Genomic DNA, 66,274 nt, shown 5'->3' with positions numbered 1-66,274 from the left:
CACCTGTCTTCTAGAACCGAGACACCTGGCTTGCCTGTCTGCAAAATGTCAGTCTCACAGAGGTGGATGCAGCTTTTTAAATGCTTTAATAGGTAGTCAGTTCCCACAGCTAGCCAGCTCTGGGATTTTGCTTGGCACAGAGGCAGCTCTCGCTTAGCAGCTCCTCTCAGTAAAATCATTTCCATGGGGGGCTTCTTCCCTGCTCACCAAATAGCAATTCATGCAAAAGCAGCACAAACTCTTCTTCCTGTCCTCCTATCTTTGCCAGAGAGTGCCTTTCAAAGGGATAATAATTGGGAGGGAGGGGGTTTACATTTTCCATTGCAAAGGAGCCTCCTGCCTCCCTTAGCAGGCCCCTGTCTTTCAAAGGAAGACACACACGGTCTCCTTTTGCACCTTCACTTGGCCCCAGCCACTCCTGATCATTTGAAGGAGCGGCTCAGAAGAAGGGGCTGCAATCCCCCAAGGCCTGGGCTGCTCCAGGCCGCTCCTGGTGCCTTGGGCTGTTGAAGGGGCGTGCCGGGGTGGCCTTTGTGACACAGGCACGGGGTGCCAGGGTGGCCTTTGTGACACAGGCACGGGGTGCCGGGGTGGCCTTTGTGGCACAGGCACGGATTGCTGGGGTGGCCTTTGTGACACAGGCACGGGGTGCCGGGGTGGCCTTTGTGACACAGGCACGGGGTGCCGGGGTGCCCTTTGTGACACAGGCACGGGGTGTCAGGGCCGTGGTGACGCGGGACCTTGCGGTGCCCAAAGTCCATTGTGACATGGCAGAGCCCCGCCCCGGCTGGGGGGTATATAAAGGGCTTGTGGGGCCTGGGTCAGTCCCAGGACAGTGGCTGTGTCCAGGTTCCTGTGTGCGCCAGAGGACTGCAGGCACGGAGGAGGAGAAGGCGAAGCCCAAGTCCCAGCCCCCCAGGCCCTGGCCCAGCTCACAGAGAGCCCAGGCCTTGAGGGAGCAGCAGGAGGAGGCTGAGAGGGCAAGCAGAGGGAGGAGAGGAGCCGTGGAGTCCTGCGCTGAGGAAGAGCCAGAGCTCTGCTGAGGAGAAGTGAACAAGTTCCAGCAAGGGACTCCAGGGGAAGCCTGCTCTGAGCCACAGCTGTGCCCAGGAGAAGCCCAGAGCTGCCAGGAGCTCTCTGAGTGGGATGAAGGCCTTGAGCAAGAGCTGGTCCAAGTATGGGGGAGCTACTGGCATTTGCGGGACTGGGATGAGGGCAGGGAGCAAGAGCCCTCCCCAGTTGTCTCCGAGTCGGGCGAGTGCAGGGAGCAGGAGCCGTGGCAGGCGGACAGCGATCACTGTCAGGAATTCTCAGATTGGGAAGAATCTCCTGAGCAGTGGCTGTCCCCAGGAGAAGGCACGAGCCGCCGGGCACTCTTGGACTGGGAAGCTTGCCGCAAGCAAGAGCTGTGCCAGGATGGCCATGAGGTGACTGGAGGCAAAGCAAAGAGAAAATCCTCCAGGTCCAGCAGGGATGATGACAGTGATGGAGAGCTGGCTCAGGACAGCAGGGAATACTGCGACATCCTGTGCAGCCAGCTCAAGGCCTGGCAGCGGGAGGACGATGACTGGGATGAGGTGAGCGTCCTGGAGCTGCACGAGGAAGGAGAAGAGGCCAGGCAGCAGAGACTGGCAGATTTAGCCCAAGAGGGAATCCTGCTGCCTGTCCCTCGAGAAGCTTGGGTGGAGTGCCAGGAGCCCGAGCTGTGCCCGCAAGAGCAACTCTGTGCTGGGCCTGGCCCTCTGGCAGCCCAAGCCACGGTGGAAGATGTCTCTTCTCCTGGGCAGCCGCTTCCCCACAGGAAAGGCCGCTCGCTCTTGAGGCGGGCGCTGCGGGCGCTGCAGGGGCTGCGGGCACTGCGGGGGCTGCGGGGGCTGCGGGGGCTGCAGGGGCTGTGGGGGCTGTTCCACTGCCCCTGCCTGGCAGCACAGCCACAGGATCAGCGCCCGCTGCCAGCAGCGCCGGGCTGCAGATGGCGGCTGCCCCGCGGCCTGCCCGGTGCCCCGAGGGAGCCGCACGGGCTGCCCCGGCCTGCGCTGGCCCTGCGGGCCGAGTCGGCCCCGGCCGCTCTGCAGCACCCCCGGGGCGGCTCCCCGAGGGCACACGGCAGCCCAAAGCGGCACCCGAAGGGGGACCCTCACTGCTGGGGCTCAGCGCCGCATCCCGGCCCATCGTCCGGCCGGGAAGACACCTGGAAAGTCATCGGCTCCCAGCGGCAGCCTGGCACCGCCAGCGGCACCCCTGCACCGGGTCCCCGAGGGCCACAGCCACACGGCTCTTGGCCCTTTGCAGGGACACTGGCTCCAGCTCCTCCCTGCTGGACTCCAAGGCCATTTCCTCTCCTCAGGAAAGGACTCCATGCTGATCCTGGGGCACTTTGGCCATGAGGAATGGACACAGACAGGAGGTGTTGCTCCCAGGACACGACGGTGGCCTGCTGGACTGCAACACACACAATTCTAACAAAAGAAAAGAAAGTTGTTTTTAGGAAGTAGTAGTAGAAAAGAAAAAAACCCCAAACCCCGCCCCCCCCTCCCCCCCCCCACAACCTGCATAAGACCCTCCAGAAACCAAAAAATTATAAAGAATAAGAATAGGAATATTAGGAAGAAGAGGTAGAAGCTGAAGTAGATGAAGACCTAGTAGTACTTAAACCATGGAAAATTAAGAATAAGAATAAAACGTTGGAGTCTGGAATACATAGTGTGTGCCCTTGTTTCTGATACTTAGTTATAAGATCCAGGTATAAGTTCCCCCAGGCAGGGCAGGTCCCTGGGTGCTGCCCCTGGCCCAGATAGTTTTCAGATGGAAAAAACTATCAGAAGTAAGGTTTTAGAAGACAAAATGTCTTCCCTGCTGACAGCACCGTAAGGAATAGCTGCAGGGCAGAGTTTTAAAAACAGAGATTGTCTTGACCTCTCTACAGCCTTGCATGGTGCTCAGCATGATAGATCAGGGGAAAAAATATTATTGTGGTGTGGTAGCAGCCTCATGGAGACACAGAGTTACATTGTCCCACCCCAAACCCCTTGAGAAGGGCAGCCCAGGAGTTCTGATTGGGTTTGAGTCCCTGAGGGGTTCTCCCTTGGTGTGCTTCTACTGGTCCCTGACCCTGAACTCCACCCTCAAAGGTGGAAACCCTCAGGGGTTCTGTCCCTCAAAAACCCCTGCTGTGCCTCTGTTCAGAGCTCTCTGTTCTGGACCTGACTTTGTTCCCGTGCTGAATAAATGGTTTCATGAACTGGGAGCCCGTCTCGGTTGGTGTTTGATGCTGGTCCCCAGAATCCTGCTGCTTCCCTGGACGAGATCCTGAGGTTGCTGACTGCAACGTATGGTGAGAGAATGCGTGGCATCCAGCGAAGCAAGAGAACAGCAGGATCCGGCTCCATGGACACCTCGTAAGTCACCGGCTGATGGCTTGAGAGCCGGAGAGAACCCCGCCTAAGAAAGGAGGACTCGAGAGTACCTGGCAGGAAGGCTGGGTTGGGAGTGCCTCGGGCATGGGGACGAAAAGGGCTTACAGAGGTGTGGGAGCCGAGACCAGACGCTGGGACACCTTACATCACCCAACGAGACATATTATGGACGATTATATTAACATTATGGACGATTATATTAACATTATGGACGATTGTGGATGGTATCAACATTATGGACGATTATATTAACATTATGGACGATTATGGACGGTATGGCTCTTCTGGTGGACTGTTTTTGTCTTCTGTGAAGTTCCATTTTTTTTTTTTTTTGGTGTATACCTCCCTGTTCCTTCCCCTTTCCTCTGTTCCTAAGGGCAGGACAAAGGGTGAAAAAAGCCAAGATGGCTCGGGGCTGCTGCTGTCTCCCCGTCACCCTGGTGTCTTTCTGCCATCCCATCCCCTGTTTTCCTGAAGGCAGGCAAGGGACGGAGAACATCCAGAGTGATGCAGGTCTGCTGCCGTGTGCCCGCTGTTCCGTGTCCTCCTTCACCCCCTGTCTTTCCATATTCCCCGTTCCCGGTCCAGGAAAGTCCATCCCGGCCTCCCCCCCCATCCCAAGATGGCTCTGGCCACGCGGTCTGGGATCCCTTGTTTCCCGCCTTGCTCCTTCTTTTCCAGCCCCGAACCTTCCCTTCCCCCAGTAACTCCTGCTTCACTCCCACCCCTTTGTTCAGTGCTCCACCCCTGGGGGCTCTGCCTTTTCCATCCTGGGCAACACCTCCTCCAGGGAGATCGAAACTGGAACTGAGCTCCAAAAGCCAGTGTTTCACCGAAATAATCTAAAGCAGCGATGCCCACATGGGAACCAGAGCCAAAACTGGAGAACGAAGAACTCTGCCCCTCGTGAGAGGAGACCTAAGAGCTGCACCCTTCCTCAAAGAGAATCCTAAACTGCAAGAGACTGAACTAAAAAACCATTATGTTTGCATTAAGTACCATCACCGTTTAATTTGCCCGGCGTGGTCCGAGATTTAAATGTTTGTTTTCAATTTTGTTTTTTCTGTTTGCTTAATGTGTTTTGTTATTGAGTTTTTGTTGTCTCACAAAGCAAAGTGGGTGCTCTGTGGAGGAGGTGAGATTTTAAGGTGTATGTTTGGAAACATTTTAAGCTCCTAATTAAAATTAAAAATAAAAAAATAAAAAAAAAATAAAAAAGGAGCAGATGTGGCAGCAGCCTCAGGGGAGACAAAGAGTTACATTGTCCCACCCCAAACCCTTTGAGAAGGGCAGCCCAGGAGTTCTGATTGGGTTTTCGTCCCTGAGGGGTTCTCCCTTGCTGTGCTTCTACTGGTCCCTGACCCTGAACTCCACCCTCAAAGGTGGAAACCCTCGGGGGTTCTGTCCCTCAAAAACCCCTGCTGTGCCTCTGTTCGGGGCTCTCTGTTCTGGACCTGACTTTGTTCCCATGCTGAATAAATGGTTTCGTGAACCGGGAGCCCGTCTCAGTTGGTGTTTGATGCTGGTCCCCAGAATCCTGCTGCTTCCCTGGACGAGATCCTGGAGTTGTGGACTGCAACAGCAGGGTATTGGATGAAATACACAAATTGACACATTGGGGGATGTAGGGTCTATGTGACCACTCCTTGAGGGAGAACATCTGCATAGGGGTTTATGATATAGCAAAGGCCATCACTCAGGGCTGTGTAACATGTCAAAGGGTAAACCAACGAGTGATGACGAAACCCATACCAGGGGGGAGGGAACTAGCGGAGAGACCCTTCCAAAATGTGTAAACTGATTTCACAGAAATGCCTCTAGGACAGGGATACAAACACCTGCTAGTGATCGTAGATCACCTGACCCATTGGCCAGAGGCTTTTCCCACTTGGAATGAAACAGCGAGAGTAGTAGTCAAAATACTTTTGGAACATATTGTCCCCAGGTATGGGTTAATCAATAACATAGACTCGGACCAAGGCCCCCATTTCACTGCCCGTGTCCTCCAGGAAACCACTGAAGCCCTGGGGATAAAGTGGAGGTTACACACCCCATGGCATCCCCAGAGCTCCAGTCGGGTAGAACGGATGAATAAGACCATAAAAACGACCTTAACCAAGCTGACTCTGGAGACTAAATTAGATTGGATAAAATGTCTCCCTTTGGCTTTATTACAGATAAGAACCCGACCTCGAGCAGATTTAGGGGTATCCCCTTATGAAATGTTATTTGGACTCCCCTTCCTAATTACTCCTTACAGCACTGCCCAGTATACTGAAGGGGAAGAAACCTCAAGGAGGTATTTGGAAACTGTTGTTAAAACTTTAGAAAACCTCAGGAAAAAAGGGTATCTCCCTCAAACTCCTCCCTTTGAGGTAGACACACACCATATCAACCCTGGGGATTGGGTATTGGTAAAATCTTGGGCTAACTCTCCTCTCACTCCAAAGTTTGAAGGACCCTACCAATTTCAACTCACCACACATACGGCTGTGAGAACCCGGGAAAAAGGGTGGACACACGTGACTCGAGTTAAAGGACCAGTGGCACCACCAGATGGGGAAGTAAACTCTGAAAAAGATCCCTCTAACTGGACTGTTGTCCCCAACACCAAGGACTTGAAAATAACCTAAAGAAGGAAACCCAGAGACTAAAGTCCCCAATCAGGAACTGGAATTACAACAGTTGTTGTTAAGTGTTCTCTTGGCTGCTACATTTGTGGTTAAGTGTTTCTTGAAAGTTTGTGAACTAATGTTAAAGTGTTTTCCAGTTGTGGTTAACTTGTAACTATTATTATTATTATTATTATTATTATTATTATTATTATTATTATTATTTGAAAAAGTAAAAGAACCCCTCCCCCCCCCCGAATAAGGCTCCAATTTCCTAGCCAAGACTATATTCCTCCCTGGGCAGCTTTTCCCAAGACCAAAAACAACAACAGTAAAAAGGAGAAGGACAAAAAAAATAATAAAGCTGTAAGCCTTGGACCCAGACCCCCAAAAGAGTGTGAGGAAAACCCCAAGAGGCAAGACCAGGGGAGATCAAACATGGTTCCTGCTGGACTCTTGGGAGTCACAGACTGGAGGGAGCCTAAAAAGATCATCACAAGGCTCATGGTAGGTCTGGTGATAGCAATGCACCTCACCAATGCCATGGGGACAGACTCTTGCATGAAATGTTATTATCCCTTGCATGATGGGGAAAATCTAGGGTCCCTGGTAAGGGTCCACACAAACTTGAGTCCTTCTTGTTATAACAAATCACAATTAGAAGAATGCCAAGAAAACGGAAAAACATATTGGATTACCAGAAATACAGCCACTTTTAGAGAACGTCTTTTGGGAGACTGTCCCATGAGGGATACTTGGCTGTGCTTTGAAATGAACGAACCAGTAAAAGGTGAACCTGATGTGGTAAAGGAGAAAAGAGTGGACATGAGCGTGGGAAATGAAGAATGGGAAAATTTGAGTGGGAAGAACTTGTTCATTGATTTAGTTGAAAACATCAGCAAGGAATTAAATATAACTGATTGTTGGGTATGTGGGAGTACTAAAATGTCTGATATTTGGCCCTGGGAGGGAATTAGCTTGAAACCTTGAGAAATTCTAAGCATAAAATGAACTGGGGAAGGCCAAAACACACCAGGGTATAGGAGAAGAGAAAAATGGGAATTAAAGGCTAAGGTAATTGGGGAAGACTGTATTCCACAAACTGGAAAAAGATATAGGACCCTGGTGGGGCGGATGGCATGCAAAAGATAACGAAGAATCTAGGAACTAAATGGGTTCCCCCAGGAGCCCAACCTAAGATATTGATCCTTAGAGAAGAGAGAAAAAGGGTGCATTCATCACAAAGGATATAACCTTTACGAATGTGCAGAAAAAGGGATCAATCCCTTCTGGGGAATTAGAAGCCTATCAAATCATTGGGAGTACCCCTATGAAGACAGGGAGGGTTTTTGGGAAGCCCCAGATGATTTCTTTTGGATCTGCGGGGATGCAGCTTATACACATCTACCAGGAGACTGGTCAGGTAGCTGCACGATTGGGGTGATAAAGCCAGCTTTCTTCCTGCTCCCAAAACAAGCTGGCTCAGAGCTTGGAGTACCACTATATGACAACCTAAAGAGGCCCCTAAAAAGGAAGAAGAGGAGTGTAATAAGCACAGGAGGGACCCAGAATTGGAAAGGAACAGTCTGGACCCTGGAGGAAATAATAAGAACTTATGGGCCAGTGACCTGGGCCCAGGATGGGTCCTGGGGATATAGGACCCCAATATACATGTTAAACAGAATAATCAGGCTCCAAGCTGTAATTGAAATAACATGGAACAAAACAGCCCTGGCTCTTGATCATATAAGTGACCACCTCTCCCAGACCTGATGTACCTGGTGTACCAACTCCGACTGGCAGTAGATTACCTTCTCGCTGATGAGGGGGAAATCTGTGGGAAGTTCAACACCTCTGAATGCTGCCTAGAAATAGATGATAAAAGTGAAGTAATCTGGAACATTTCTAAAGAGATCAGAAAAATCTCCTACGTAGGGAACCAAGAATGGATGCCGATCCTGAATACTGATTGGTGGGATAGTTTCTGGTCCTTTAAGGGCTGGTGGAAAAAGGTGGCATTCATTGGTATAGCGGGACTAGCAGGACTGTTATTTCTTCCCTGTGTCATCCCATGTTTGATCAGAATGATTACCTCAGTAATACAGTCTAGCAGCACGATCTACAACTCATTAGAAATAACCCAAGAGAAGGGAAAAACTAAGATCCTAATGTTAGAAAGTTCAGAGCTGAAAGAAGCAAAAAGGGTATATGACCAATACCAAAGACTAAAGAAGTTTCACTACCAGGAGCCTGAAACAACAAGTTGACGCAGGCTGATGCCTGGTCAAATTAAAAGAGGGGGGATATTGTTATAAATAAAAATCCCAATGTTCAAATTATATGTTCCTGTTTCAATCCCAGTTTAGGTCCCTGGATAAGGGGTTTTGGTGTTGTAAGTCCCAAAAAGGTTCACTGTTAAGGAGTTCATATTTGTTTTATTTCTTTTTGGTGTTGCAAGCCTTAAAAGGGCCCACTGTCAAGAAGTTTGTACTTGTTTTATCCTTGCATTTGTATCCCCATCCCTTACCCCCTCCCAACCCGTCGGGCAATTTAGCCGCTGCTGCCCAGGATGAACTTCCCCATTTCCCATAAAGACTTGCACATGGGTGCATATTAAAATCATATTACCACCTGGGAGCAAAGACAGCCCTGGACAACGAGCCACGCTCAGGGAACATCTGGAGGACCCCACTGTGGAGGCAGCGGGGACCTGGGGAGACTGGGTGCGCCAATCTCAGTCTGGCAAGCTGGTTGCCATGACCTGGGCAGGACTTGAGAGGGAAGACACCCCTAGACCTTTGAGCCTGAGACAGAGTCTCTGGGTGATCCTGGTGAGGATAGAGGCTCTGGTCCTGGTGACAGTGGATGATGACAGGCCTGTGTGATCCTCGACATCGACCACAGGGAGCAGCGGTGGCGGCGTGCACCCCGAGCTCCCACCTTTAGGCCCAGTTCTCTCTAATAAAGGCTTGTTAATGGGAGCAGAAGGTCTCCTGGCCCTTTAATTCACCGCACCTGCACTGCCGGGGGAGGAGGCACAGCTGGGAGGAGGGAGGGGTGGGGGGAAGCTGGTTTTAGGGGTATTAATTTACTTCTCACAATCCTTCACTGAGTTTTTGGAATTTTCTGCCAGAAATCTCTCTCCTCCCCCACTCATCCACAGGTATTTGGGGCAGTTTTCTCCTTTTTGGGAGAAATCCGAGCGATGCACTGAGGCACCTAATTAGAGGTGGGAGAAGTGAGGCCCCAGGGCTTCCCGCTGAGCCGGAGCCACCGAACACCCAGGGCAGGGAAAGGCGGGCCGGGAGCTGCGGAGAACTTTGTTTGTGTTTGGAGCTAAATGGCGGCTCGGGCCGGGCCCGTTCCAGGCCTGTTCCTCATCTCCGCCCTTCCCCTCACACAGCCCGGGGGGCCCTGAGAGCGCGGGGCGTGGCTGTGCCGTGTGCAGAGCCCGCCGCTGGCTGCGATTGGCTGCTGCTGCCGTCACTCTTGGTTCTGGCGCGCTCTGATTGGGCAGAGCGGGGACAAGCCCGGCCCCGCTGGCGCCCCCAGGGCGGCCGTGGGGCAGGAGAGCCGCCATTGCTGGAGCGTCTGTGCGGGCCCGGCAGCGGCGGCAGCGGCCGGAGCCCGGTGAGGCGGCGGCGGAGCTCGGAGGCGGCCCCAGCCATCGCAGGTGGGAGCCGCGCTCGGTTCTGCGGGGGCTCGGGGCTCGCTGCGGGCCCGGGAGGGGGCGGCGGGGGGCTGTGGCGGGTGGCTTGTGCCGTGGGCGGCCCGTGTTGGCCCTGGCGTGAGGGCGCTGCGGGAGCGGCTGCCCGCGGTCTCCTTCCCGCTGGGGCCTCGGCAGGAGCCGGTGCCGGAGCAGCGCTGGCTCGTCCCGCTTCGTGTCGGTAGCCCGGAGGTGGCTGCGCTGTGCCCGGGGCTGGGCGGGAAAATTCCCGGCGACAGAGGTTTGTGTGGCCAAAGGAGCCCGAGGAGCGGTGTGAGAGTGACTTTATTGCTGCCCAAAGGGAGAGGCCGTGGGGCATTTGCCGTGCGCTCTCTCCAGCTGCTGGAGGACGCGGCCTCGTTTTTGTCCTGATTTTCCCGGCCGCGTGTCCCTGTCCCTTTCCCCACTGGCGGAGGTGCTTGGAAGGTTCAGACTTCCCCATCTGCCTCCTGCATGTCCCGGTTAATATGTACCCACCACTTTTGTAGAACATCCGATATTGATGGCTCTGTTAAGTCTTTGTTCTTCTGGAAGTTCAGGAATTTAGCGGGACTTTGTCAGAGCAGCGGTCCTTGTCAATTAGTAACATTTTCTGAAACTGAGGCTTTTCCCCATTGCTTCCTTATGTGCAAGTCCTTGGCCCTATCTGCAAGCAGATTCACTCATTGGCTCTGTTTTTTCTTCCTGGGTGTTCTTTGATTTTGGGATTGCTCTCAGTGCCCTCATTCGCTGTCCTTTTGTAGCCGTTTGTGGCTCAGGAGGCCTGGCTGCCCCCTGCATCCCCTTGCTCAGCTGCTGAATGAGCTGCACTCAGCAAGGTGTGTGCATGGTGAAAAGATGAGAGTTGCTGTAGAATGTAAGAGGAGAAAGTGCATTCGTTTAACCCATGGTCTGCCAGGGAACCACAGAAATGTTGCCCATTCCCATCCTTTCCACGTTTGGACCAGTACATGAGCTCTTTTCTTATATCCTTTGTTATCTGTTTCTCCACTTTTCCTCTGTGATCTATTTGCCAGCAGCAGTTTGAGTAATTTAACTTTCCACAAACTCTGCCTCCTTTTTCTGCTAAAAGATAATGTGACTCCATCCCATGGTGAAATGTGTTCCTCATCTGGGTGGATTGGTTGGGAATTCTGGAACTGGAGCTGTCTGGTTGGGTATTATTTTGAGGACATCCTGTAATCTAATTATACCATGGAAATAATAAATTAGTTCTCTGGCTCCTGATATGAATTCATTAGGGTTCCCAGGGGCTGGTCCATGGTGTTGCAGGATTTGTTCTGGTGGCTGTTCATATTTTCCCCATTTTTGGGTGCTCCCTCTGGGCAGGGCTGCATCAATTTTGGGCTTTTCTCTAATTAAATCAGCACATACTTGGATTCCCAACTGATTTCCCTTAACTTGGGGTACCAAAAAAACCCCCAGTGCTCTAATTCACCTTATATAACATAGAAAGTGAGAGCACAAGTTGAGGTGGGGAGTGGGATGATTCTCCCCCATTTTTTATAGTGAAATTTTCACAGCATTGTCCATTTGCAGTTTTCCTTTTCAGATTAACCAATTTCTGCTGCAGAGTCAGATATCCTCACCATGGGCTCTGCCTTCAGCTGTGCAAATTCCATCTGTGCCCCCAGGCAGAGCTTGGGGTGAGGGGCAGAGAATTCAGCCCAATTCCTCCCCCAGGCAGGAACACCCTGGTACATTGTCCAGGCTTTGCCCCAGAGGTGTTAATTTGCATTTCTAAAGCTCCTCTGCTGGCTGCCTGGAATGAAGCTTCTCTTCCTGGGCAGCCATGGGATGACTCACATGGAGCCCCAACCCCACCCCCCCCAATTTTTTTTTTTTTCTTTTTTAAGACAATTTTCTATTAACTGTTTCCATTTTAAAGGGCCACATTTCAAGGTTTTCTGGTTTTCAAAATGCAGCTTAAAGGTGAACATGGAAAAACCCATACCATAATGTTGCCATCACTACAAGCCACGCACAAATATAAAAACAAAAATTAGAAAGCAATCAAGTTTTTTTTTTTCTTCTCCTCTGACTAAAAACTGATTCTCACACCCCTGGCCCAAACAGAACTGACAATATAAAAGTAGAATTATTGCAAAAAATTCTTCTAATGGTGTAATCCTTTCACTGAAACTGTGAAAAGCAAAAACTCTCCAACAATGTCTTTAGCAAAATAAGGCATTGCTTGATTCTGAAGAGAATCATTTCAGCCACACATAGTCTGCATGTGCAGAGAAAATCATTCCATGACATGTGAGTTTTACTAGATATTTCCTAAACTTAATACAGTCTGAACCCATAGAAATCCATTGGTTTAGTGTTCATTGTTTCCAAGGTGTGGAGTCCTTAGTGTTTGGTTTCCTGTTGCACCCGGATTTCTGTGCCTCTGATGTGAATTAGGTCAGCACTCCTGGATTTCCTGCTCAGCCTTTTCCAGACCAGGTGTCTCCAGCTGTGCCAGGGCAGTGTCTGGGGTAGATGTTGGTTGATGTTTGCTGCTGGGCCTTGATGTTTTGTTGATGGTCGTTGTCTTTGTGGGAATCTTTTGGGCTCTTCCCAGTCTGTTGACATGTTAAGCTCATCTCTGCTGAGTGGTGGAACATCCCTTTAAAAAACCCTTTAAAATTCCTTTCCCCAAGGCAAATGCAAACCAAGCCTGACTGGAGAAATCAAATAAAAAATAATTTTACACTTGGTCTATTTTCCAATACTCTAATCCCAGGCAGCCCAGAGTGTGAGTGTAATTGAGAGCCAGAGTGGAATTCTCACGGTGCCTTCCCCAGCAGCTGTGGCGAGGGCAGGCACAGAAAGCCCTGAAGCTCCAGCAGTGCCAGCCAGGATTGTCCCGCAGGGGCTGGAGATGCCAAAGGAGGGTGCCCAGGCCGAGGATTTCAGCAGAGGATCTGTGGGCAGGCCCAGGGGCTTCCCCCGCTGGGGAGCCCTGGCTGCTGCTGCCTTGCCTTCAGTGCAGGCTCAGGGGCGGCTCCCATCCTCCTGCTGCAGCCGGGAAATCCAAATCTGCGGGGCTGCAGAGCCCTTGAGCCGAGGCTGAGGGGTCCCCCCGTGTTCAGCTGTGCTGGGGCTGTTTCTGTGCTCAGGGACACTTGGAATGGGCCGTGCCACTTGGCCACCAGAGCTGCTTCTTTCCACTGCTTCGGCAGGACCCGATGTCCTGCTTGGGTGTGTCGCAGTAGAGATGGACAATGACACCTGTTTCTTCTTCCATCACAGCCAAAGCTTTATTGCACACAGCTTATATTTACATGGTTATCAGAAGGCACCGTGCTTAATTCCAGTTGGTTGGGAACTCAGTTCACTGGTTGGTAATGGTGAGTGTACACGTCAATCCAAACTTTTCTCTCTAACAATGTTTTCATACTTTTTCTACTGATTCCCATGGGACAGATCCCTTGTTACTACAGGTGCACTTGTTTTTCTGCCCAAGAATAGTTTGTTATGTTAACAAACTTTTCATTCTCAAGATGTTTTTGCATGAGAACTTATCAGGCCAGCTGCTAGCTACACTAAGCCCACGTAACAAGTCCTAAACCATGGTTTTCCAAGTCCTTTCTTTTGTAAGGTTTTACCTTCATGTGACAGGGTGTTGTGGACAGCAAAGTCCAAAGGTGGGTGTGTCTCAAATCTCTCCCAGCCTGGGTCTGGATCTCTCTCAATTCAATGCAGGCATGGGTTTCTTCCCAGCCCCCTCTCCAGGCTGTTTAAACAGGAGGCTTGGTTAAACCCTTCCCCTGTCCTCAATTCTAAATCCTCCTGTGCCACTGAACAAGTTTCATACTGCAGTCACTGAGCTCTGCTCATCCATTTAGGGGCTCTGTTGGGGTACGTGGGAGAAGGTGAGGAGGGGTCCCCGGGGGTCGTGTCTCCCCCCAGGAGCACCTGTGACTCCCCCATGTCCCCCCCATGCCGGGCTCACCCCCTTTTGTCTCTGCCAGAGCTCCTGACCCAGCTCCTGCTGTGCCCTGGGAGGGGCTTTGGGGAGCCCCCCTGGGACCCCCTTGGATCCCCATTCCTGGGCCCTGGGACCCCCCCGCATCTCCTTCCCCAGCTCCGGGACCCCCAGCACCCCCTTCTCCTGCACCAACAGCGCCCTGCACCCCCTTTCCCGGGGATCCTCCCCTGGCAGCCCCTGGATCCCCCGGTTCCGTCAGCCCGGGGACCCCCGGAGCCCCATTCCCGGCCATCCCGGGGCACCGCACCCCCAGGCCTCCCTTTCCAGGGAAAGCCGAGCTGGGCACGGGGCTCTCCAGCCGCTCTGGCATTTCTGATCACCCAGAGGAGAGGGAGAGAGCAGCAGAGAGAGAGAGAAGGAGATTGGGAATCGGGGCTCGGGCTCCCAGCGCCCGCTCCTGCTCCGCCGGGGCTGGGGAGCCGCAGCCGCAGGAAAAATGGGATCCGCGGATGCCGGGGCTTCCCCCGCTTTGGGCCGAAGCCGGCGGGTTCCAGGCAGAGTTTGGGCGCAGGGCCCGGGAGTTCAGCCCAGTTTGTCCCGGGGGTCCCGCAGTGCGCGGCCGAGGAGGGTCCCGGGGGATCCCGGGAGGGGATCCAGGGGAATTCCCTGGAATTGCCCCGTCCCCTCCCCCCGCGCTCCCTCGGGCACTTTCGCTTCCGCCTTGGCCGCCCTGCGCCGCCGGGATCTGCCCGGCGACCGGTGACGTCACTGCAGCCTCGGGCTGCCACTGGCGGGCAGCAAAGAGCGGCGCCAATGGCGGGGCCGGGGGCGGCTCTGGGGGCGGGGCCGGGGCTGTGGGCGGGGCCGCAGCGGAGCAGCGCGATGGCTCCAGCGCTGGGGCCGGGGGCGCTCCCGGGGGGCGGCGAGAGGTGAGGGGGACCCCGGCACCGGGACTTTTTGATCGCCCATTCCGGAGCTCCAAGGGGCCTCTAAACCCCCATTCCTGGGCACCGCCATCCCACCGAACCCCCATTCCCGGCCGTGGGTCCCACCCTGCACCCCCTTATCCGGCACCAGGAACGCCTGCACCCCTTTCCCGGCCATCCCGCCTCCCGCAGCCCCCAGAGCCCCCTTCTCCTTCACCCATTTACCCCCCGGACCCCTATTCCTGCCTCTCCCAGCAGCCAGCCCCTCCTTTCCTCAGCACTCAGGACACCCGGGACCCCTATTCCCAGCCATCCCGGCTTTCCCTGCCCTGTCCTGGCAATGGGGACAGCGGGGACCCTTGGAGCTCCCTTTCCTGGGTACAGGAACGCCCTGAACTCCAGCCATGCCACATCTAGCCAGCCCTAGCCTCCCCTCTTGTCACTCCTGGCATCCCCAAATGCCCTTCCCGGCTCTCCCCGTTCCCCCTTTCCTTCAGCCGTGACCCCCCCGATCCCAAATCTCCAAATGTCCCCCCAGTTCTCCTCTCCCTGCGTTCCCTGCACGCGGCGCTGTCGGAGCCCGGCCCGGGCTTCCCGCAGTCCATGTCCATGGGGTCCCTGGCTGGGATCCCCTTCCAGCGCCGCCGCAGCGAGCGGGGCCGGGCGGAGCCGAGCCGGGATCTTGGGATAGCCAGGGCGGGGATATTGGGATAGCCAGGGCTGGATATTGGGATAGCCAGGGCTGGGATATTGGGATAGCCAGGGCTGGGATCTTGGGCTAGCAAGGGCTGAGATATTGGGATAGCCAGAGCTGGGATATTGGGATAGCCAGGGCTGGGATATTGGGATAGCCAGGGCTGGGATCTTGGGATAGCCAGGGCTGGGATATTGGGATAGCCAGAGCTGGGATATTGGGATAGCCAGGGCTGGGATATTGGGATAGCCAGGGCTGGGATCTTGGGATAGCCAGGGCTGGGATATTGGGATAGCCAGAGCTGGGATATTGGGATAGCCAGGGCTGGGATATTGGGATAGTCAGGGCTGGGATATTGGGATAGCCAGGGCCGGGATCTTGGGATAGCCAGGGCCGGGATCTTGGGATAGCCAGAGCTGGGATATTGGGATAGCCAGAGCTGGGATATTGGGATAGCCAGAGCTGGGATCTTGGGATAGCCCGGGCTGGGATATTGGGATAGCCAGGGCTGGGATATTGGGATAGCCCGGGCTGGGATATTGGGATAGCCAGAGCTGGGATATTGGGATAGCCAGGGCTGGGATATTGGGATAGCCAGAGCTGGGATATTGGGATAGCCAGGGCTGGGATATTGGGATAGCCAGGGCTGGGATATTGGGATAGCCAGGGCTGGGATATTGGGATAGCCAGAGCTGGGATATTGGGATAGCCAGGGCTGGGATATTGGGATAGCCAGGGCTGGGATATTGGGATAGCCAGGGCTGGGATATTGGGATAGCCAGGGCTGGGATATTGGGATAGCCAGAGCTGGGATATTGGGATAGCCAGAGCTGGGATCTTGGGATAGCCAGGGCTGGGATATTGGGATAGCCAGGGCTGGGATATTGGGATAGCCAGAGTCGGCACAAGGAGCGGCACCGGCACGGGGCCAGCGGGGAGCTGCAGATGCTGCAGCAGCGGCACAGCCAGAGCGGGGCTGAGCGGGGGGAGCCGGGGCTGGGGGATCTGTGGGGCTGCGATGGCAACTGTGGCACCGCCATGGGGATCCCTGAGATCCAGGCTGAGGGATTAACAAATTCCCTGGCTCACAGCTGCAGGGAATGTCTCTGGAAATATGTCAGATATGGGCGGGAGGCGCTGGAGTGTAAAGGTGGGGAGGGCAGAATTCCCATGGGAATATGGGAATGGGAATGTGGGATTTGGGAGGGCAAAATTTGGGAACGTGGGAATTCTCATGCAAATTCCATGGATGGATTTCAGACATCCCATTCCCGTGAGATCTCCATGCATGGATCCTGCTGCTGTCCCATTCCCAAGGGAATTCTGTGGATGGACCTCACTGCCATGCCATTCCCATGGAATTCCATGGGCAGATCTCCCCATCCCGCAGCCATGAGAGCCCCAATCCGGTTCCCCTCCAAACCCATCCTGGGGGTTGCCCTGGTCCTTGCCCTCCCCACCCCCCACAAGACTCCTGGGGGTCTCCCCCAGGACCCATCCAGCCCCCCTAAACTCTTCCTGGGTCCCCTCTCATCCCCCGATAACTGGAATTCCTGGAAGTCCCCCCGTATCCCCTCCCCCAGGACTTTGGGGGTCCCACCCGACCTGTCCGTGCACCCCCAGATTTCTTCCACAGCCCCCCTGTGATGGTGGAGGGTGGGGGCCGAGTGCTGGTGCCCCCCTGCCTGCAGCAGATCCAGCGGTGAGGGCAGTTTGGGGGGTCCCTCAGCATTTGGGGTCCCTGAGATTTGGGGTGACCCCCCGGGCCCCCCAGGATCTCCCTGAACACGCTGATACTGCCTGTGCGCAGTGAGAAGGTTCAAACCCGGCACGGGGTCCCCAGCACTGCCACCCGCATTGCCCAGGTACCCCCAAACCTGCCGAGAACCCCCAAACCCCCCGGGACACCCCAACCTCCCCTGATCCCAAACACATCCCTGGTGCTCCAAAAACTCCCCAAAACCACAAAACCCCATACAGACATTGAGAAGGTTCATACCTGGCATGGGGTCCCCATCTCCATCACCAGCAGCTACCCCAAAACAGCCTTGGGACCCCAAACTCCACCCCTGGGATCGCCCAAATTCCCTCATCGGGACTCCTGTAAACCCCCTTGGGAACCCCCAAAAAACACCATGGCCCCAAAAACACACAGAACTTCTGAAAATTCCCAGGAACCCCTCACCAAGGTTTATACCCAGCATGGGGACCCCATCACCTTCATCGGCATCACCCAGGTACCCCAAACCCCTCCCGGGACCCCCAACCCCTCCCGGGCTCCACTGCCGGAACCAACGGGAGCGGTGTTGCCCTTTTAAGAGGAGTTGCAGTGGGACCCGACAACACCGGGGGCCCCTAAAGCGGCCATGGTAGAGAGAACCCCCAAAATCCACCCTGGGGGACAAAACATCCCCTACAGGGGCTTGGGGTGGGGACACCCCTAAAAATGTCACTTAAAGCCGTCATGATCCCCCCTCAAAAGGGGCTTGTGGGGCTGCGGCCGCACAAACACCCTAAAATGGGGAGGAAAAAACACCCCTGTAGTGGTGGGACCCCCGAAAAAACCTGAAAAAGAGAAAAACTCCTCTTGAGAGGGGCCTGAAGACCCCGAAAGGCCCTGGAAGAGGGACAAGATCCCCTCCTGTGCTGGGGCCTCCCCGAGCCGGGAACTCTCCCGTTCCTGCACTCGGGGGAGCCCCGAACGACGGCGGCTCCTGGGCTGAGCCCCCCTCAGCCGGGGCTGCGGGGGGAACTGGGGGGGCTGGGACGGGGCTTGGGGCTCCTGGGGTGAACTGGGGGACCCTCAGTGCTCCCACCTCCCCCTGTTCCCCTGTCCCGCCCCGTTCCCATTGTTCCCCCAAAGCTCCGCTGCCCCCAGCTCGGTTTGTGGGGGACCCAGCCCTTTCCCATCGTGTCCCGGCCCGGCCCCGCTCACCCGAGGGCTCCGAACCACGCCCAGGGACAGAGGAGGGACAGAGGGGGAGGAAGAGGAGGGACAGAGGAGGAGGAAGAGGAGGAGCAGGAGGAGGAAGAGCTGGAGCAGGCAGAGGAGGCTCCACCTGCGCTCCCCGCTCTCTGCATCTGCAGCTCCTTCGGGACCATCGCCCCCCATCCCGCAGGTGCCCGGGGAGGGGGAGCTCGCCCCAAATACCCCGGGGCTCCCTGGCTTTGGGGTTCTTGGGGGGGATGTTTGGGGATGGCAGGGCTCCAGAGCCGAGCCGCAGATGCCCCTCGGGGGCACCCCGGGGGTCCCCGGGAGGTGTTTTTGGGGGGTCCCGGTGGCGGTGGCGGCAGAGCCCCGGCAAAGGGGCCGGGGGGATGCGGGTCCGGCATGGCCGGGAAAGGGGTTCGGGGCTCCCGGTGCCGGCAGTGGCTGCTCCCAGCATTGCCCAGTTGCTCACCCCGTGTGCCTCCAGTTTCCTGTGCACCCCACTATAAGCCAAATCACTCCCAGTCATTCCCTATTAGAGTACAATTTGTCTCCATTTTATCCCATTTTTCCACATTTTTATCCAATTTTTCCCCATTTTTATCCCATTTCTTTCCCATTTTTGCTCTATTTTTTCTAATTTTTATCCCATTTTCATATAATTTTCCCCTATTTTAATCCTATTTCTTATTTTTCCCCAATTTTTTTTCCCATTTTTTTTCTTTTCCTCTCAATTTTCCCCTTTTTTATCTCATTTGTCCTCATTTTTTCCCATTTTTTTTCCTATTTTTCCTCCATTTTTACTCAAATCATCTCCCATGTTTTCCTATTTTTCCCATTCTTTCCATTTTTAATCTATTATTTCCCCATTTTATGCTATTTTTGCTCAATTTTCTCCCAGTTTTTTCCCCATTTTTACTCCTATTTTCCCCGATTTCTTCCAATTTTCCCCCATTTTTGCCTCATCTTTACCTTTTTTTTCCTACTTTTGTCCCAGTTTTCCCCATTTCCCCCCTCTCCCATTTTTATCCTGGTTTTATCTTACTTTTCCACAATTTTATCCCAATTTTCTTCCATTTCTTTCTCCTATTTTTCCCAATTTTTCCTCCATTTCCATCCCATTATCCCAAAATTTTCCCTATTTTTATCCCATTTTTTCCCATTTTTTCCCCCCATTTTGGCTCCATTTCTCCCCATTTTCCTCCATTTTTCCTGACATTTTTCTCACTTTTCCCCTATATTTTTGTAGTTTTCCCTAACTTTTCCCCATTCTTCCTCCATTTTTATCCTATTTTTCCCCATTTCCCCCTATCTTCCCCATTTAATTATCCCAAAAATTGAAATTTGGGGTAAAAAAAATAGAAATTTTGGTGGGAAAAAAGGGTGCTTTGGTGGCAAAATTTCATGAATTTAAATCACAGCTTTCCCATGATTTTTCCATGATTTCCAGCCAGAAGGAGGTGTGGGATTCATCCCAATGTTGTGGAAGCTGGAAGAGGACCAAGCCATCAGTCTTCCAAAAAACCTTGAGCAGCTCATCCGCAATTCCACCTTTCCCCAGTCCCTGGATTCTCAGGTCTGGAAATTCTTCTACGACCTCCCAGGTAGGCAATTCCTAAAATTCCATGGAAAAATGGGATAGGGGGATTTAATCCTGTTTTTTTTCCTGATTTTTCCCATTTTTTTCCCATTTTTTATCCCCATTTTATCCTGATTCTTCCAGATTATTTTCCTCTTTCTTTTCCTCGTTTTGTCCCAGATTTTCCCAATATTTTTTCAGATTTTTTCACTCTTTTTTCCCCCATTTTTTTCTGTTTTTTCCTAGTTTTTTCCTAATTTTCCCTTGCTTTTTTTCTGATTTTTTCCCTCCTTTTTCTCCCAAATTTTCCCATTTTTTTCCAGTTTTTTATCAAATTTTCCTGATTTTCCCCTGATTTTTCTCTCTTCTTTTCCCAAATTTTTTTATCTTTTCCCCAACTTTTTCTCAAATTTTTCCCTGATTTTTCTGTTTTTTCCCATTTTTTCCCTGATTTTTCCCAATTTTTTTCCTGATTTTTCCCCCAATTTTTTCAATTTTTTTCTGATTTTTTTCAGGTTTTATTCCCTTTTTCTTTTCCTGATTTTTCTCTCATTTTTCACATTTTTTTTTCCTGATTTTTCCCCCTGATCTGTCCCAATATTTCCCCATTTTTTCCAAATTTTTCCTAAATTATGCTTGTTCATTTCCTAAATATTTCCTGGCTTTTTCCCAATTTTTTTAACATTTTCCCAGGTTTTGTCCCCCAGGTTTTTTTCCTCATTTTTCCCTTGATTTTTTTTTCTCTGATTTTTCCCAATTTTTTCCACCATTTCTTTTCCTGATTTCCCCCCATTTTTCCCTGATTTTTCCCTGTATTTCCTAATTTTTTTACTGATTTTTCCTGGTTTTTTCCCAGGTTTCTTTTTTCTCTCTTTTCTTGATTTTACCCATTTTTTCCCAATTCTTTTCCAATTTTTTTCCCGATTTATCCCTTTTCCTTTCCCAATTTTTTCTGGCTTTCCCCATTTTCTTCCTGAAATTTTTCATTATTTTTTTCTGATTTTTTACAGATTTTTTAATCCTTTTCCTGTTTTTTTCCCTGATTTTCCCCTGATCTTTCTTTTTTTTTCACATTTTTTTTCTGATTTTTTTGCAAGCTTTCTCAAACATTTTTGTTTTTTCCTTGATTTTTCAATTTTTTTTCCGAATTTTTTCTTGATTTCGCCTGATTTTTCCCAGGGTCTTTTTGGCTTTCTTTTCCTGATAGTTCCCTGATTTTTCCCATTTTTTCACTTTTTTTTTTTCCATGCCTTTCCTATTTTTTCCTGATTTTTCTATCTTCCTTTCCCATTTTTTTTCTAGCTTTTTCCCAATTTCTTCTCAAATTTCCCTGAGTTTTCCCTGATTTTTTCCCAATTTTTTTCCCATTATTTTTCTACTATTTTTAGATTTTATGCCTCTTTATTTTCCTGGTTTTTCCAAGTTCTTTCCCAGTTTTTCTCCTGATTTTCTCAGTTTTTTCCAATTCTTCCTGATTTTTCCTTCTTTTCCTATTTTGTCCTGATTTTTTTCCCCATTTTTCCTGATTTTTTTCAAGATTTTTTCCACTTTCTTTTCCTGATTTTTTCCCCAATTTTTCCCATTTATTCCTTGACTTTTCTCTTTTTTTCCCAAATTTTTCCTGATTTTCCCTTTTTTTTTTTTTTTATTTCATCCTGTTTTTTTCTATTTTTTTCCCCTGATTTTTCCCTTCTATTTTCCTTTTATTGATCCTGCTTTTTTTCCCATTTTTTCCCCAATTTTCCAGTTTCCTTCACACTCCCAGTCTGATCTCAGATACTCCCAGTCTAATCCCAGTCACTCCCAGGATGAGGCCAGTGGCCCCCAGTTGCTCCCTGGCAGTGCCAGTGTGACCCCAGTAGCCTCCAGTGTGATCCCTGGGACTCCCTGTCTCTCCCAGTATATCCCAGTCAGCCCCAGCACGCTCCCAGTCATTCCCAGCTCCTCCCAGTTGCTCTCAGCATGATCCCAGTTGTTCCCAGCCACTCCCAGTCAATCCCAGTATGATTCCAGTCACCCTCAGTGGGATCCCAGTCTCAGCCAGCAGGGACCCAGCTGCTCCCACTGTGATCCCAGTATGATCCCAGTTGAGTGTGATCCCAGAATAGTTGTAATTCTTCCCAGTTCCTCCTGGTATGATCCCAGTTGTCCCTGGAATAGTCCCAGTCCATCTCAGCATGGTCCCACTCACTCCCAGTTGCCCCCAGTGTGGTTCCAGCTGATCCCAGTTGCTCCCAGCCACTCCCAGTCACTCTTGAGTGCAGTCCCAGTTGCTGCCAGTATGGTCCCAGTCTTGCCCAGCATGGCCCAGCTGCTTCCACTGTGATCCCAGTTAGATCCCAGTTGCCCTCAGCGTGGTTCCAGTTGCTCCCTGTTTCTCCCAGTGTGATCCCAGTTGCACCCAGTAGCCCCAAGTATAGTCCCATCCCCTCCCAGCATGGTCCCAGTCACGCCCAGTTGCTTTCAGTTGTCCCCAGCATGGTTCCCGTTGTTCCCAGTGTGTTCCCAGTATATCCCAGTTGCCCTCAGCATGTCCATAGCCATTCCCAGACACTCCCAGTAACCCCAGTCAGGTGCTTGTTATCCCAGTATTATCTCAGTCACACCCAGTATATCCCAGTCCAGCATTCCCCAAATTCACAGTCCCCCACCCGTGGGATCATCACCCCCCCCATCCCAGCAATGACCAGGGAGGGGGAGCTCGTCCCAGATATCCTGGGGGGTCCCTGGGTTGGGTTTTTGGGGAGAATGTTCAGCGAATGAAGAACTCCAAAGCTGAGCAGAAAATGCCCCTTGGGGGGTCCTGGTGGCAGCTGCTGGCAGAGGCAGCCTGGAGGAGCAGAGCCCTGTGTCCCCCAGGACCCCCAGAGAAGGGGAGCGCCACAATTCACAAGACCCTCAACAGCCTGGAGAGGGGTCAGGGGGGTCTCCATGGACCACCTGCACCCCCAAGAAGAGAATAAGGGGAGAAGGGACCCTGGGACCCCAAAAACCTCCAACATCCCTAAATGCTGAGACAGAAATGAGAGGAACTTTTTGGATTCCTGGCACTCTCAGAAGCAAGGGGAGGGCAGGGACCGAGTAGATGAGGGACCCACAGTACAAGCGTGACCCCCAGCAGCTGGAACAGGGGGGAACCCATGAACAGCAAAGGGGAGAGACCAGAGATGGGGAACTCCTGGGAGGCATTTTCAGGACTGAATCTTGGTGTTTAGGAGGTTTATATGGGCACAAGGTGCCCTGTGACTTCTAGAGAGGGCCTTGGGCAGGAGGAACCCCCTATTCCAATGTGCTCATGAATTGTATTTTTCCCCAAACCAGGATTTCCCATTCCCAAACCTTGGCTGGATGGAGGAGGAGGCTGTGAGGAAGAGGAAGACGTCCCAGGACACCCAGGCAGGTGAGGAGGAAGTCAGTGCCCCTTTCCCCCTCTCTCCTGCTCCATCTCCCAGCCCAGCCTGGCCCCCGGCTGCAGGACAACCCCGCTGCCGACGCCGTCCTGCCGGGGACGCACTGGGGGGATCTCCTTCCCCTTCCCTCTGGCACGGAGGCAAATCCCATCCTCTCCTTGTCCTTCCTCCCCCAGACAAGGAGCCGAGGATGGAGACCAGGGAGGACAAATCCCCACAGCAGAACCTCGTGGAAGAGGCCGTTTTGAGCAGCTCCATGGCTCAGGAATCCAACAGGGAGGAAAATCCCCAGAGATCCCACAGGAGGAGGGGCTCCAAACTCAGCCCAGGGTGCTCTGAGGAGGAAAGACCCACCCTGTGCCGGGAAGGCGGCCAGAGATCCAGCCAGGGCTCTGAGCTGGTGGTCCATGAGGAGCTTCAGGATGGGGAGAAGCCCTACAAGTGCTTGGAGTGTGGGAAGAGCTTAGGCCAGAGCTCATTCCTGATCCGCCACCAGATGATCCACACTGGGGAATGGGCCTATCAGTGTGGGGAATGTGGGAAAGGCTTCAGCTGCAACTCCCAACTCATCATCCACCAGCGCATCCACACTGGGGAGAGGCCCTACGAGTGTCCTGAGTGTGGGAAGAGGTTTCAGAGCAGCTCCCATCTCCTCAGGCACCAGCGGATTCACACGGATGAGAGGCCCTTCCGCTGCCCTGACTGTGGGGAGGGCTTCAAGCACAACTCCACCCTCATCACCCACCAGCGCATCCACACTGGGGAGAGGCCCTACGAGTGTGGGGAATGTGGGAAGAGCTTCAGCCACAGCTCTAACTTGACCATCCACCAGAGGACCCACACTGGGGAACGGCCCTATGAGTGTGGGGAATGTGGGAAAGGTTTCAGCCAGAGGTCCCAACTGACCATCCACCAGCGCATCCACACTGGGGAGAGGCCCTATGAGTGTCCTGAATGCAGGAAGAGGTTTCAGAGCAGCTCCCATCTCCTCCAGCACCAGTGGATTCACACGGATGAGAGGCCCTTCCGCTGCCCTGACTGCAGGAAGGGGTTCAAGTACAACTCCACCCTTGTCAGGCACCGGCGTATCCATGCTGGAGATGGCCCTACAAGTGTCCCCAGTGTGGGAAGAGCTTCACCCAGATCTCTAACTTGACCCAGCAGCAACAGAGGCACTGGTAAGGGAAGCCTCTGCCTCGAAGGTTGGGCCCTGCGAGCCCAGGAAGAAACTCCATCCTGGGCCCCTCGTGGGGTGGCAGCCCAGGGATTTCTGATTGGGTTTGGGCCCCTGGGGTTTTTCCCTTGCTGTGTTCCCAGTGGTCCCTGACCTTGAACTCCACCCTGGTTCTCAAACCCCATCTCCCTGCCTCTGTTTGGGGCTGTCTCTGGATCTGAGTTTGTTCCTGAGCTGAATAAATGTTTTCCTGAGCAGAATCCCATCTCGTTGGTGTCCCCGACTGGTTCCTGGTAAATGTGGCCTCCGTGGACATGATGTTGCGGCCCCGGAACGCAAGACCCCACAAAATTGAGACCTGCCCCCAGAGCCCCCCAAAATTCCCTAAAATTCACCCAAGTCCCCCAAAATTCCTTTAATTTCCTTAAAATGCCCTTTTTGTCCCCCTCCAGGACCAGGTGCCTCGGCTGGATCTCAGGGACAGCCCCAGGAATTTGGAGGGGGTCTCTCCTCCCCTGCCACTCCCAAGAACCTGCTGCTTTTGGGAAAAAAAAAAAAATTAAAAAATTCTTTGGATTCAAGGAGGGGTTCCCCCATTTTTGTCACATTTTTTGGGGGTTCTCCCCCAAATTTTATCCTTTTTTGTTTTTTGGTTTTTTGTTGGGTTTTTTTTTCTATTTTTTGGTGGCTTTGGCATTCTTCAAAGTGGGTTTTTTTTGGAGAGGGTTCCCACAATTTTTTTGAGGGGTCCCTCAATTTCTTTGGGGGGAATCACCCCCTCCCTCAATTTTTCCTCTGTCCCCCTTTCCCCAAAATGGGGTGGGGGTGGTCTTTTTTTTCTTTTTTTTTTTTTATTTTTACCTTTTTTCCCTTTTTTTCCCCTCTTTTTATTTATGTGCATTTAATTTGGGGGGACTGGGGCAGGAATTTTGGAGAGGTGTCGCCAAGGGTGCTGGAAAAGTTGGGGGCACTCCCATCCCCAAAAAAACGGGAAAAATCCCAGGAAATCTGGGGTTTCCCCCCCTACCCAAAGTGCGAAAAATGTGAAATAAAAAATTTATGTTCTCAGCTTTTTGGTGATTTTTGAGGAAGGGAGTTGCAATTTTGGGGGGCTTCTTGGGAGGGGTCACTGGTTTTTTGCAGGGGATCTCCTGAGTTTTGGGGTGGAATTTGGGAAATTGGGGGGAATTTGGGGGTTTGGGGGGGAAATTTGGTGTTTTGGGGAGAACTTCTGGTTTTTTAGGGGGAGGATTTGGGGTTTTGGGGGGGAAATTTGGGGGTTTTGGGGAAAAATTTAGGGGGTGGGGAGAATTTTGGGGGGAAAATTTGGGATTTTTGGGAAAATTTGGAGTTTTGTGGGAAATTTTTTAGTCTTGGGAGGATCTGGGACTTTTGAGGGTGTATGGGGGGTTTTCGGTTTTGGGGGGGATTTGTGAGGAATTTTGGGATTTTGGGGGAGGAATTTGGTGGTTTTAGGGGGAAATTCAGGGGTCCTGGGGGAGGTTCTGATTTTGGTAAGGGGGATTTGGGGAGAATTTTTTTGGTTTGGGGGAATTTCCATTGATGGGGAGGGGTCCTGATCCCATTGAGGAGGGGCACTTTGGGGAGGCCTGAATTTGGGGAGGGGTCTCAAGTGGGATTCCCGATTTTGGGGCAGGGTTTGGGTTGGATTTGGGGAGATTTTCCAGCGATGGGGAGGCATCTCAGGAGTGCGATTTGAGGAGAGGTCTCATCAGGGCACCATCCTGAGCTGGAAGCGAGGGGGATGTTGGGAGTGGAATCTGGGGAGGATCTGGGGGGAGATTTTCCAGCCATGAGGAAGGGTCCCGGTCCCGGGGCAGTTCCTGAATTTGGGGAGCAGTCTGGAATTTGGGAGGGGTCTCATTGGGGCAGCAGGAGGGGCTAGAAGGGGGGCACAATGTTGGCACAGCCGCTCTCCAGGGGGGCTGTGGGCAGCTCCTCGGGGGGTGCCGGGGGTCGCGGCCGCAGGCGCTGCAGCAGCGAGGTCAGGAACAGGAACAGCTCTGCCCGCACCAGCGCCTCCCCCAGGCACAGCCGCTGCCCTGTGGGGAGGGGGCGTCAGCACCGCCCCACCACAAAGGGTTGGGGGTCCCAAAAGGGTCTGTGATCCCAAAAGGGTCAGGGGGTCCCAAAAGGAGCTGGGGGTTTCAGGGGTTGGGGATCCCAAAAGGGCCAAGGGGATTCCAAAGGGTCTGGGGACTTTGGGGGCTACGGGATCCCAAAAGGGTCTGGGGTTCCAAGAGGGTCTGGACTACTCCAAAAAGGGTTGGGGGGTCCCTAAAGGGTCTGGGAGCTTTGGGATTGGGGTCCAAAAATGGTCTGGGGGTTTCAGGGGTGGGGGTCCCAAATGGGTCTGGGGTCCCCACCCCGAGGAATTTTGGGATTCCAAAAGAATGTAGGGCCACACCCCAAAGGAATTTGGGGATTTTTGGGATTCCAGAAGGATTTAGGGCCCCACCCCAAGGATTTATGGGATTTTTGGGGTGCCCACTGGCCGAGAAGGGCACAAAGGCCTCATTGCACTGGAACTGACCCTGCTATTCTAGGATGTTCCCAGGGTCAAATTTTGAGGATTTTTGAAGGATTTGGGGTTGTATAGGACTGAGCTCAGTAGGGGGTAAATGTCTGTGTCCTGTGGGGTCAGGTGTGTGGCCAGAAGTGTCATTTGGGGTCAGGTGTGGGGTCAGAGGAGTCCTTTAGAGTAATTTGGGGTTATTTGTGGTAATTTGGGTTCATTGGTGTCATTTGGGGTTACTAGGGTGTAAGAGACAGTCTGAAGTTTCCCTCATCTGCCTTACAACCATCACAAGAACAGAGACCAAGACCCTGAAGACCCCAAGGGACTTTGTGCAGGGGTTCTGGCCTGGTTGAGGTGGAAGCTTGCCAGGTGATGGTTTGCAGGTGTGCTTGTTGTGCTGTCAAGGTACACTGCCTTCATTCCTGCTGCTGAGCAGGGACTTGTAAGGAGCGGCCTGTTCTGTACCTTACACCTGCTTCCCAGAGCAAGGGGTCTCATCACAATAGCCTGGGAATTTCCCCACCTCTTGGCCAGCTGCCCCTCGCTTTGAAACAGACTGTAAAAGTGACTTTTCCAAGTTACTTTCTTCGAGAGAGATCTCCCCATGGAAGAAGACACCGGTGACCCCGTCTCGTCTGTTGGTAACTATAACCACCTCTTTTCTCTCTTTACGTTGGCTCTTTACCCCTCTCTCCCTCTTTCCCTCTCTCCCTCTTTCTCTCCCCCTCTCATCTATCACACAACCCATGTTGCTGGCACTAAAATAAAGGTGCATTATTGCTGTTGTGATTTAAACTGAAATCCCCTGGTGTCCTTTTTGCACTCTCAGCTCAAACGAACCTCTCACGACTCCCACTTGTGTTAGGGGATCGTGACACTCGGCAGCGGGGTGACCCAAGGTGCGGCTTAGAGCAAATGCTCCACGGCACAAGGATATTGGTAGGCACATGGTGGAGACAAGGATGAGGAGGAGACCTCCAGTATGGGTTCCAAAGGCTTTTACTCCACTGGAGGGTCCAGGGACTGAAGACTGAGAACACAACTGTGTGGGGGGGTTTTTATATGGGGGAGGCCAGAGGGAGGGTACAAAATTTTAACCAATAGGAAGAAGCTGTGGGAGGAGTGGAAGGTTCCATTCTACAATACAATAGGGGAAACAAGGGGAGCAGAGTGGGTCACATGGGCCAATGGGGCATTGGAGATCAGGGGATTTCCAGAGGGGTGGTTCAGGTAGGAGGCTGGCCTAAGGGAAGACTGACAAATGGGTGTAATGACAGATGGGGAACATGAGAAAACAAGGGGTGGGCTTGAGGCAGGATTTGATAGGTGGGTAGGAGGATACAAACTAGGAGCAAACCAATGACTTAGGGGAATAATGGGAGAAACCATTCAAACAAAACACACCACAACAGTAAGAACTGTTAACCATTACAGGAGGTGGCATCTTCAGGAGGCAATGGATGTGAGTGAGCCCTTGCCACATTGACACTGATTGTTCTGTGTAGAAAGGGACACTGAGAACTTGCCTCCAGCATTCTCCATGGATCTCAAACTGCCATGTGCCAGGGCTTCCAGATAATCCATGTTCTGATCTCAATCTAGAAGGGAGCACAGATCAGAACCCTTTCCATGGTGCCCCCAGCAGAGCTGCATCCGCCTTTGTCCAGCAGGAAAAGGGATGCGGGAAAAGCGGGCAGGTGCCACCCTGCTCTATTTGTGTGCCAGACCTGAGCCTCAAATGTTTCTGGTTTCTTAGCTAATTTCTCCATGGCTCCTCTTTAACATGAGCAAAAGAAGAGCATCACGCAATCCAGTCTGGCAAATAAGTGAACAGCTGAGTGCTTCCACTAAATTAAAAACCCAATGTGCTTGAAAGCCGACCTTCTGTTCACTCAGGCCTCCTCACCTTTGTAGATTGGGTGAGTTTATAATACTGGTATGTGGGTTTTAGGAGTATGTGGGTTTTTATCTGTGATAGAGATGAGGAAGTGTTGAACTCGTTCCAATGAGCTGCCAAAAGCAGTGACTTTAGTCCCTCTTTGGCTGGGGAGTAGCACCGGCCTTGTTGAACACCGGCAGCAGCACGAGCAGGACTCCTCCAGCAGCAGGGACACGCCACAAGCCAGCAGGGAACTGTGGCACCAGAGGGGACCGTGGCACCAGAGGGGACCGTGGCACCAGCCATGCCCAAGGTCTGAACAGGGTGGCAAAGTCAGGTGGTGCTACCCGGCTGCATGAACAGCCCAGGCAAGGCGTGGTGAGGAGCCAGATCTGGGGGCCATCCAAGGAGTCCTGTCAAGAGCAAATGGTTCTAATATTCTCTCTGGGACAAAAAAGGAGCAATCTTTAGGGTGAACTCGTGCTAATAAATATTTGCTCACATATGGTGGGGTTTCTCTGCAAATGGGCTTTGATGGGAAATTTCTGACCACATTTAGTTTTACTCTTTAAGTCGAGCACCTGAGTAGCTTTGTTAAGGAATGGAGAATTGTTTGTAGCTCAGTATTTTCTCAGGAGGAGCCTTACATTTTAGCACAGGAGGAAGGTAAGGCAAAGTTTAAAAGCTTTCCCCTCCTGAAGTGACACACTTTCCGAGGAGTCTGTGAGGAGAATTCCCCTCAGCCACTGCCAGGGCTGTTTGCCTCCTCTGCAGGCTCAGGATTCTGGGAGTTCCACGAACCTCAGCTCCCACAGTATTTTCCTCTGAATATTTCTTGTTTTGCAGTACACAGGGAGAATATTTTGTGCTAGATTCTCTTCTGGGTTTTGAGGTGAATCTCAGTAATTGTGTTGATTTTCCTGTCCAGACGAACTTTTGGTAGATAGGAAGGGAAGAAGTACCATGGAAAATCAATTGCTCAAAATCTGAGAGGCCCAAGCACAGCAAAAATGAAGTCTAAATGGAAGAATTTTTTTAATTTTTTTTTTTCCCCTTGGTAGGAGGGGTAAAATATGAAGTGTTAATAAAGTTATTTGAAAAGATTCAGCAAGCACCTAGCTATATGAAAATCAAAAGAATGAAGGATGAGACGAGGCATGGGAAGAATCTTCAGCCCTTCCCTGCTGAAAGTAAAACAGTAGGAAAACTGCCTCTGGCTGTTACCCACAGGTAACGTGTTATCTGTAGCCAAGAGCAGATGGCCCAAGCTGTTGGTAGCCCAAGCCCTGCCGTGGCTGGCCCACTTTCAGTCCTAGCTGGACCAGGGTGGCCGGCTCGGGAGGGGAGGAGGTGGGGGGATCTCAGGGGGCTTCTGCTTCACAGCCGGGCTGGGGGGCCGTGGAGGAGGCACGGAGTGCTGGTGTTCTGCTTTCTGGAACGGTTCCTCCTTCTGAGACCACGTCTGAGAGCTGTCAACCCGGACAGTCTTTGGGCTCCCTGGGGGCGAGGGAGAGTCGCGCCTTCTTGGCCGGGAAGCTGGAGCTGCAGCAGGGCGACTGTGGAGAGAAGAGGTGGCTGAGGCCCCCAGCTGCCACTGGCACACAGGGACCCTCCTGCACAGCAGGGCCCAGAGCTGCCAAGGCTCCCCAGCACGGCTGGAGCTGCTGGCACAGCTTGGCCCAGCTGGACAGCTGCCCCTCAAGGCCCTGGAGAGCAGGGGATGGCTCTGGGCAGGGTCCCTGGCCAGGAGCAGGCCCCAGAGCACCTCTGCCTGTCAAGGGCAATCTCGTCCCCGCTCTTTCTCCTGCCCACCTTGCTTTGCCTCTGCCTGCTGCTCCTGGGGCTGCTCTTGGCCAGGCAGCCTCAGTGGCAGCCAGCACTGGCTGCAGCCCCAGCGGGCTCCCCAGGACAAGGCCCAGCAATTAAGAGGCCAATGAAAGGCCTGGGCAGCAGCAGAACTCTCAGGAGAGTGTTTTGGACAACCAAGGACTATCCACAAGTCCACAGCAGCCTCATTGGGAATGTCTCCTGGCTATGAGCAGCCTTTCAAGAAGCTGGAGGGTGGAGATGAACAACAACTTACCGTTTCTTGTCCTTCCACCACCGGAATCCAACATAGCAGAGAACCATGGAAAGGGGCACTGTGAACAGTGTCACTACAGTGCCTATCATGCAGGACTTGCGCACATCCTGCGGGCAGAACACTCTTGGGGTGCTCGGTGCATTCTCAGCATTTATATTGGACTTGCCAAGCGCTTCTGTGGGAGCAATGGGCAGCGTGAGCCTCTGCTGTGCTCCACGGCTGAGCTGGCAGCACACTGGATATGGCCAGGACGTTCTCTGTTGCCCCCAGAGCTGGGGCCTGCAGGTACCTTGGCACCCCTTGGCACAGGCTGTGACACCCAACAAAGCCCAGAAGGCCAAGAGCAGAGCCCGGGACAGCACAGCTGCTTGGGCAGTGGCTCCTTCCAGGGACACGGGCCAAACCCATCCCTTAGCAGCCACTGCCACCCCTGACCCTCCCTGCTCCGTGACAGCTCCCCCAGCCCAAGGGGACAGAGCCAGGCCCTGTCAGGGGCCAGTGCAGCCCCTGCCCAGTTGGGAGCCAGGGCTGGCTGTGGCCCTGGGCTCACAGCAGGGCTCCCACTCGGGGCTGCTCCTGTGCCTTGGGCCTCTGGATGCTTAGGGCCAGCTCCAGGAGCAGCTGCTGTGGGAGGGAGATGTTGGTGAACGAGTCCCTTTTCCTAAGGGCTGGGAATGAGCTCCAGAGGCCTGGAAGCTGAGGCACCTCCAGCTTTGGCTGCTGCTCAGCCGTGCAAGGGCCAGCCATGGGGGAAGAGTTGCTGGCACACAGCCCGGCCGAGGGAGAGCCCAGCACAGCAATTACCTCCTGTGCCTGGGCCTGGCATCTCCTCCTTTCCTGCATCAGCAGCTGGCACAGAGACATTGCTTCCTCTAGCATATGTCATTGTCTGCACAGACATTTCCTCCAGCACTTGAGAAAGGAAAAGGGACAGCTGGATGAGATAGAACTGTTCGCCATTAGGTGAGGTGGTATCTTCAGGAGGCAATACTTGTCAAATCATGGATAAGGATCAAGAGGAAAGGCCAGGTTACTGAAGCTGGGCCAGGGCCCTCCCTCCTCCAAACAGTCCCTACACCTGATCTAGCCCAAGACTGGGAAATTGCAGGGGATCTCAGGTTGTTTATGACCCTTGCTGCACTTTGGGCTCCCTGTCAGCTGATGCCAAATGCCTTCCTGCAGAGGCTGGGGAGAAGCTGCAGCCAGGCCAGGCTGGGATACAGCCCTGCAGGCTGTGAAAGCAGCAGTGGGGCAGTGAGGCTGCCATGGATCCCTTCCTGCTGTGCCGGGCACAGCGTGTCCAGATGTGCAGAGAAAGCCCCCGGCTGCTGAGTGTCAGGAGAAGGCTGAGGGACGTGGACCCACCACGGCGTCTCTCCAGGTCACTCAGCATCTTGTCCAGAAGTTGGGATGCCTCCAGGGATTTCTTGTCTTCTGTGTCTTGGTTCTTCCATCTAGGAGGACCTTAATGGAAAGTAGTTCCATTTCTCCTTCAGGCCAGAGTGGCAGTGAGTGCACCTGGGTGACTGCTGCCCTCCAAGGCACTCCCTCCTCTCCACCTTCCACTCAGGAGCAGGAGCAGGGGGACCACGTGCCTGCAGTGGCCTCACAATGGGATGGAAGGAGCCCCTTGCATGGCAGTCAGGGGAGAAAGGACTCCCTGGAGCTGCCAGCAGCTCTGAACTGAGCCCCAGGCAGGACCAGGGCTTGGCAGTGGCAGCCAGAACAGCTCAGGCTCCCTGGGGCTAGCAAAGGAGATACACAAGTCACAGCCCTGGGCCTGGCCCTTCCCTCTCTGCTCTTCTCCGTGGCTGCACAGAGCACACGGAAGGAGACATTGGCATTGCACATGGGAAGAGGATTGACAGCTAAATGCTCCTTCCTCCCACTGACAGCAATGCTGTGGGATCACTCAGGGCTCCAGAAGGGAGCAGGGCGAGGTTTCCAGAATCCATCAACCTTCAGACTCTCAAGGGAAATGGCACATGAGTGAGCTCTTGCCACCTTGACACTGATTATTCTGTGCAGAAAGGGACATTGAGAACTTGCCTCCAACATTCTCCATGGATCTAAAACCATTATGTGCCAGGGCTTTCAGATAGTCCATGTCACGATCCCAATCTAGAAGGGAGCACAGATCAGAACCATTCCATGGTGTGCTGGAATCCCATTCTGTTTTAGGGAACTGGGCACTGCAAGGTGAATGGGTAAGGCTGTGGGAGGAGCCAGATGTCAATGGACATGGCCAAAGCTGCAGAGTGGCCTGGGGAGCTCTGGGCTGGCTCTGGGCACTCTCCACCCTCTTTGCAGGCCCTGTGCAACATCCCTGGAGGGGCAGTGGGACTAGCCCAGGGCCCCTGAGGCCTCTGTCCCTCCCACAGAGGAAACACTCCCTAAAGCCCTGGGGAAAACCATCCCCAACACTTCCCAGGGAGAAGGGAGCACTGTCCCGGGAAAGGGGACTGAGGCTGCCGGCTCACCTGCTCGCCCTGCTCGCCATGGAGCAGCCTGGGCAGCCCTGTCAGGCAGGGCCACTGCCAGGAGGAGCAGGAGGAGGAGGCGCAGAGCAAAGGCCATGGTGCCTTGCCCACTGCCAGTCCTGCAGCTCTTGCTGCCACCACTGTCCTGACACCGCTGTCCCAATGTCAGCACCGCTGCTGCCGCCGCCGCTGCTGCCACAACAGTCGTGGTCAAGGACTGACTGCTCGGTCCTTGTGGTGCTGGGCAACCACGGGGCTCTGGGACCTCTGTGACCTCAGAGCCTGCTGTCACCTCAGCCTGCTGTCACCCCAGAGCCTTCTGTGACCTCATGGCCAGGGTGGAATTGTGTGGGGAGTGGGATCTGCCTCCTTCACTAGGGAGCTCACCCTGCCCAGCAGCTCTGTCCAAGGGCTATGACAGGGTCCCAGCCCAGCTGATCTCACAGGCTGGGGGATGAAGGGATGGAGAGCAGCCCTGCTGAGAAGGACTTGTGGCTGCTGCAAGGTGAGAGGCTGGACATGAGCCAGCCATGTGCCCCCAAATGAGGGTGCCCAGCAGCTTGAAGGAGGTGATTCCACCACTCCTCTGCTCTGGTGTGAGCTCACCTGGAGTACTGCATCCACCTCTGGGTGCCCAGCACAGGAAGGACATGGTCCTGTTGGAGCTGGTCCTGAGGAGGGACAAAATGCTCTGAGGGCTGGAGCCCCTCTGCTTTGGGGACAGGCTGGGATAGCTGGGGGTGTTCAGCCTGGAAGAGAGAAGGCTCCACAGAGACCTGATTGCTACCTTTCAGTAATTTAAGGGGGCTTGTAAAATAGACAGGACAGAATTTTTAGTAGGGCCCATTGTGACAAGACTGAGGGGGAATGTTCTCAATCTAAAAGATGGTAGATTTGGACTAGACATAAGAAAGACGTTTTTTACACTGTGGGTTTTGAAACCCTGGCACAGGTTGCCCAGAGAGGTGGGCATCCATCCCTGCTGACATTCAAGCTCCTGCTCTGAGCAACCAGATCCAAAGGTGTCCCTGCTCTCTGCAGGGCACTGGACTAGATGGCCTTTAAATGTCCCTTCCAAGCCAAGCCATTCTGTGCACCTGTGCACCAGCAAAGCAGTGCTGGAATAATGCTGGGGTGATGATGCTGGCACCTGTGTTTTGGTAGTTGTGCCATTTAGCTGTTGGCCAATAGAGGATTGATGGGCTGCACAGTGAAGTCTGCAGAGAACAGTGTGCTCAAGGAGAAACAGGAGAGGAACAGGGCTTCCAGTTCAGACAAATGCCAGCATTTTTCTGCCCATTCCTTGTTAAGAAATAAAGGAATGTCCTGAAGATCCCTTCAATGTGGTTGCACCATTGGCTGTATCAGTACTTGTGTTCTGTAAAACAGGTGAGTTGTTACAACTTCTTGCCCCATTTATCACTGGATAAAACCCAAATACTGCATTGCTCCATGTTTACTTTCTTCCAAGTAAAGGCAGATTTTGTTCATTCTTGAGTGGGACATATTCATCTGTTGACAAGCAAATTCTTCTTGCCATTCACACCATGTTGATTTGCTCTAATTGGATTGTTATTAGGATCTACCACTCACTGTAATTAAGACTGATGGATTGTGAGGCGAAGTGTTGCATAATTTGCCCTGGAGAATTTCTCTAATTCAATGATACATGAAGACAGGTGTAGCCTACCATACTTGTGGCATTAGTCTCCCACTCTGTCCTTTTCTCTCACCCAAGGGGAGGATGGAGGTCTGCAGGTCTCATCTGTGCACAGAAAGAGTTCATATCTCACCCAGACCTGCAGATGCTCATGATGGTTTCTGCCGGGCAGTAGCCGAAGCAGTCACGGTGATGGATTTCAGGCAGCGCTGGGGCTGTGCCAAGATCTCAGGGGGCCCGGCCAGAACAGTCGTGGCTGTTCTGCCCACATGGCTGGTCCCAGGCCCCTGCTCCCTTCAATCCCAGCTGCGGGCCGATGGCTTCCCCTCCCTGTGCCCGGCAGCCGCTGGGGCCGTGCGGGCCGTGGTGAAGGGGCCTGGCCCAGCCCAGAGCCGCTCCCGGGGCCTGGCGGAGCCCGGCTCGGTGCAGGCCAGGCTGGAGCAGGGCCGGCCTGACCAGCACCCAGTTAACTCTTCACAGATGGAAACAACAGAGAGCTTTCCTGGGCTTGCCTGTCTTTAAAATGTGGATTTCACACAGGAGGATACAGCTTCTAAATTATTTAATACCTTGACAATTCTCAGAGCCAGCCAGCTGTTGGTTTTGCTAAGCACAGAGGAAGCTCTTAGCAGCTCCCTCCTAGAAAAAGTAATTTGCATGGGTGGCTTCTTCCCTCCTCACCAAATATCAACTAATATAAAACCAGCACAGACACTCAGTGTGTAACAGGAAGAATTTTTGAAGCAATTGTTTTAAAGCAAAATCAGTTATTAAGCAGAGATTGATGTCACTCCCCCAGACCACTGGAGAGGGACAGTGACTCTGCCACCTCCCCCTGGCCAGCCCATTCCAATTCCCAATCAGCCTTTCTGGGAAGAACTCCTTCCTATTGTCCAGCCTAAACCTGCCCTGGTGCAGCTTAAGGCTGTGTCTCCTTGTCCTGCCCTACAGCAGATCCCCACTCGCAGCCAGCTTGGTGTCATCTGCAGTTTGTGAGTGCTGGACTCGACCCCCTCAGCCAGACCCTCAGTGAAGATATTAACCAGGCCTGGGCCCAGCACAGATCCCTGGGGACACCACCAGGGACTGGACACCAGCTGGATGCAGCACCATCCCCACCACTCTCTGGGCCCGGCCTCCAGCCAGTTCTGCAGCCAGCAAAGAGTGCTCCTGTCCAAGCCGTGGGCTGCAGCTTTTCCAGGGAATGCTGCGGCTCTCCGTGTCCAAGGCCTGCTGAAGTCCAGCTCGACACATCCAGAGCCTTTCCCGCACCCACCAGGGTGGTCATAAAAGGAGATCAGGTTGGTCAGGCAGGACCTGCCCCTCCTAAAGCCACGCTGGCTGGGTCTGAGCCCTGGGCCATCCTGGAGGTGCCGTGTGATGGCACTCAAGGGGATCTGTTCCAAAACCTCACCAGGCACCGAGCTCAGGCTGACAGGCCTGCAGTTCCCCAGAGCCTCCTGCCAGCCCTTCTTGGGGATGAGCTCACACTGGCACCTCCAGTCCTCTGGGACCTCCCCAGTGAGCCAGGACTGATGAGGAGAAATGATGGAGAGCAGCTTGGGGAGCTCATCCACCAGCTCCCTCATCCCCCTAGCATGGATCCCATCCGATCCCATCCACCTGTGAGCATCTGAGTGGCTCAGCAGGTCTCTGACTGCTTCCTCCTGGATTACAGAGGGCTCTTCTGCTCCCTGTCCTCATCTACCAGCTCAGGAGAACACTTGTCCTGAGGAAATCCTGTCTTGATGTTGAAAATTGAGGCAAAGAAGGAGTTAAGTACCTCAGCCTTTTCCTCATCTTTGGTTTCCATATCTCCCCCAATAAGGAATGGAGGTTGTCCATAGCCTTCCTTTTGCCATTAATGTATTTATAAAAACATTTTTATTATCCTTCACAGAAGCAGCCATGTTAAGCTCTAATTGAACTTTCACCTCTCTGCTTTTCTTTCTGCATGACCTAATGACATCCTTAAACATTTCCTGAGTTGCCTGCCCCTCTGTCCAAAGGTGATGCACTCTCATCTTTTCCCTGAGTTCCTCCAAAAGCTCCCTGCCCACCTAGGTTGGTCATTTTCCTCACTGGCTCATTTTTTGTCACAGGGGGACAGGCTGTTCCTGCTCCTTCAAGACTTTTTTCTTGAAGTGTGTCCATCCTTCCTGGAATCCTTTGTTTTAAAAGGCTCTTTCCCTTAGAAAAACTCAGTACCTGATTTGGTACTCCCCCAATCTGCAACCTTAATTGGCTGAAGTCTCTTCTTCCTAAGTCCAGTGTAGGAGTTTTGTTGATGCCCCTCCTTCTTTCACAGAATATTTCAAAACTCGATGATTTCATGGCCACTGTACCCCAGGCAGCCTCCAACCCCCACATCCCCCAGCAGCTCTTCTCTGTCTGTGAACAGCAGGAGACACAGCTTTCCTTGGCAGTGGCAAGTGAAGGAAACCTCCCCAAAGTGCAGCTTGGCAGGTTCAGCCTGGAGGGGAGGAGAAAGAAAAGTCCCTGCCAGGGTAGAATTTTGGTGCAGGAGGTGTCCCAGCGTGAGACTGGACCATGCCATGGCTGAGTGTGCCAGGAGCCGGCGGTCAGTGGGGCCCAGGGATGCTCCAAGGGACTTGGAGTTTTGCTTCTGACTCCTTGAGCAGCGTCTTCAACCTTCTCTCAGTGCCTGAGGGTGCTGGACTCAGCCCCAAATGCACCCTGGGTTTCATTAAAATACAGAAAGCCTCGGGGGCTCTTTCTCTTCCTTCCACTGTCTTCAAGTCCAAGGCTTGTGCATCTGCTTGGAGTCAGTTTGGAGTTCTGTTAAGGAGGAAGATTTGAAAATCCACCACATTATTTTTTTGATTTTTAAATCAAGGGTGTATTTTTTTATTTTCTAGTTGAGAGGTGTCAGAAGCATTCCCCAAGTGATCCTAATGCTGAATGTCTCCTGAAGAGGTCTGGTCACAGAGAAGAATGAGCCCCCTGTGGGCTGCCCCTGTTTGGACAACCTGCTCCTCACCCCGAGCCTCAGCATGTCTGACATCGCCCAGCTGGGACTGACATCCCAAAACATTGAGAATATTTATCAACTTTTCTTTATCATTAAAATCTAATTAATTAATAAAAAAAATAATTTTTATAATAATATTATTCTGTATTTTTATAACCTATTTTTTATATTTTTATAAAAGAATTGATACATTTTTAGGAACGAAACCCGTTATTGATCCTTGCTTCTAAGTACCACAATCCCCTTCTTTAATTAATTGACCACTCTTTCACCCCCTTTATGCTCATTATTCCTATTTTAGTCCTTTGATCATCATTTTTAAATTATTCTCAGACAGGGTAAAAGGGACCACTTTGGGGTCAATGGAGACTTTTCTGAGGAACATTTGGGGCAGTTTTGGGTCTGGGGAGGGAATTTAGAGAGAACTTGGGGGTCTGGAGGACACTTGGGAGAGCCGGGTGGGCCACTTGGAGGGGGACTTGGGGATTCTGTGGGACAATTCGGGGTTCGGGGGAGCACTTGGGGGTCCAGGGGGGCACTTGGAGGTCAGGGAGGGGAATCTGGGGGCCCTTCGGGGTCCGGGCGGGCACTTGGGGGGCTGTAACGGGGCTCTCTGGGCCGCGGGGGATGATGGGAGTTGTAGGCGCCGGTATAATGAGGCTTAATGGTGCCACGGAGCATCACGGGAGTTGTAGGCGCAGCTCCAATAGGTTCCGGTGAGGCGCGGGGCATGACGGGAGATGAAGTCCCGCCCGGAATAGCGCTCTATGGGCGCCGCGGAGCATGATGGGAGCTGTAGTCCCGGAAGTGGCTTCGAAGGCGCGTTTGGCGGTGTGGGGAAGCACTTGGAGAATATTTTTGCGTCCGAGCCGTGGCTGCAGGTGCTCGGGGTGAATGTATACGGCTCGGGAGCACTTGGGGGGAACCTGGGGAGCTGTGACCGGGCTCTTTAGGGCGGGGGGCACGGCAGGAGGTTTGGGCACGGAACTGTGTTGTGGGATGATGGGAGATGAATTCCCAGCAGTGGCTGGAAGGGGAATCTGTGGGGTCGGGAGCATTCGGGGATCCAGGGACACTTTGGGGGGTCCCGAACGGGCACTGAGGGGGCACTCGGGGATCCTGAAGGGTCTGGGGGACACATGGGACATATGGGGGGCGATCCCGGGGTTCTGGGGAGCGCAGGGCATATTCCCAGTTCCTCACAGCCTGGTCTCAATTGCCCCCTGCAGGCTCCTACTGACTGCCAGTCTGCTCCCAGTATGATCCCAGTATGATGTCAGTACACAGCCAGTGCAATCTCAGCCACTGCCAGGATGATCCCAGTACAAACCAGTCCCTGCCAGTGCTGCCACTCCTGGGATCCCCCAGCCCTCTCTGTGTTCCCCGGTCCCACATCTCCCCAGAGGAGTCCCAAGGGCTGGCAGTCCCCAGCCAGGGTCCCCAGCCAGCCCCAGGTTGGATCTGCAGCCCCCAATTTTCCCAGTTTCCCTCTCCTTTTCTCCGGGCCGGGTTCCCCCCGTCCCCAGCGGGTGGGAGCAGCGGAGAGCCCCGCGCTGCCCATCCCGACCTGTCCCGGCTCCATCCCCGCTCCTGCCGTGGGCTGTGAGGGGTTTGGGAACGGGGCACCGAGGGTGTCACTGCTCCTGGGGGAGGAGGAGGAGGGATGGAAGAGGAGGGAGGAAGAAGGAGAGAGAGAAGGGATGGAAGTAGGAGAAGGAGGTGGGGTTAGGGAGGAAGAGGAGGAGGAAGGATGGAAGGGGAGGAGAGGGAGGAAGAGGAGGGACAAAGGAGGATCAGGGAAAGGAGAAGGAACCACAAGGCTGAGCACTCCTTGAATTCATAGCCCCCTCCTGTGGGATCATCACCCACCATCCCACAGGTGATGGGGGAGTGGGAGCTTTGCCTGGATATCCCTGGGGGGGTCCCTGAGTTGGGTTTATTTTGGGGGGGGGGGATGTTTGGAGAATGTGGAACTCCAAAGCTGAGCGGAAAATCCTACTTGGGGGGACACTGGGGGGTCTCACCATCCCTAAGTGGGGAAATGGAAACAGGGGGAACTTTTCGGATTCCTGGCACTCCCAGCAGCCTGGGGATGGTAGGGACCGAGCAGACAGGTTGTCCCCAGTACAAGCTTGACTCCCAGCAGCTGGGACAGGCGGGAACCCTTGAACCCGAAACAGGAGAGACTAGAGATGGGGAACTCCTATGAGGCATTTTCAGGGCTGAATCTTGGTGTTTTTTGGAGGTTTTATGGACCCCAGATATCCGGTGACTTCTAGAGATGAGCTTGGACAGAGGGACCTTCAAACTCAATGTCCTCATCCCTTGTATTTCCCCAAACCAGGATTTCCCATTCCCAAACCTTGGCTGGATGGAGAAGGAGGCTGCAAGGAAGAGGAAGATGCCCCAGGACACCGAGGCAGGTGAGGAGGAAGTCAGTGCCCCTTTCCCCCTCTCTCCTGCTCCATCTCCCAGCCCAGCCTGGCCCCCGGCTGCAGGACAACCCTGCTGCCGACGCCGTCCTGCCGGGGACGCACTGGGGGGATCTCCTTCCCCTTCCCTCTGGCACGGAGGCAAATCCCATCCTCTCCTTGTCCTTCCTCCCCCAGACAAGGAGCTGAGGATGGAGACCAGGGAGGACAAATCCCCACGGCAGAACCTCGTGGAAGAGGCCGTTTTCAGCGGTACCACAGTGCAGGAATCCAACGGGGAGGAAAAGCCATGGAGATCCCACAGGAGGAGGGGCTCCAAACCCATCCCAGGGTGCTCTGAGGAGGAAAGACCCACCCTGTGCCGGGAAGGCGGGCAGAGATCCAGCCAGAGCTCTGAGCTGGTGGTCCATGAGCAGCTTCAGGATGGGGAGAAGCCCTACAAGTGCTTGGAGTGTGGGAAGAGCTTCAGCCAGAGCAACAGCCTGATTCGCCACCAGATGATCCACACTGGGGAATGGCCCTATGAGTGTGGGGAATGTGGGAAGGGCTTCAGCTGCAACTCTCAACTCATCATCCACCAGCGCATCCACACTGGGGAGAGGCCCTACGAGTGTCCTGAGTGTGGGAAGAGGTTTCAGAGCAGCTCCCATCTCCTCCGGCACCAGCGGATTCACACGGATGAGAGGCCCTTCCGCTGCCCTGACTGTGGGGAGGGCTTCAAGCACAACTCCAACCTCATCACCCACCGGCACATCCACACTGGGGAGAGGCCCTATGAGTGTGGGGAATGTGGGAAGAGCTTCAGCCACAGCTCCAGCCTGATCTGCCACCAGAGGATCCACACCAGGGAACAGCCCTATGAGTGTGGGGAGTGTGGGATGACCTTCAGCCGGAGGTCTCAACTGACCATCCACCAGATGATCCACACTGTGGAGAGGCCCTATGAGTGTCCTGAGTGTGGGAAGAGATTTCAGACGAGCTCCACTCTCCTCCTGCACCAGTGGATTCACACGGATGAGAGGCCCTTCCGCTGCCCCGACTGTGGGGAGGGCTTCAAGCAAAACTCCCACCTCATCACCCACCAGCGCATCCACACAGGGGAGAGGCCCTATGAGTGTCCCCAGTGTGGGAAGAGCTTCACCCAGAGCTCTCACTTGACCCAGCACCAACAGAGGCACCGGTAAGGGAAGCCCTGTGAGTGCCCCAAGTGCAGGAAGAGCTTTGTGCACTGCTCCAGCTCCATCCCCCATCAGAGGACCCACGTTGGGCAGAGCTCTGATGACCCACATTCCCAGTGATCTGTGTTGGGAACACACTGGGCTGGTGGTCATTCTGGTTTGGTTCTATCTTTTGATTCATCTTCATCTCTTTAAAACAGACAAAATTGGAATCAAAGTCTACAAATTCATCAAAGGCATCTAAAACCTCACATTTACCAGTGCTTCAAGGGAATCTGGGAGATACTTGGGAGTATTCAGGGGTTGTGGGGTTATTTGGTGGAGTTGTCTCCATTTCTTGGCACTTAAGGAGACGAGAGGGTTCGATCTGTCACCTCAAAACCACTCAGTGCCACTGAAATCTACTCAGTCCCACCCAAAATGACTGGATTCCGCAGCCCCTCAGGGTGTGTTGCCTTAAATTTTAGCTTTCATATCTTTCATGTTCTGCACTGCCTAGGTTTGTAGTTTTGAACTTCACATTAGGTGTCACTGAGCTCTCTTCACAGAGTAGGTAGTGTAGGTTTTCCAAGCAAGGCAAACACCCCAATTCAGGAGCCAGCACCGTGGCCTCCCCCCATGGCCACCCGGCCAATCTACCCACAAGACATCAATGTGATGGATGGCAAAGCAATGGCATTTATTGCAGGAGAATTTGACCTTTTATAACCTAGGGTCATTGTGTTACTCCCATTTGCTTACGTTACACTTGAGTGCTATTTGCTAATTACAGAAGGTTTTACTATCCTAACAGAGAGGGGTTTTTGCTAACTTTCCGTTACATCCCGAAATCTTCAGATCGCCAGGCCTTAAACTACAACAGGTAGACAAAACAATTCCTTTTCTAGCTTGATACCAAGGACAGTCGTTACAAGTTCCAAGCCCAAAAGCATAAACAAGGGTGGACTGAAGAGAGAAAACAAGAAGGATGGGACTTCATCATCTGAAGCTGTCACTGCACAATGAGCCCCAATGTCCAGATGGACCTAAACTTCTAAAAATGTGAGACCTCGTGATGAGTTGTCCATTTTTGTGGCCATTTTTGGTCAGTCCTGGGTGTAGCTCTGGCCAGGCTCTTGTACTGCCCAAGGTGTATCCTTTAAGGCCTTTTAATAAACTTTATTCTTAACTCTGTCCAGCCTCTGTTCTAGGTCAGCCTTCTGAAGGCATCAGGTGGAATGGGGTTGGAAGGGGATTGGGTGAAGTGGGATGGAAATCAGGAGGGGTGAGATGGGCATTGGGTGGGGCAGGATGGGTGGGATGGGGATTGGTGTAACTTTTCTCTTTTTGCTTCTTTTGGGCTGAATTCCCTGTGGATATAACTTTTCTCTAGTCTCTCAGCTTCCTTTGTGCTGAATTCCCTGTGGATATAGCTTTTCTCTAGTCTCTCAGCCTCCTTTGTGCTGAATTCCCTGTGGATATAACTTTTCTCTAGTCTCTCAGCCTCCTTTGGGCTGAATTCCTCTGGGATCCTCCCTCATGGGGAGTCCCACTTATCTCAGTCCTTAACATTCGAAGAAAACTCCCGGGCTCGTTAGATTCTGGTTTCTGGTGTTTATTGAAAGATCCTTACAAAAACCTGGCAGGTCTATCCAGACGAGCTGCATAAGCTTAAATCACCACAGCCTGGCTCATCTCGTTCTAATGATACAAAATGGCCCCGAACCACGCGGTCTTTTCACCTTTATACCAATTTTTACCCTATTAACTACAGACACGTGTATTGTTATTATATCTCAACAAACAGGTTTTCTAGATCTACTCATGTAATTAAACGTGCGACTAACTCTAAACCAGTCATTCTTTGTGCTTCTAAAAACTGCAGAAGCATGGAGAAGAAGGAAGAAGAAGGATTAAAAACTACACCTTTTTTCTTTCATCTTTACTCCACGTGTGAAACCCTCTAAAAATCTATATTTTCACCTCAGTGTTAAAAGAAACATTTTTCTACTTTCTATCATATTTCTTACAAACTCTGGCTTGCTCAGGGATATTTGGAAGCCTTTCTGTCAATATTATGTATGATTCATATATTCTTTAAATAATTGAATAGACAGAGAAATGTCCCTGCATTTCTAGACTCCCACACGTTTCCACAAAATCCCACAAAATTCCACAAAAATCCCACAAAATTCCATAAACATCCCACAAAATTCCCTAAATCTTCTCAAAACCCTACCATATTCCAGAAACATCCCACCAGATCTCTAAAAATTCCACAAAATCAAGAAAAATCCATCAAAATTTTTCAAGTCTCCACAAAATCCCATAAAATTCTGGAAAAAAATGCCACCAAATTGCAGAAATATTCTCAAAACCCTACCAAATTCCAGAAAAATCCCACAAAATCTCCACAAATTTCCACAAAATCTAAGAATAATCCCACAATATTTGTCAAGTCTCCACGAAATCCCTAAAGATTCCAGAAAAAAATCTCAGAAAATTCCCTAAATCTTCCCAAAGCCCTACCAAATTCCAATAACATCCCACAAAATCCCCACACATTTCCACAAAATCTAAGAAAATACCTCAAAATCCTTCAAGTCTCCTCAAAATCCCACAAAATTGCAGAAAAATCTCACAAAATTGCAGAAAAATCTCACAAAATTGCAGAAATCTTGTGAAAACCCTACCAAATTCCAGACACATCCCACAAAATCTCCACAAATCTCCAAAAAATCAATAAAATATCCAACAAAATTCCAGAAAAAAACTCCAATACAATTGCAGAAATATTCTCAAAACCTCACAAAATTACACTAACATCCTACCAAATTTTCACAAACTTCCACAAAATCTAGAAAAATACCACAAAATTCCCCATGTCTCCTCAAAATTCCTCAAAATTCCACAAAATTACCACCAAATCTCTTCAATATTTTACAGAATTCAAGAAAAATCCCACAAAATATCAGAAAAATCCCATGCAATTCCCTAAATGTTCTGAAAACCCCACCAAATTCTAGAAACATCCCACAATATCCCCACTAATTTCCACAAAATCGAAAAAAATACCTCAAAATTCTTCATGTCCCCTTAAAATCCCTTAAATTTCCCCAAAACTGCTACAAAATCTCCCCAGTATCCTGCAAAATTCAAGAAAAATCCCACAAAATTCATTAAATGTTCTCAAAACCCTGGCAAATTCCAGAAACATCCCGCCATAGCCACAAAATTCCAACAAAATCTAAGAAAAATCCATAACAATTCTTCAAGTCCCCTCAAAATCACTCAAATTTGCAGAAAAAAATCTCCAAAAAATTGCCTACATCTTCCCAAACCCCTACCAAATGCCAGAAATATCCCAAAAAATCCCACAAATTTCCACAAAATCTAAGAAAATACCTCAAAACCCTTCATGTCAACTCAAAATCTTTCAAGATTCCACAAAACTCCCACAAAATCTCCTCAATATCCTACAAAATTCAAGAAAAATCCCACAAAATCACAGAAAAATCCCACACAATTCCCTAAATGTTCTCAAAACCCCACCAAATTCCAGAAACATCCCAAAATATCCCCACAAATTTCCACAAAATCTAAAAAAATATCTCAAATTGTTCATGTCCTCTCAAAATCCTTAAAAAATTCCACAAACCTCCCACAAAATCACCCCAATATCCTACAAAATCTAAGAAAAATCCCAAAAAATGCCAGAAATATCCCACAAAATTCATTAAATGTTTTCAAAACCCCACCAAATTCGAGAAATATCCCACAAAATCCCCACACATTTCCACAAAATATAAGAAAATACCTCAAAATCCTTCATGACTCTTCAAAATCTTTCAAGATTCCACAAAACTCCTACAAAATCACCCCAATATCCTACAAAATCTTAGAAAAATCCCAGGAAATTGCAGAAAAATCCCATACAATTCCTTAAATGTTCTCAAAACCCCACCAAATCTCCAGAAACATCCCACAATATCCTCACAAATATCCACAAAATCTAAGAAAAAACTTTCACAATTCTTCAAGTCTCCTCAAAATCCCACAAAATACCAGAAAATTCCACAACAGTACAAAAAAATCCCAGAAAATTCCAGAAATATCCTACCAAATCCCCACACATTTCCACAAAATTTCAGAAAACTCCCTCACAATTCTTCAAGTCTCTTCAAAATCCCTCAAGATTCTACAAAAATCCCACAAAATCACCTCAATATCCTACAAAATTCAAGAAAAATCACACCAAATGCCAGAAATATCACACAAAATTCATTAAATGTTCTCAAAACCCCACCAAATTGCAGAAACATCCCACAAAATCCCCACACATTTTCCACAAAATCTAAGAAAAATCCCTAACAATTCTTCATGTCTCCTGAAAATCCCTCAAATTTCCAGAAAAAAATCTCAAAAAATTCCCTACATCTTCCCAAAGCCCTACCAAATTCCAGAAACATCCCACGAAATCCCCACACATTTGCATAAAATCTAAGAAAACACCTCAAAACCCTTCATGTCACCTCAAAATCCCTCAAGCTTCCACAAAACTCCCACAAAACAACCTTAATATCCTACAAAATTCAAGAAAAATCTTACAAAATTGAAGAAAAATCCCATACAATTCCCTAAATGTTCTCAAAACCCTACCAAATTCCAGAAACATCCCACAATATCCCCACTAATTTCCACAAAATCTAAAAAAATACCTCAAAATTCTTCATGTCTCCATAAAATCCCACAAAATACCAGAAATTCCACACAGTACAAAAAAATCCCACAAAATTCCAGAAACATCCTACCAAATCTCCACAAAATTCCACAAAATCTAAGAAAATCCCTAACCATTCTTCACGTCTCCTAAAAATCACACCAAGTTTCCAGAAAAAACTCCCAACAGAATTGCAGAAAGCTTCTTAAAAACCTACTAAATTCCAGAAACATCCCGCAAAACGCCCACAATTTTCCACAAAATCTAAAAAAATCCCTCAAAATCCTTCATGTCACCTCAAAATCCCAGAAGATTGCACAAAACTCCCACAAAATCACACCAATATCCAACAAAATTAAGAAAAATCACACCAAATGCAAGAAAAATCCAACAAAATTCATTAAATTGCTCAAAACCCCACCAAATTCCAAAAACATCCCACAATATCCACACAAATTTCCACAAAATCTAAAAAAATCCCTCAAAATCCTTCAGGTCTCCTCAAAATCCCACAAAATACGAGAAAATTCCACAACAGTACAAAAAAATCCCACCAAATTCCAGAAACATCCTACCAAATCTCCACAAAATTCCACAAAATCTAAGAAAAATCCCTCACAATTCTTCAAGTCTCCTCAAAATCCCATGAAAATTCCAGAAAAAACTCCAACAAAATTGCATAAAGATTCTCTAAACCATACCAAATTCCAGAAATATCTCAAAAAACCCCCACAAATTTCCACAAAATCTAAAAAAATCCTTCAAAATCCTTCATGTCACCTCAAAATCCTTAAAGATTGCACAAAACTCACACAAAATCACCCCAATATCCTACAAATTCTAAGAAAAATCACACCAAATGCAAGAAATATCCCACAAAATTCATTAAATGTTCTGAAAACCCCACCAAATTCCAAAAACATCCCACAATATCCCCACTAATTTCCACAAAATCTAAGAAAAAACCTCAAAAACCTTCATGTCTCTATAAAATCCCTTAAATTTCCACAAAACTCCTACAAAATCTCCACAATATCCTGCAAAATCCCACAAAATTCATTAAATGTTCTCAAAACACCACCAAATTCCAGAAACATCCCACAATTACCCACAAATTTCCACATAATCAAAAAAAATACCTCTAAATACTTCATATCACCTCAAAATCCCACAAAATACCAGAAAATTCCACAACAGTACAAAAAAATTCCACAAAATTGCAGAAACATCCTACCAAATCTCCACAAAATTTCACAAAATCTAAGAAAATCCCTAACCATTCTTCACGTCTCCTCAAAATCACACTAAGTTTCCAGAAAAAACTCCCAACAAAATTGCAGAAATCTTCTTAAAAACCTACTAAATTCCAGAAACATCCCACAAAACCCCTACAAATTTCCACAAAATCTAAAAAATACTTCAAATTGTTAATGTCACCTCAAAATCCCTCAAAATTCCACAAAACTCCCAAAAAATCACCCCAAAATCCTACAAAATCTTAGAAAAATTCCAAAAATTGAAGAAAAATCCAACAAAATTCATTAAATTGCTCAAAACCCCACCAAATTCCAGAAATATCCCACAATAATCCCACAAATTTCCACAAAATCTAAGAAAATACCTCAAAATCCTTCATGTCTCCTCAAAATCCCACATGTCTCCTCAAAATCCCACAAAACAACAAAAAATTCTACAACAGTACAAAAAAATCCCACAAAATTCCAAAAACATCCTACCAAATCTCCACAAAATTCCACAAAATCTAAGAAAAATCCCTCACAATTCTTCAAGTCTCTTCAAAATCCCTCAAGATTCTACAAACATCCCACAAAATCACCCCAATATCCTACAAAATTCAAGAAAAATCCCAAGAAATTGCAGAAAAATCCCATACAATTCCCTAAATGTTCTCAAAACCCCCACCGAATTCCAAAAACATTCCACAATATCCCCACACATTTCCACAAAATCTAAGAAAATACCTCAAAATCCTTCATGTCTCCAGAAAATCCCTTAAATTTCCACAAAATTCCTACAAAATCTCCACCATATCCTGCAAAATTCAAAAATATCTCACAAAATTCATTAAATTTTCTCAAAACCCCACCAAATTCCAAAAACATCCCACAATATCCCCACTAATTTCCACAAAATCTAAGAAAACACCTCAAAATTCTTCAAGTCCCCTCAAAATCCCACAAAATACCAGAAAATTCCACAACAGTACAAAAAAATCCCACAAAATTCCAAAAACATCCTACCAAATCTCCACAATATCCCACAAAATCTAAGAAAAATCCCCCACAATTCTTCAAGTCTCCTCAAAATCACACCAAATTTCAGAAAAAAATCTAAAAAAATTCCCTACATCTTCCCAAAACCCTACTAAATTCCATAAATATCCCACAAAATCCCACAAATTTCCACAAAATCTAAGAAAATACCTCAAAATCCTTCATGTCTCCTCAAAATCCCTCAAGATTCCACAAAATTCCCACAAATCTCCTCAAAACAAAATTCAAGAAAAATACCACAAAATCGCAGAAAAATCCCACACAATTCCCTAAATGTTCTCAAAACCCCACCAAATTCCAGAAACATCCCACAATATCCCCACAGATTCCCACAAAATCTAAAAAAGTCCCTCAAAATCCTTCACGTCTCCTCAAAATCCCACAAAATACCTCAAAAAATTCCACAACAGTACAAAAAAATCCCACAAAATTCCAGAAACATCCTACCAAATCTCCACAAAATTCCACAAAATCTAAGAAAAATCCCTCACAATTCTTCAAGTCTCCTCAAAATCCCATGAAAATTCCAGAAAAAACTCCAACAAAATTGCAGAAAGATTCTCTAAACCCTACCAAATTCCAGAAATATCTCAAAAAACCCCCACAAATTTCCACAAAATCTAAGAAAACACCTCAAAACCCTTCATGTCTCTACAAAATCCCTTAAATTTCCACAAAACTCCTACAAAATCTCCACAATATCCTGCAAAATTAAAAAACATCCCACAAAATTCATTAAATGTTCTCAAAACACCACCAAATTCCAGAAACATCCCACAAGTACCCACACATTTCCACAAAATCAAAAAAAATACCTCAAAATACTTCATGTTACCTCAAAATCCCACAAAATACTAGAAAATTCCACAACAGTACCAAAAAATTCCACAAAATTGCAGAAACATCCTACCAAATCTCAACAAAATTTCACAAAATCTAAGAAAATCCCTAACCATTCTTCACGTCCCCTCAAAATCACACCAAATTCCAGAAAAAACTCCAACACAATTGCAGAAAGATTCTCAAAACCCCACCAAATTCCAGTAACATCCCACAATATCCCCACTAATTTCCACAAAACCTAAGAAAACACCTCAAAACCGTTCATGTCTCCAGAAAATCCCTTAAATTTCCACAAAACTCCTACAAAATCTCCACAATATCCTGCAAAATTCAAAAACATCCCACAAAATTCATTAAATGTTCTCAAAACCCTACCAAATTCCAGTAACATCCCACAAAACCCCCACAAATTTCCACAAAATCAAAAAAAATCCCTCAAAATTCTTCATGACTCCTCAAAATCCCTCAAAATTCCACGAAACTCCCACAAAATCACCCCAATATTCTATAAAATCTAAAAAAAATTCCAAAAATTGAAGAAAAATCCCACAAAATTCATTAAATTGCTCAAAACCCCACCAAATTCCAGAAATATCCCACAAAATCCCCACACATTTCCACAAAATCTAAGAATAATCCCACAATATTTGTCAAGTCTCCACGAAATCCCTAAAGATTCCAGAAAAAAATCTCAGAAAATTCCCTAAATCTTCCCAAAGCCCTACCAAATTCCAATAACATCCCACAAAATCCCCACACATTTCCACAAAATCTAAGAAAATACCTCAAAATCCTTCAAGTCTCCTCAAAATCCCACAAAATTGCAGAAAAATCTCACAAAATTGCAGAAAAATCTCACAAAATTGCAGAAAAATCTCACAAAATTGCAGAAATCTTGTGAAAACCCTACCAAATTCCAGACACATCCCACAAAATCTCCACAAATCTCCAAAAAATCAATAAAATATCCAACAAAATTCCAGAAAAAAACTCCAATACAATTGCAGAAATATTCTCAAAACCTCACAAAATTACACTAACATCCTACCAAATTTTCACAAACTTCCACAAAATCTAGAAAAATACCACAAAATTCCCCATGTCTCCTCAAAATTCCTCAAAATTCCACAAAATTACCACCAAATCTCTTCAATATTTTACAGAATTCAAGAAAAATCCCACAAAATATCAGAAAAATCCCATGCAATTCCCTAAATGTTCTGAAAACCCCACCAAATTCTAGAAACATCCCACAATATCCCCACTAATTTCCACAAAATCGAAAAAAATACCTCAAAATTCTTCATGTCCCCTTAAAATCCCTTAAATTTCCCCAAAACTGCTACAAAATCTCCCCAGTATCCTGCAAAATTCAAGAAAAATCCCACAAAATTCATTAAATGTTCTCAAAACCCTGGCAAATTCCAGAAACATCCCGCCATAGCCACAAAATTCCAACAAAATCTAAGAAAAATCCATAACAATTCTTCAAGTCCCCTCAAAATCACTCAAATTTGCAGAAAAAAATCTCCAAAAAATTGCCTACATCTTCCCAAACCCCTACCAAATGCCAGAAATATCCCAAAAAATCCCACAAATTTCCACAAAATCTAAGAAAATACCTCAAAACCCTTCATGTCAACTCAAAATCTTTCAAGATTCCACAAAACTCCCACAAAATCTCCTCAATATCCTACAAAATTCAAGAAAAATCCCACAAAATCACAGAAAAATCCCACACAATTCCCTAAATGTTCTCAAAACCCCACCAAATTCCAGAAACATCCCACAATATCCCCACACATTTCCACAAAATCTAAGAAAATACCTCAAAATCCTTCATGTCTCCAGAAAATCCCTTAAATTTCCACAAAACTCCTACAAAATCTCCACAATATCCTGCAAAATTCAAAAACATCCCACAAAATTCATTAAAGGTTCTCAAAACCCCACCAAATTCCAGAAACATCCTACAATATCCCCACACATTTCCACAAAATCTAAAAAATACCTCAAAATTCTTCATGTCTCCTCAAAACCCCACAAAATACCAGAAAATTCCGCAACAGTACAAAAAAACTCACAAAATTCCAGAAACATCCTACCAAATCTCCACAAAATCTAAGAAAAATCCCTCACAATTCTTCAAGTCCCCTCAAAATCACACCGAATTCCAGAAAAAAATCTAAAAAAAATCCCTACATCTTCCCAAAACCCTGCCAAATTCCAGAAATATCCCACAAAATCCCACAAATTTCCACAAAATTTCAGAAAAATCCCTCACAATTCTTCATGTCACCTCAAAATCTTTCAAGATTCCACAAAACTCCCACAAAATCTCCTCAATACCCTACAAAATTCAAGAGAAATTCCACAAAATGGCAGAAAAATCCCACACAATTCCTTAAATGTTCTCAAAACCCCACCAAATCTCCAGAAACATCGCACAAAATCCCCACAAATCTCCACAAAATCTATGAAAAATCTCTCACAATTCTTCAAGTCTAAAAATCCCACAAAATACCAGAAAATTCCACAACAATGCAAAAAAATCCCAGAAAACTCCCAAAATATCCCACCAAATACCCACAAATTTCCACAAAATTTCAGAAAAATCCCTCAAAATTCTTCAAGTCGCTACAAAGTACCCCAAGATTCTACAAAAATCCCACAAATCACCCCAATATCCTACAAAATTCAAGAAGAATCCCACAAAATTGCAGAAAAATCCCACAAAATTCATTAAATGTTCTCAAAACCCCACCAAATTCCAAAAACATCCCACAATATCCCCACAGATTTCCACAAAATCAAAAAAAATACCTCAAAATCCTTCATGTCTCCTCAAAATCCCTCAAAATTCCAAAAAACTCACACAAAATCTCCCTAATATCATACAAAATTCAAGAGAAATATGACAAAATTGCAGAAAAATCCCACAAAATTCATTAAATGTTCTCAAAACCCCACCAAATTCCAGAAACAACCCACGATACCCCTACAAATTTCCACACAATCTAAGAAAACACCTCCTTCATGTCTCCTCAAAATCCCACAAAAGAATAGAAAATTCCACAACAGTACAAAAAAATCCCACCAAATTCCAGAAAGATCCCACCAAATTGCCACAAATTTCCACAAAATTTCAGAAAAATCCCACAAAACTCTTCAAGTCTCCTCAAAATCCCTCAAGATTCCAGAAAAAAATCTCACAAAATTCCCTGAATCTTTCCAAAACCATGCCAAATTCCAGAAACATCCCACCAAATCTCCACAAAATTCCAAAGCAGCTAGGAAAACTCCCTCAAAATTCTTCAAGTCTCCACAAAATCCCTCAGAATTCAAGGAAAATCCCACAAAATTGCAGCAATCTACTCAAAAGCCCAACAAATTCCTGCAACATCCCACAATATCTAAACAAATTTCCACAAAATCTTAGAAAATACCTCAAAATTCTTCATGACTCTGCAAAAGCCCAACAAAATTCCACAAATCTCCCACAAAATCTCCTCAATAACCTACAAAATTCAAGGAAAATCCCACCAAATTGCTGAAAAATCCCACACAATTCTCTAAATGTTCTCAAAAACCCACCAAATTCCAGAAATATCCCACAAAATCTAAACAAATTACCACAAAATCCAAGAAAATACCTCAAAATTCTTCAAGTCTCCTCAAAATCCCTCAAGATTCCAGAATTATCCCACAAAATTATTTAAACTTTTGCAAAATCCCATAAAACTCAAAAAAAATCCCATGAAATTGCAAAAAAATTAAAAAAAATCCCTCAATCTTCTTAAACCCCCAACAAATTCCAGAAACATCCCACAAAATATCCTCAAATTTTCACTAAATTCCACAAAAATCCCACAAAATTCCTGAAACATCCCACCAAATTCCAGAAAAGTCCCACAAAATTATTTAATCTACATTTGTCTTGGCAATTGTAGATCCCGGCTGCTCTTGCCCCTCTTCTGCTTGCCACCTGAATTTTAGCAGTACAGCTGCAATTGCCTCTTTCAATCAGTGCTACCCACTGTGCTTTTGTCACAGGGAACTCAGGATTTTTGTTTCAGGCATCATGATCAGTACAGATCAAAATGCTCCCAAGACCCTGAGCACTAAGTCAAGGGGAATTAAAGCCACACAGGTCACATTTGCAGTGCGCAAACAGAGCCCTGTTGCTGCTGCTGCTGCTGCTGAAATAGAATCAACTGACAGAGGCCATCACAGAAATTGCCTCTGCAGTGGCAAATAAAATGAAAAATCCTCATCTCTGGGCACGGGGGGAACACCAGTGTTGGGAGACAGCAGCGGGCTCGTGAGCATCCCGCTCTGGCAGCTGCTGAGGAGGTGGCACATGTCCTGCTCTCCTGCTCTCCTCCAAAACAAAGAATTGATGGGAAAGTTTAGGCCCAGCTCTGAGCACATCCAGCGTGGCCTGGGCACGGGAATAGTGGGGCAAAGCAGACAGGAGCCTTCTCCAACTGACCAGTGGTTTGTGGTTTCTCTCCCCAGACTGCCAGATTCTGATCAGGTGGTGTTTATCCCTGAACTCCTTGGACAGGCCCTCATTAGAAGACCTGTCCTGTGATCCCTGGATGCAGGATATTCATCAGCCCTAGAAGAAGGGAGAGAGCCACAGGCACAGTGATGCAGGGACCTGGTAAGTTACAGCTCCACACATGCCCTGGCAATCAGCAGCAAAGAAACCCAGACTTTTTTGTCCTGCCTGTGTCACTGCACTGGGGTCATGGAATGGGAACACACAGCCCTTGTGCTGGAGCTGAGCTGCTCTGCCCAGCACTGGTGGGCACCATCTGAGCTGGTTTTGCTTGTCCTGCTTCACTGACAGCCGGGCCCTGGGCAGAACCCTGACAGCCTGGTGGCACCCCAGGGAAGAAGGAGCCCCTGGAGAAGCTGTACCAGGTGGGGCTGGTGCTGCTGCTGGAGACATGGAGGACAGCAGCAAGGATGACAACCTCTTCCTCCACCTGGCCAGTGGGAGCTGGCGATGATGGACTTTGATTCTGGCACCTTCTTCAAAGCCAGGCTCCACAGAGAATTTACAGGTAAGTCCAGACCCAGGGGGATGCTCCCAGATTTGTGCATTGGCCAGGAACCAAAGGTTTCCCCTTTGCTGGGGCAGATGCAGCTGATTCCTCAGTGGCTGCCCAGCTGGTTTTTGGCAGGGCTGGGGGCGTGGGCTGGGGTGGTTACGAAATGGGAGTGGGATCCGGGCCCTGCCAACAGCCCCCAGCACCCACCGTGCCCCGGGCTGGGGCTGGGGCAGCCAGCCCGAGACAAACAAACCCCCATGGCAGGAGCACAGGTGGGACTCCAGAACCTGAGCACGGCTGCTTTGCTGTGCAGCCAAGGAAGGGCTTGGGCTGCTCCACTCCCCTGCTTTGCTTTGGGATCACCGTGATTTTGGGGGACAGTGCAGGGGGAAAGGGAGAAAGCATGGGCTTCCCTCACCCATGGGTGGGTTTTTCCCCAGAATGTAGGGGTTGGGCCTTCCTCAAGCTCCTGACAGACGTAAGATTTTTTACCATTTTTCTTGTTTCCCCTTTTTGTCTGTTACCTATTTTCATTAATTTGTTGTTTGTTTTTCTAAAGGAAGCGTTCTAGGTGGGGTCCAGTCTGGATCAGGAAGTGCTTGGGACCAGCTGTGGCGTGGATGGGCCGTGCCCTTGGAGAAGACTGAGGACATCGTTTGGGACCAGCTTTTCTTGTGGCAGCGGATGGTGTGAGGTGGGTCCTCATCTCCTTGGCATGGGTGGGACAAGAGCTTTTGGGAGATGGCAGCGGGCACAGGAGCATCCCGCTCTGGGCAGCTGCTGAGGGGCTGGATCTGCCGTGGCTGGCTGCAGGCTGGGCACATGTCCTGCCCTCCTGCTCTGCTCCCCAAGGCAGCAGTGATGGGCAGCTTTGGGCCCAGCTCTGAGCACGGCCAGCATGGCCTGGGCACCGCGGCTGGCTGGGACAAGGGGACAGGAGCCTTCAGCTGACGGGCGGTTTCTGCTTTCTCTCCTTGCAGCCGGGCTCTGCGGATGCTGAGGCTGCTCTGGGCTCTGCCAGGGCTCTGCTGGGCTCAGCACCGGGCCGGGATCAGCCAAAGAAGAAACGCTGTGACCTGCAGCAGAGACTTGAGCATTTTGGCAATGCAGCTCAAGTCTGCAGAGTGTCCACCTCCAAGGGAAAACATGACACCCCCCAAAAATTAAACTTGTTCCATAACTTCTGAAATGAAATCCCTCTGGGATGACTCCAAATGACATTTTTTCATTTTGCTCAAGCTGTAGCTCAGCCCTTCTCTGAACAGTTCTGTCCCCACACCTGCCTTTTACTTCACAACTGCTCCCTCCTTTCCCCCAGTGAGTTCCCAGCCCATCACAGTCTCCATCACACTGCAGCCTTCCTTGATGCCCCTCACCACGAGTAAGGCCAAGCCCCAGTCTCAGGGACTCATCCTGTCAGTGGCTGAAGAACAGCAATGTTTCAGAAGTCTGGTGGGAGTTTAGTGTCTTTCAGAGCTGCTCTCCAGCCCTCAAGTCTCCTCACTGCTGAGTTCCCACTCCCTTTTCCGCATCCATCAGGATGAGCTCTGTGAATCCCCTTGTGATAAATGGAAATGATTTGTGCTAACTAAATTGTAACTGTTTGGAAAGTTATTATTAGAAGCAATCAGGGGAATTGGTGTTACAAGCAGATGTACCCCTTTAAAAATGTTACATGTCAAAATTAAGATAGATTATGTAGTTCTGGGATAAGTAATGTCCCAAGAGAAAATTGACCATGAGATGGACAAAGTTGGAACGACTTTAGGCATAGGGCCTGAAAATTATGAAATGTAAGACTGATTAGTGGAGCACAATGCTTACTTGCATAACACAACACTTAGTAAGCATGCACAGCCTTTAAAGTTATCCAGAGGACAACGAGGATGAGTGTAAGCCTTCATCTAAAAGACCACCAAAAGAAGACTGAAGACCCCCTAGCAACAAATGAAGCATGCACCATGACGAATAGTGACGTAAAGTCAAAGAATCAGAAATATGAGAAAACTTAAGAGAAACATTAATGAATATTATAAGCATACAGTATATGAGTTTTGTTTGAATTGCTTTGTTTTGTATGTGAGGTGGGGTGAGAAGTCCTCTCTGTAGCTCGGTCAGTTTTGCTTATGCTTTAATCATACTTAATTACTGGCAAACTATATTCACACACATACATACATACATACATACATATATATATATATATATATGAAGATATTCACTAAATTGTACTCTTTTACTAAATTGTATTCCTTTTATACCAAATTGCTATTCAAATTACTAAATTGAATTCTTTTACTAAATTTTATTCTTGTATTCAATTCACTAAATTGTATAATTTTTTCCCTTGTTATTTAATTGCTATTAACTCAATCGATCTAGTTGTCTGATTTTAATTTCATTTACAACAGCACCAAGAAGAAAAGGGTCTTACTGAGAGCAAGCAAACTTAATCCTCTGCCAGGACACAAATTTAGAGGGCAAAAAATTAAAAAAACCCACAGCATCAGCCACACTTCTTAGTGAGAAGGGTTGGAACTCTCTGCCCTCAACACTTGCCCAGCAGGTTTACAAAGGGAACTGGGATCTAAGCTGTGCCCTCTGAACCAACAGAGCCAGCCTCCCTTCAGGGTGAGAAGCCACGGCCTCAGTTATAGCCCTGGGTGCCTCCTGTGCCCCAGAGAATGGCTGTGGTTGTAAATGTGTGTTTGGCTGCAGCACAGGGCCAGGGTGAAGCTCGGCAGCCTCATCAGAGCCCACGGCCGTGGCCCTTCCCTGCTGTGGCCCTCACCTGGCCCGGCCCGGCCCGGCCCGGCCCGAGCAGCCTGGACTGGCCTCAAGGGATGGGTTCCACCTGCCCACTGTGCCCACAGGCCAGGCCCCAGGGCTCACAAGAGGCTTCCTCCCAGCTTTGCAAAACCTCAGCCAAGAGTGTCCCCTTTGCTGTGCTGAGAAGAGTAAAAAACCCTCTCAATTTAACCCTGCTGCACTCCTCATGGGGGATCCCTGCACACCTCAGGAGAGAGCCCAAATTTTCCCTGTGTGTCTCATGAGGTGCAGGCCCAGGTGATGCCACTGAAGGAAATGTGCCCTCACAGCTCAGGGACGCTCAGCATGGGCTCCCCCAGCCCCTCAGGGCCCCACTGCTGGTCCCGGCAGCCCCTGCCTGGCTCCTGCCTGCCCACACCGTGGGCACCCCCAGCTGTTCCTGGACATGGAGCTCAGCCAGGGCTGGTGAAGTGTGGGCTTTGCTGGTGGTACCAGCCAGACACTGGGGTGACAGCTCCATCTCTTTATTAGAACAAAAAGCATGGGCCAACCCCTGCTCTAGTGCACAGGGGCTGCCCAGTTTCAGTCCTGGCAGGGACCAGGGCCAGGGGGCTCAGGGGCAGAGGGTCTCGCATGGGAGGTGGGGGTCTTGGGATGCCCTCAAGATGGGGATGCAGATGTAGCTTGGCACATGGGGACAGATGTGAAGAGCGGGGATGACAGATGCAGCTTCTCAGTGACCAAAGTCTTTCGCCAGTCTTCTGAAGCTGCAGAGGTGCTCCTGTGGAGAGAAGAGGTGGCTGAGGCCCGCAGCTGCCGCTGGCACACAGGGACCCTCCTGCACAGCAGGGCCCAGAGCTGCCAAGGCTCCCCAGCACGGCTGGAGCTGCTGGCACAGCTTGGCCCAGCTGGACAGCTGCCCCTCAAGGCCCTGGAGAGCAGGGGATGGCTCTGGGCAGGGTCCCTGGCCAGGAGCAGGCCCCAGAGCACCTCTGCCTTTCAAGGGCAATCTCGTCCCCGCTCTTTCTCCTGCCCACCTTGCTTTGCCTCTGCCCGCTGCTCCTGGGGCTGCTCTTGGCCAGGCAGCCTCAGTGGCAGCCAGCACTGGCTGCAGCCCCAGCGGGCTCCCCAGGACAAGGCCCAGCAATTAGAGGCCAATGAAAGCCCTGGGCAGCAGCAGAACTCTCAGCAGAGTTATTTGGGCAGCCAAGGACTAGCCACAAGTCCACAGCAGCCTCACTGGGAATGTTTCCTGGCTACGAGCAGCCTTTCAAGAAGCTGTTGGAGGCCGAGATCAGGAAAACACTCACCATTTTGTCTTCCAGCAATACCAGATTCCGGCACAGCACGCCATCAGGAAAAGTGCTCCACCAGCCACAATGGCCATTAACTTAACCAAACCATGTGTTTCCTGGTAGAAAACTCTTCTCATGCTTTCCCAGATATTGTTAGCTTGTCTGGTGGTGCCAGCTGCATCTGTGGGAGCAATGGGCAGCGTGAGCCTGTGCTGTGCTCCACGGCTGAGCTGGCAGCACGCTGGATAAGGCCAGGACATTCTCTGTTTCCACCAGAGCTGGGGCCTGCAGGCACCTTGCCACCCCTTGGCACAAAACTGCTCAACCCCCTGAGCTCAAATGGCACAATTTTTCTGTGCTGGTCTTCTCCAGGCAGTACTTGTCAAAGACATGGATAAGGATCAGGAAAATGCCCAGGGTTTTGGAAATGCTCCAGGGCCCTCCCTCTTCCAAACAGACGCTAAACCTGAACTAGCCCAAGACTGGAAATTTTCAGGGGATCTCAGGGTGTGCATGGCCTGTGCTGCAGTTTGGGCTCCTGTCAGCTGATGCCAAATGCCTTCCTGCAGAGGCTGGGGAGAAGCTGCAGCCAGGCCAGGCTGGGAAACAGCCCCGCAGGCCGTGAAAGCAGCAGAGGGGCAGCGAGGCTGACATGGATCCCTTCCTGCTGTGCCAGGCACGGCGTGTCCAGATGTGCAGAGAAAGCCCCCGGCTGCTGAGTCTCAGGAGAAGGCTGAGGGACATGGACCCACCACAGTGTCCCTCCAGATCATTCAGAATTATGTCCAGATATTTGAGTTCCCCCATTGCTACATTACTATCTCCTATAGGTTTGTTCTTCTTCCTCAGGGGAACATAATATAAAGTATTTCCATTTCCCAGGAATGGATCCCACAGAACCAGTGCTCAGCCTGTGGGGTCAGCAGGGACACACCACACCCCTGTGATGGGAGCTGGGCTTGCTTGCAGAATCCAGCTCAGGAGCTGGGAAAGTCCTTGCTTCAGACACACCTGTAACTCAACAGCCACAGAAGCTTCTTTCATCTCTGCTGTACAGGCAGCACTGAGCCACAGGAGCAGTGAGAGGATCACACAGGACGAGGGCACACACGTGCACGGCTCTGTCCTGGCACCTGCAGCGATGCCGCCCTGGCCGAGCCTTGAGCTGGCAGCTCTCCCAGGGGGAAAGGCCTTCACTTACCCTCATTATCTTCCTCATCATCAGGCTCAGTAACTGATATGGATGGGGAATCCAGATCATCCTCATCATCAGGTTCATCTGCAAAGAAAGGCAGGACAAAACAGCTCCTGTGACACTGCTGAATATTCTTCTTCATGCTGGAGTGGCAGTGAGTGCACCTGGGTGACTGGTGCCCTCCAAGGCACTCCCTCATCTCTGCCTTCCAGTCAGTAGCAGGAGCAGGGAGACCTCGTGCCTGCAGTGGCCCCACAATGGGATGGAAGGAGCCCCTTGCATGGCAGTCAGGGGAGAAAGGACTCCCTGGAGCTGCCAGCAGCTCTGAACTGAGCCCCAGGCAGGGCCAGGGCTTGGCAGCGGCAGCTGGAGCATCTCAGGTTCCCTGGGGCCAGAAATGAGCCACACAAGGCACAGCCGTGGGGCACAGCCCTGGGCCTGGCCCTTCCCTCTCTGCTCTTTTCCATGGCTGCACAGGGCACACAGAAGGTGACATTGGCATTGCACATGGGAAGAAGATTGATAGCTAAATGCTCCTTCCTCCCACTGACAGCAATGCTGTGGGATCACTCAGGGCTCCAGAAGGGAGCAGGGCAAGGTTTCCAGAATGCATCAACCTTCAGACTCTCAAGGGAAATGGAACGTGAGTGAGCTCTTGCCACCTTGACACTGATTGTTCTGTGCAGAAAGGGACATTGAGAACTTGCCTCCAGCATCTGGCAAGGTCTTCAAACCACCATCAGCATCTGGCAAGGTCTTCAAACCACCATCTACCACCACTTCCAGATGTTCCATGTCACGATCCAAATCTAGAAGGGAGCACAGATCAGAACCATTCCATGGTGTGCTGGGATCCCCTTCTGCCTTAGGGAACTGGGCACTGCAAGGGGGTCAGGTAAGGCTGTGGGAGCCAGATGTCAATGGACATGGCCAAAGCTGCAGAGGGGCCTGGGGAGCTCTGGGCTGGCTCTGGTCACTCTCAACACCTTTTCCATGCTCTGTGCAAAATCCCTGAAAGGCAGGCACTGCCAAGCAGCAGAGATTTACAGCTCAAGCCTCAGCAGGGCTCAGGCCCAGGGGCACAGCAATTACCTCCTGGGACTGTGCCTGGCATGGCCTCCCTTCCTGCAGCAGAGGCTGCCCATGAGCCACTGCTTCCTCTGGGAAACGCTGCCTTCAGCACAGCCTTTGGGTTCATCTCTGGAGAAAGGAAGAGCCACAGCTGGATCAGATAGAACCATTCCCCATTGAGGAGATGGCATGTTCAAAAGGCAGTATTTGTCAAAGTCATGGATAAGGATCAGGAGAAAGGCCAGGTTATTGGGGCTGGGCAGGGCCCTCCCTCCTCCAAACAGCCCCTACACCTGATCCAGCCTGAGACCAGGAAATTGCAGGGGATCTCAGGGTGTTCATGGCCCATGGTGAAGTTTGGGCTCCCTGTCAGCTGATGCCAAATGCCTTCCTGCAGAGGCTGGGGAGAAGCTGCAGCCAGACCAGGCTGGGAAACAGCCCTGCAGGCCATGAAAGCAGCAGCAGGGCAGTGAGGCTGCCATGGATCCCTTCCTGCTGTGCCGGGCACAGCGTGTCCAGATGTGCAGAGAAAGCCCCCGGCTGCTGAGTCTCAGGAGAAGGCTGAGGGACATGGACCCACCACGGCGTCTCTCCAGATCACTCAGCCTCTTGTCTCCTGTAGGTTTGTTCCTCCCTCTAGGAGGATCTTAACAGAAAGTATTTCCATTTCAGATGAATGGATCCCACAGAACCAGGGCTCAGCCTGTGGGATCAGCAGGGACACACCACTCACCCCTGTGATGGGAGCTGGGCTTGCGTGTAGCAACCAGAAAAGGAGCTTGAAATGTCCTCGCTGCAGACACACCTGTAACTCAACAGCCACAGCAGCTTCTGTCACCTGCTTCCTGCCAGGGTGTCAGTGTTTATTCCTTGTTGGGACAGTGAGAACGTACCTGCATGGGGCTCCAGAGGCAGAAAATCTTCATGAAGCCAAGCTGCTGGAGAAGCCTTCCTACCACCCTTGTCTAGAAGGGAGCACAGATCAGAACCATTCCATGGTGTGCTGGGATCCCCTTCTGTTTTAGGGAACTGGGCACTGCAAGGGGGTCAGGTAAGGCTGTGGGAGCCAGATGTCAATGGACATGGCCAAAGCTGCAGAGGGGCCCGATGAAAGCTCTGGGCTGGCTCTGGTCACTCTCCACCCTCTTTGCAGGCCCTGTGCAACATCCCTGGAGGGGCAGTGGGACCAGCCAAGGGCCCCTGAGGCCTCTGTCCCTCCCACAGAGAAAACCCTCCCTAAAGCCCTGAGGAAAACCATCCCCAACACTTCCCAGGGAGAAGGGAGCACTGTCCCAGGAAGGGGGACCGAGGCTGCCGGCTCACCTGCTCGCCCTGCTCGCCACGGAGCAGCCTGGGCAGCCCTGTCAGGCAGGGCCACTGCCAGGAGGAGCAGGAGGAGGAGGCGCAGAGCAAAGGCCATGGTGCCTTGCCCACTGCCAGTCCTGCAGCTCTTGCTGCCACCACTGTCCTGACACCGCTGTCCCAATGTCAGCACCGCTGCTGCCGCCGCCGCTGCTGCCACAACAGTCGTGGTCAAGGACTGACTGCTCGGTCCTTGTGGTGCTGGGCAACCACGGGGCTCTGGGACCTCTGTGACCTCAGAGCCTGCTGTCACCTCAGCCTGCTGTCACCCCACAGGCTGCTGTGACCTCATGGCCTTAGATGTCTGCCCCAAGTGTACTCCCATCTGTACTAGAGGACTGCTCTGACTGTGAATCTTTGACTTCATCAAAGGGTCATTGCTAAACAAAACCTTGGTTTTGCCTGCTGACATTGCTGGTCAGGCGCTGTCCCAGGAGATGCTCTTGATGGTTGCCTCTTTTCCTGGGCATGGCACTGGAGGAGGTCCAGGCCCAGGTGATGCCACTGAAGGAAATGTGCCCTCATCCCAGGGATGCTCAACACAGACTCCCCCAGCCCCTCAGGGCCCTGCCTCTGGTCACAGCAGCCCCTGCCTGGCTCCTGCCTGCCCACACTGTGGTCAGCCCTGCCTGCTCCTGGACATGGAGCTCAGCCAGGGCTGGTGCTGTGTGGGCTTTGCTGGTGGTACCAGCCAGACACTGGGGTGAGAGCTCCATCTCTTTATTGGAACAGAAGAGCTGTGCTGGGCCCTGCCCTGGCAGGAGGGACCCATCTTCAGTCCAGGCCACAGAGCAGGGCGGGTCCCTTCAGGGACACAGGGTCTTGCTTTGGGTGGTGGCAGCATCTGCACAGCAGCAAGCTGGTAATGCAGTGTCGTGGTTTTAAACCAGAAACTAACAAAAAAATTACTTCTTTTTTGCGGTGAGATACGGATTAGAACAAGAGCAAAACAGGCTTAAAACTTAAAAGGAATAAAGAAAGTTTATTGACAAAATATAAGAATAAGAACACCAGAATAAACTTCCAGAAAACTCCTTTTATCCCCTACTACCCACCATTCTTTTGTTCACATGACAACACAGAGACCAAAGAACCTTGGAACTTTGGTGTCCAGAACAGTCCCTATTTTCGCTAGAGTCTTTTTATCAGTCTTTGTAGAGAAACAGAAGTCTCTTTCTGCTAATCTATAGAGTTTCTCACAAGAAAACTATTTCTGCTATAGTTTTCTACTGCCCTGATGTCAGCTGCCCAGAAATGCTGCTATCAGAGCTCACTCCTCCCATTTCACATCACTCTGAGGTGTGTATGGGCCATGAGTCTAGGGATGGCATTTAAAGGATGAGTTATTCAAAGGCAAAAGTCTTCTTCATCTGTCTTTGTGAGCTCTACTGGAAAACAGTTTTCTCATTGGCTCTCAAGGCCTCAAATTTTCGCTTCACCCTGTTCCAGCACCTCACTGCATCACAATCACTCTACTTTTTACTCAAAATTCACACTTTGAACACTCCATTCCTGCCCATAGACTCTGTCATGAATTAGAGGAGTTTTTTCAAGACCTTATTGTCCATTCCCATAGCCTCAAGAGAAAGGTATTTCAGCTCATAAAGCGTTTTCTTGTTCTCTACCCCTTCTGAAACTTAATTCTTTTCTTACTGTCTCCGATAGTTTTATAAAGTCTCTTTACATGTTGATTACTCTCTTTTTCTTTCTCTGGATAAAAAAAATTAATCTGCAAGTCTCATCTGGGTAATGAAAGGGTTAAAATCTTGCCCAGGCTTTTGTAGGTGGTTCTGTGATCTCTGCTGGAGCAGCGGCTGGAGTTGTCTTCGATAGAAGATTCTTCATGGCTGCTCTGGAAAGTGTAGTCACCGCCTCAGCTCGCCGCAGGTTCAGAGCCCCTTTCTTTCTTCACTCGGCAGTCCCTGGTGAATTCAGTCACAGCAAAACCTGCAGCTGAGCCAGGAACCGGCCTGGCCCAGCCAGAGCCCAGGGCAAGCCCCGCAGGCCCCATCTCCTGACCGGGAGACATAGCAGGCTCAGCCCAGCCCCCGCCCAGCCGCATGGGCGGGCAGGGAACGGGAGGCCTGGAGCTCTGTTACCTTTCACAGCCAGAAAACAAAGAGAGACAAGAGTACTCTGGCTTTACATCTTAAGGTAGCGTTCACAAGTTGATCCCACTTTTCAATGGTCAAAACTGCTGTCAATTCCCAGTAATGACCAATAATTGGTCAGGAGAAAAGACTCCCATCAGTCCCTAGCAACTTCAACTTCCTTAGCTCTCAAAACAACCTTAAAGGTAAAGTCACCCCATAACACCCCCTCAGCTCCAGCCGCTCCCTCCACTCCTGTCCCTGGGCACCAGAGGGAAGAGGTTCCTGCAGCCCCCAGCCAGGGACCCGCTCCCAAGGCTGCTGCCATGGCAACCAGGCCTGGCACCAGCTGGGATGCTCGGTTTCCATGGGCTGGGCTTCAGGAATGGCATTCCCCAATTTCCTGCTGAAACCTTGCTGTCACTCTCTTCCCTCCCAACTCCTATGGAAAGCACAAAAGGCAAAGATCCTGGGCTGGGATAAGAAGAATTTATTGAGAACAGCAATGACATAAAAAACAAACAGGAACAGAAAAAATTTTGGTAACAGAAGGGATAAACCAAACTATTTACAGGGAAAACTACAACACTACTGGACGGCCTCTTCCCTGCCACATATTTCCTCCTGCCTGGAAAGGACACTCTTCTCCTCTGGTGAGAGAGAGGGAATCCTTTTCCTGCCCCTGGTAATGACCTAAAGGGGATTGAATATAATGACAGGGAAATGGTCAGACTCTCAAGTTCTTTAATCTCACATCATGTCCTTGCCATGGGCAGGCAAAGGTACAGGTGTCTTCCCAGCATGGATCACAGGGAACATGGATCACCAGGTCTCCTCCTAACCTTGGTCCTCCAAGGGGGGATGAGGCTGGAGCTGTGGAAAAAGCTTTTCCTGCACTTGGGGCACTCGCAGGGCTTCCCTTACTGGTGCCTCCGTTGGTGTCTGGTCAAGTTAGATTTGTCTGAGAAGCTCTTCCCACACTGGGTACACTCGTAGGGCCTCTCCGCAGTGTGGATACGTTTATGGGTATTGAGGTGGGAGCTGCAGCTGAAGCTCTTCCCACACTGGGGACACTTGTAGAGCCTCTCCCCAGTGTGGATGCGTCGGTGCCTGATGAGGTTGGAGTTTCGATTGAAGCCCTCCCCACAGTCGGGGCAACGGAAAGGCCTCTCATCCGTGTGAATCCGCTGGTGCAGGAGGAGATTGGAGCTGCTCTGAAACCTCTTCCCACACTCAGGACACTCGTAGGGCCTCTCCCCAGTGTGGACGCGCTGGTGGATGATGAGGTGGGAGCTGCAGCTGAAGCCCTTCCCACATTCCCCACACTCATAGGCCCATTCCCCAGTGTGGATCATCTGGTGGCGGATCAGTTGGTTGCTTCGGCTGAAGCTCTTCCCACACTCCAAGCACTTATAGCGCTTCTCCCCATCCTGAAGCTGCTCATAGACCCCCAGCTCAGAGCCCCTGCTGGATCTCTGGCCGCCTTCCTGGCACAGGGGGGGTCTTTCCTCCTCAGAGCACCCTGGGATGGGTTTGGAGCCCCTCCTCCTGCAGGATCTCTGGGGATTTTCCTCCCCATTGGATTCCTGTGCCGTGGAGCTGCTCAAAACAGCCTGTTCCATGAGCTTCTGCCGAGGGGATTTGTCCTCCCTGGACTCCATCCTCAGCTCCTTGTCTGGGGGAGGAAGGACAAGGAGAGGATGGGATTTGCCTCCGTGCCAGAGGGAAGGGGAAGGAGATCCCCCCAGTGCGTCCCCGGCAGGACGGCGTCGGCAGCGGGGTTGTCCTGCAGCCGGGGGCCAGGCTGGGCTGGGAGATGGAGCAGGAGAGAGGGGGAAAGGGGCACTGACTTCCTCCTTACCTGCCTGGGTGTCCCATGGCATCTTCCTCTTCCTCACAGCCTGCTTCTCCATCCGGCCAAGGTTTGGGAATGAGAAATCCTGGTTTGGGAGAAAACAAGGAATGAGCACATTGAGTTTGATGGTCCT

The 66,274-nt window shown here is 50.3% G+C and overlaps 3 protein-coding genes across 3 annotated transcripts; 2 read left to right on the top strand and 1 right to left on the bottom strand.

Annotated features, from left to right (window-relative positions):
• Window positions 1-9,585: 9,585 nt before the first annotated feature.
• Window positions 9,586-25,433, top strand: LOC147645498 (uncharacterized). Its single transcript, XM_086874547.1, has 5 exons — window positions 9,586-9,701; window positions 19,653-19,806; window positions 23,103-23,181; window positions 23,368-24,369; window positions 24,818-25,433. The coding sequence occupies exons 3-4, from the start codon at window positions 23,130-23,132 to the stop codon at window positions 24,345-24,347; spliced, it is 1,032 nt and encodes a 343-aa protein (XP_086730673.1). The 5' UTR covers window positions 9,586-9,701; window positions 19,653-19,806; window positions 23,103-23,129; the 3' UTR covers window positions 24,348-24,369; window positions 24,818-25,433.
• Window positions 25,434-33,722: 8,289 nt separating this feature from the next.
• On the top strand, window positions 33,723-42,781 carry LOC147645497 (uncharacterized). The gene is made up of 3 exons (XM_086874546.1): window positions 33,723-33,851; window positions 40,343-40,421; window positions 40,608-42,781. Exons 1-3 carry the CDS (start codon window positions 33,801-33,803, stop codon window positions 41,612-41,614), a joined length of 1,137 nt encoding a protein of 378 aa, XP_086730672.1. The 5' UTR covers window positions 33,723-33,800; the 3' UTR covers window positions 41,615-42,781.
• Window positions 42,782-56,883: 14,102 nt separating this feature from the next.
• Window positions 56,884-62,380, bottom strand: LOC147645496 (uncharacterized). The gene is made up of 6 exons (XM_086874548.1): window positions 62,158-62,380; window positions 61,568-61,799; window positions 60,501-61,480; window positions 59,770-59,847; window positions 58,584-58,749; window positions 56,884-58,054 (listed from the first exon to the last, which is right to left on the bottom strand). Exons 3-6 carry the CDS (start codon window positions 60,556-60,558, stop codon window positions 57,934-57,936), a joined length of 423 nt encoding a protein of 140 aa, XP_086730674.1. The 5' UTR covers window positions 60,559-61,480; window positions 61,568-61,799; window positions 62,158-62,380; the 3' UTR covers window positions 56,884-57,933.
• Between the last annotated feature and the right edge of the window lie 3,894 nt (window positions 62,381-66,274).

Source organism: Cyanistes caeruleus, unplaced genomic scaffold, assembly GCF_971803275.1.
Source record: "Cyanistes caeruleus unplaced genomic scaffold, bCyaCae1.hap1.1 HAP1_SCAFFOLD_255, whole genome shotgun sequence".
Taxonomy (NCBI): Eukaryota; Metazoa; Chordata; class Aves; order Passeriformes; family Paridae; genus Cyanistes; species Cyanistes caeruleus.
The sequence above is the reverse complement of the archived record's forward strand: the minus strand, read 5'-3'. Positions and strand labels throughout refer to the sequence as shown.

What these genes read in the sequence shown, in the direction of transcription:
- LOC147645498 (XM_086874547.1), top strand. Translation starts at nt 23,130, where the DNA reads ATGGAGGAGGAGGCTGTGAGGAAGAGGAAGACGTCCCAGGACACCCAG. An exon ending in GTCCCAGGACACCCAGGCAG is followed by an intron (nt 23,182 to 23,367) that starts GTGAGGAGGAAG and finishes TTCCTCCCCCAG; the next exon opens with ACAAGGAGCCGAGGATGGAG.
- LOC147645497 (XM_086874546.1), top strand. Translation starts at nt 33,801, where the DNA reads ATGAAGGGATGGAGAGCAGCCCTGCTGAGAAGGACTTGTGGCTGCTGC. An exon ending in GGACTTGTGGCTGCTGCAAG is followed by an intron (nt 33,852 to 40,342) that starts GTGAGAGGCTGG and finishes TCCCCAAACCAG; the next exon opens with GATTTCCCATTCCCAAACCT. An exon ending in GCCCCAGGACACCGAGGCAG is followed by an intron (nt 40,422 to 40,607) that starts GTGAGGAGGAAG and finishes TTCCTCCCCCAG; the next exon opens with ACAAGGAGCTGAGGATGGAG.
- LOC147645496 (XM_086874548.1), bottom strand. Translation starts at nt 60,558, where the DNA reads ATGGAACATCTGGAAGTGGTGGTAGATGGTGGTTTGAAGACCTTGCCA. An exon ending in GACCTTGCCAGATGCTGATG is followed by an intron (nt 59,848 to 60,500) that starts GTGGTTTGAAGA and finishes CTTTCTTTGCAG; the next exon opens with ATGAACCTGATGATGAGGAT. An exon ending in TATTGCTGGAAGACAAAATG is followed by an intron (nt 58,055 to 58,583) that starts GTGAGTGTTTTC and finishes TTCTCTCCACAG; the next exon opens with GAGCACCTCTGCAGCTTCAG.